Source organism: Pteronotus mesoamericanus, unplaced genomic scaffold, assembly GCF_021234165.1.
Source record: "Pteronotus mesoamericanus isolate MK-2021 breed Mesoamerican mustached bat unplaced genomic scaffold, CSHL_Meso_final scaffold_125, whole genome shotgun sequence".
Classification (NCBI taxonomy): Eukaryota; Metazoa; Chordata; class Mammalia; order Chiroptera; family Mormoopidae; genus Pteronotus; species Pteronotus mesoamericanus.
Window position 1 is genome coordinate 8,626,530 of NW_026555304.1, and position 72,089 is coordinate 8,698,618.

General features: G+C 37.7%; 1 protein-coding gene across 1 annotated transcript; it reads right to left on the reverse strand.

Annotated features, from left to right (window-relative positions):
* Window positions 1–9,389: 9,389 nt before the first annotated feature.
* Window positions 9,390–43,593, reverse strand: FAM240B (family with sequence similarity 240 member B). The gene is made up of 3 exons (XM_054587957.1): window positions 43,346–43,593; window positions 26,506–26,651; window positions 9,390–9,788 (listed from the first exon to the last, which is right to left on the reverse strand). Exons 2-3 carry the CDS (start codon window positions 26,646–26,648, stop codon window positions 9,695–9,697), a joined length of 237 nt encoding a protein of 78 aa, XP_054443932.1. The 5' UTR covers window positions 26,649–26,651; window positions 43,346–43,593; the 3' UTR covers window positions 9,390–9,694.
* Window positions 43,594–72,089: the final 28,496 nt, after the last annotated feature.

Sequence of the window (72,089 nt, forward strand, 5' to 3'; positions counted from 1 at the left end):
TCAAACCCAAGTTCCTGGATAAAACCCAAGGGAACAAAGAAGCTCTCTTTCTTGCCCAGGTGACCTGCACTCATCCCATGCATTCACAAGCCCTCTCTCTATAGCCATGTGGCCCCCGAGCAGCCACATGGACCATGGCCATGGGGACTCCAAACACAGGCTCCATAAATGGGGCTGAATATCACAGCACAGCAATGGACTGCAGCTAGAAACACATATTAAGTGAGCCAGATGCTTGACTGGACTGTACTTTGATATGGCACAGGATCTCTGGACATTGACTCTATTTGTGGCTCTAGTTTTCCAAAGGGAGATGGAACATTGGAAACCCACGTGGCAGCTTCCATTTCCACATAAATAAATCATCTTGCCACCCCACAATCTCCTGCATGGGTCCTTGGAATGCTCTCTTTGTGATCACGTGGGAGAGTCTAATTTCCACCTACAGCACTTTTACCACCATTGATCTGATTGTCACATAGTAGGAGGAACTTCTGGTGAGAAAAGACTGAAAAAACTTGTTATTAGCTGGGATTAAGAAAAAGAGGGGTCCCCCAGCTTGAAACTTTCAAGAAGCTTTACCACCTCCTTAGGGATAGATGGGACCCTTAAGGAGCCAGCCTGTATTTATTGCACTGGGATGACTTCCTGGACATCAAGAAGATAACTCAAGAACTGAGAATTTTCTCCCTGGGAAAAAGTGTAACATTTTTTGGTACTAGCCAAAAACAAACAACGTTTAAAATATTGGCCACTTGGCAAAAGTTCAAAGGCAGGGTGTCTGATAAGGACTTGTAATTAAGAGCGTTGCTGTGGGAAGTGTCTGGAGATGAAATGCAGTTATAAACAGCCCACCCTCTTCCCCACTTTCCTCTTCCTCTCTCAGGCCCAGAAAGCAGAATGTGTGGGATCCAGAATGTTTCACATTTGAAGTTACTTCAGTTACTCCAATGTGTACCATATTGGAGTAAGGTTTTTGTACATATTTGTACAAAACAATGTGTACGTATTTGGAGTAATGCCAGCATTTCTGAAACTGTGAATTTCAAAGGCACAAAAGAAAAGGGAAAAAAGTCCTGAACCACAGCCCTGAAGAGTCTTGGCAGGTAGAACACTCAGCATACACCTACCCCCCTACATCTATCCTCCACACCTTCCCACCACCACCACAGATGCTCTGTAACCACAGTTTACACATGAAAAGCAACTAGCACTGCTATTGACCACATGGATTCCAGGGCCAGAAAGTCCTGCAAAAACACACCAGCCAGTATGTTCACGAGGTTAAAAGACTGTCTCTTCCTTCCCCTGAATTTTTACTTTTTTGGCCATGTGGGCCAGACCAGCTTCCTCAGCCCAAACTTCATGCTCCAGGGAGTCTGTCTCCCAACCAATTCCTTCTTTTCCCCAGGCTAGACTGAGAGGTTTCTTCAATATTGTACTTCCCCTTGCTGCTATTCTGAACTCTATGGTGCATGTGTCTGCTTCCCTGGTCCCACCCCCAGTCAGGTACTGAACGGGACAGGAGGGCTTCCTCCCCCTCCAATTGTCTTGCTAGCCTTGAGTGTGCTCAGTGTAATGCTTCCTCCTTCTTCTATCTTGCCCAGGGTACAGGATCTGTCACCAGACTATTGGTATCAGGATGTGGGACTGACCTGTACTTTAATATAGAGCAGGATCTCTGGACAATGGCTTTTGTCTTGGCCTTGCTGAGTACATGGTGGGACTTCTTCCTTGGCTGGACAGATGAAGATGGGACACTGGAAACCCAGGGGACAGCTTCTATCTCCACATAGAATAAACCATGCCACACCACAATATCCCATACACTGGTTCCTCCAAATGCTTTTGTTGTGATGTTGTGGAAGAACTTAATTCCCACCAATAACACTTTGATCTAATTGCTAAAATGACAACCTTCTACTATCATCTCTCAACCAGCCTCCTGCCAGGTCAACTGTCTATAGAGAATGATCTGCTCACTGCTCTCTGGTAGTTGTACTTGGGGAAAAATAAACACAAATGCTGTACACATTGAATGCATGGAGCTCGCTTTTTGGTCAAGAAGACAAGAGTCCTCAGATGAGGCATACTTTAATGCTAAAATGTTAATAGCTAACATTTATTGCAGACTTTTGGTATTTAAGATGCTCTTCAAGCACTGTGCTTATGTAATCTTCATGGCTGTCTTGAGGCACAGAGAGGTGCAGGCCTAGGACTCTCACCAGATGGCCAGGAGGGATCACTAGATACCACTTAGTCAGGACCCTGGGATTAGTGCCTGTGTACTGGAGACCAGGCCCAGAGAAGGACCTTTTTTTCCTTATTCAGGGCATTTTTTTTTTAATTACAAGAGAAAGACAGCTACAGTGATTTAAGGGATAAAAAAGGAAAAGAGATTATGTATATATCCACTCAAGAAGTCAAAGGATCCAAGGGATAAATCTGGTTCCAGATCTGTCTGAGTCCAAGAACTCTCCCCTCTCCCACCCTAATCCTCTCAGCTTTACCTTCCTGTGTATTGGCTTCATTTCTGGGCAACACTCTCCCTACGGTGACTGACAGCAGTTCCAGCCTCCATCATTACTGCTGGAAGACTCATAAAATCATGTGTTTCTCTTCTCTACAGTTTCAGTCCAGGCCCAGGCCCCGGCTTTCCCTGGACCCATTTGGGTCATGGTCGTGCCTCAGCCAATCTCTGGCACTTTCTGGCACTTCTTTGATGGGTCAGGTTGTGCCATGGGCCTGGGGGTGGGGTTAGCCCTCTCTTTACCACAGGAAGGTGAGCTGAAGATGGTCATCTCCCCTGCACTTACTTCAGTCTGTTATAAGGGAATGGGGAGAGTGATACCAGTCAGGCAAAATCAGTAGCTCCAGTATGAGGGGGCAGGTGATGCTGTGAGCCAGAAGTTGTCTACTTACTCTCTAAGAGCAGTTCCACCTCTTACAATTTATCCTAAGCAGGTAATTGTTTAAATAAATTATTATATAACCAATAAAAAAAATGATGTGAGTCATATTGTTGAATGAAAAAACAGGTTACAAAAATCATTTGTAGTAAAATTACAATTTTGAAAAATTATTTGTCTTTTTGATTCTATATAAATATAGAGATGCTAAATAGCTTTCTAAATACTACATCAGTAGTGTTTATTGCTATATGGTGGACTCTGTGTAATTTTTACAAATTTTTTTACTTTCCTGAATTTTTACCACAAATGTGTATATTTTTATAACTGGAAAAGTACAGTTCTTTTATCTTTTCAAAGAGAACTTTAATATAGTGTGATATTCTCAGCGTGGGAAAATTGTACTTCCCTTTTTGGAATCTGTATGTCCTCTAGGAGCATCTTGGCCAGAGGAGGCTGAGGTGAGGGCCTGGAACTCCTCATTCCTAATATATTGTCTCTTGTCCTTGTCATGGTCATCTGGGGAGGCCTGGCTTTGTGTCTTTCTTTCACTTTACCAGTGGTGCAGTGCTCATGTTGTTTGAGTGAGGTGGCCCAGTGTTGGAAGTCATCCTCTGATTTTCTCTACAGCCTTTGGGTGTTGCCTGTCTCATCTGAATGCCTAAGACAGTAACTTTTCTTAACCAGTGTATCTCTCCCTCTCCCTCCCCACTTCTCCAGGTCTCCTGTAGCAAAGCCTCCGTCTCCTGACTTTCCTGGCTGGGAACATATTGGTCAATTTATCTGTATCAAAAGCAGCCTGAGAGCTTCGGCATTGGTCTGGAAGTCAAGAGCTCCTCTCAGTTTTACCACTGAATTGTTTTGAGAAAAAAGACACTTTCTACTTTCATTTCTTCTGTCACTGCTACTGAATCATTTGTTCAAAAGTCAAATGGACCTTTTTCTATGCATCGGTCAAACATAAGTAAGCTGTGGTTTAAATTCGGTAAAGCCTCTTTGAGCAGCTAAGCTCACTTCTCAGTTGGTACATTCCAAGATTTAGCCATTTTTCTGGCCTACATTTCATACAAGCTTATTAAAAGAAAAGTGCTAACTAATTTTGAAATAAAAACCAAAAGTATAAAGATGTTTACATTGAGTCACAACATAAGGTAAACTTGTCATGTTTTTCCCTATGTTCCATCACTTAGACCAGTCTCTTATTTGTACCTTCGTTCACCTTGCACAGAGTGGAAGATCATATAAAGGGAATATTTTCCAGTCAGGCTGTTTGTGTAATCATAGTTTTAGCAAAGACAATCCCCCAACATCTGTAGAGTGCATTCTCCACACTGCTGCCAGGGTAGTTTTACTCAGTTATTAAGACAGATTTTAGCAAGTTATTGCCCTGCTTAAAAACCTTTGATGAGTCTCCATTGCTTTTGTGATAACGTCCAAATTCCTTAGCCAGCATTTCAATGGTTTTCCCATTTAACCCTGACCTACCTCTCCTTTCTTCCCTCCCCTCCCCTTCCTGATAGTGCAGCTGATTCCTCAGGGATGCTATTGCCCTTTCTTCACAGACTTCATCCTCTGTGTGAGATCTTCATGTCTCCCCATATCAACATGTGTGCTCTTCTTACTACACTGACTCAATCTCTCCCCTTTATTGAAGTATAATTGACAAATAAAAATTGTATATATTTAAGCTATATAATGTGATGTCTTGATGCACATATATTTTGTAAAATCATTAACAAAATCAAACTAATTAACATTTCCATTACCCCACATAGTTACTCTTTTGTGTGTGGTAAGAATGCTTCAGATCTACTGTATTAGAAAATTTCAAGTATATAATACAGTATTATTAATTATAGTAGTTGTTAAGGGATTGGTGGGTAGGGAAAGTGGGAAGATATACAGAGTTTCATTTCCTCAGGATGACTAAATTCTATAGTTCTAATGTACAGCCTGATGACCAACTCAGTTTTAATTTTTTGTCTTCTCCATTAGATCCATGTACTCTCTTGAGGAAGCCTTTCACAAGTCTGGCTAAGCATTGAGATCTCATGGGCAGCTTGATAAAAATACAAAAATTCCTGATCCTCACACCAGGCCAACAGAATGAGAATTCCTGGGAGTGGAGCCCAGGGATTCATAAATTTAAAAAAGCTTTCCAAATGATTGTGATCGGCAGGCAGGCTTGGGAACTCCTGCCCCCAAGACCAGCCATCATTTTCAATAACAGCAGGGATGGAACAAGACAGACACCTGAGATACACTGAGGCCTCACTTTGTGACAGGCCCTGCTTTAGGAGCTTTTACATCTAATTATTTAATCTCAGCCATCTGGAGAAACAGATAATAGTATACCCATTACTACAAACGAGGAAACCAGAGCTCAAGGGCTTAGGCTCTTGTCCTAGGTCCCCACTGGTAACAAAACCAGCTCTGCCATCTCTTTAGGCTCATATTGTTTTTACTTAATCCATGTTAATTAAATGTTGGTTAAAATAAATTAAAATAAATTAAAATAACATTTAATTTATAAATTAAAATAAATTAACATCTCCATTACTTGCTCTACTACATTCGGTCAACCTGAGACCTATCCTCTCTCTCTGCTCAACTCCTTTCTCAAAAACAGCCTCCTCATTCATCTCTCTCCATCTTGGGGCATCTCCCCTCTAATCTGTTTTCCCAACTGCAGACAGCTGATCACGTAAACTTGAAATTTTGCCAAATCATTCTGTTTATGGTACCCATTACCACATAAAAACTTTTCACTTTTATGCAAAGAGGTATGTCTATTTTTCTTTTTTAGCTTTGAGGCTTTCAGACTTATAATAGATATCTAAGCAGGCCTTCCCTTCCCTGCCCTCTAGGCTTCTAATGCAAATGGCAATCTAGGGGCTATATTTTACAAGGTATAAAATATTTGCACACAGTGACATAGAAAGGCAACTTTAGAAAAATGGGTAATAGGTGTGCATGGGCAATTCACAAATGAGGAAGTTCATAAACAAACAAATAAAAAGAACCCCTGATCACTAGAGGTCAAAGAAACAAAGTGATGCCACTTTATATCTCTCAGACTAGAAAAAATCAAAAACAGCTATCACTTTGATTGCTGGCAGTGATGTAGGGAGAAGGGAATCTCGTAAACTCCTGGTTTAAGTAGCAATTTCACCAGCCTTTTTGGAAAGCATTCTAGTAACATTTGGACAGCTACATGCAAAAAAATTGAGATTTGATCACCAACTGATACCATACACAAAAATAAACTCAAGATGGGTAAAAGACTTAAATATAAGTTGCAGCACCATAAAAGTTCTAGAGGAGAACATAGGCAGGAAACTCTCAGATATCCCACTCAGCAACATTTCAGCCAATTTGTCCCCTGTAGCAAGGGACATAAAGAAAAAAATAAACAAGTGGGACCTCATCAAAATAAGAAGCTTCTGCATGACTAAAGAAAACATCAACAAAATGAAAATGGAGCCAACTGTATGGGAAAATATATTTGCCAATGATACATCAAATAGAGGTTTGATCTCCAAAATATATAAAGAATTCACATGACTCCACTCCAAGAAGACAAACGATCCAATTAAAAAATGGGCAAAGGAACTGGGCAGACACTTCTCCAAGGAAGAGATATAGTGGGCCCAGAGACATTTGAAAACATGCTCAGTATCACTAGCCATCAGAGAAATACAGATTAAAACCACAATGAGATACCACTTCACACCATTCAGAATGGCCATCATAAACAGATCAACAAACAACAGGTAGGTGAGGCTGTGGAGAAAAGGTAACCCCAGTTCACTGTTGGTGGGAATGCGGAGTGGTGCGGCCACTGTGGAAAACAGTTTGGAATGTACTCAAAAAGTTAAAAATGGAACTACCTTTTGACCCAGCGATTCCACTGCTGGGACTCTACCCTAAGAATCCCAAAACGCCAATTCAAAAGAACCTATGCACCCCAATGTTCATAGCAGCACAATTTACAATAGCCAAGTGTTGGAAGCAACCTAAATGCCCATCAGTAGATGATTGGATAAAAAAATTATGGTACATTTACACAATGGAATACTATGCAGCAGAAAGAAAAAAAGAACTACTGCACTTCACGGCAGCATGGATGGAACTAGAGAGCATTATGCTAAGCGAAATAAGCCAGAGGGCAATAGGCAAATACCATATGATCTCACCTATAAGTGGAACCTAACCAACAAAACAAACAAGCAAGGAAAATATAACCAGCAACATTGAAAGAAAAAAAGAAACCAACAGAGTCAAGAGGGAAGGAGGGAGAGGTGGGCAAGGAAAGGGAAGGGAAGGGTCAAGTCAAAGAACATGTATAAAGGACCCGTGGAAAAAGTCAAAGTGGGGAAAGATTGAGGAAGGGAGGTAGGGGATGGGGCAGGGGAAGGTGGTGGCAGGAAGGTGGAGACAAATGTATTTGCACAAAAAAAAAAATTAAAATTAAATAAATAAATAAATAAAGTAGAAACTACAATATGTTTGTTCTAATTGTCCATTCCCAGGAGTCTATTTTTCAGCACAAAGCCACTTTTATAAAGGACTTGTGGATAAGAGTATTTGCTGCTGTATTGCTTGAATAGCAAAAACCTGGAAATTGGATGCCTATTTACCTCTAAAAGAATCGTTGACTTTATTATGAAGCATCCACATCATAGTAAAATAGGATTCCATAAGAAATGTGAAGCGTAGCTATATATTGACTTGGAAGTATGTGTATGAGGTGCAGTTGAGTGAGGAAAATAAGATGCAGAAACTTGTGATATGATCCTATTTTGCAAAATGTTACCACATGAACACATTCACACAAAGCCCTTTAGATGTAGAGTTTGTGTGTAGAATTTAGATGTAGAGTGTCGATATGAGTGTGTATCTGTACAAGGCTATGTGAACACAGAGAAAAATGCAGGAGGACTCACACTGGATTATTAGCATGGGTGAAGGGTGTGGGACTTGCAGACGATAGAGAGCAGAGAAAAAACAGAGGGAGCAAGCCAAGACAGTAAAGACAAAGGAGAAAGGGTTAATAGTATACTGTAATAAAATCATATCTGCATGTATGAGATGTTGTATTTATGAACTTTTATGAATTATATACATGTGTATGTGTATTACAAAATCTGAAAAGTTTAAAAACTGCAAATCTAATCAGTTCATTCATCCTAAAACATTTCAATGGCTCCCTATACCCCTGTGCATTAATTTAGAATCTCCAGCCTGGGCTCTGGAAGACCCTGCTCATCTCTCCACCCTCCTATAGAACAGCTACCCTCCTCACTTTGTCTCAGTGTCACACATTTGCCTCAGGTCCCCAGTCCCTGCCCTGCAGCCCTCCTGCTCTGCTTTAGGTCTTCACATATGCTGTTCTTATCTGACAAGGCCATTTCTCCATTCCTATTTTCTTGGATAACTCCAACTCATTTTTGTAAGTCTCAGCTTAAATATCAGTTTCTCAGGGAATTTTCCTGACCCACAGACCATATGGCTGTGGCCAGACATGTAGCCAGATATGGCTACATACCTTGATATATATTCTCAATGATTCTTTGTCCTCACTAAAATTCTGTTTTACTATTAGCTTCCCCCCCCCAAATTTTGCACAAATTTCTCCAGCTGTAGTTTATTGTTTTAATGTTTATTTTTTGTGTGCAGATTGGATAAGAGCCCATAGGAGGACCTGAGCTTTGCACCCTGGATCTCATAATTGTGGTGGTGTAGAATCATCTCTTCCAACCCCCTTGTCATCCCATGGCTCTCTCAGTCATGATGAGCTCTTTTAGTCTTCCAGGGGCAGAAGTTTATACTACCAGCTGATATCCCTAGCACTGTCTCCGGTTATCCCCCATCTCACCCCCAAGGTCCCTTTGGCCAGCTGTCCCCTACTCTGCTCCTGCCCCCCAGAGAGGAATCCCTGGGCAGAGGAGCCTAGTTACTGATGGAACCCTTCCTGCCCTGTGATCATGATCTGGGCTTGAGAGGAGCCAACAGTGAGAGTGACTTGAAATTCCAGAATGTGTCTGGGATGGCTGGAGCTGACATTTTCTATTGCACCAGAGAACTAACTAAGACAGTGACTTAACAGAAGACACACACCAGTGAGGGCACAACCACCAAGTTTATTAATCATTATCTTGTTTTCACTGCACGTTTCTAATTAAGCATGTTTATGAAAAAATGCAACTCTTATGGAGAAAAACATTAGTTCTCTTTATTTTCAAACCATATTGTTAATAAATAAAGTCTTTTTATAACAATTGCTTTATTTCTATAAGTGGTTGCATTATTGTCTTCTCACAAAAAGGGGACAGAAAGAAAAGATTGTACGACTCTGTTTTCCCAAAAGACGAAGGAAAGCCAGATTCCCATTATGATAATTGCCTTTGGTAAGCTTAGGTACAACATTCAGGTTTCAAAATGAGAAGAAAGTATGGAAATAAATTATACTACATGGATCTTTGAAACTGGGGAAGTGCTAATTCCAAGAGCTTTTAATATTAAATAACCTGAGCTCCATATCCCACTGTCAGTCATCCTGTCCTCTGTGCAGGAAGGAGTGAGTTGGATAACAACTTCTGTAAGTTCCATTAGCATGGGGTGGGGGACAGGTGGTAGGTTTCACGTGTAAATCACCTCACAAATGGGAGAACAAACCGAGGATGTCCTGCTTAGCAAATCATATCATAAGGGTGTTAGTTTTATCTCCTAAGAAAGTGCCTTTGGTGGTTTGTTATCTTCAAGGTGGATGAGGCAGGAATAAATCAGCCCACAATATTACCCTGCTTTTCCTTCTTCCCAGGATTGTCCAGCATTTGCAGTCTTTCCTCCAGTCGCCGTTTCCATTCTTCCCTGAGCCTTAGGAGGAGAAACAATACACAGGGTTTAGTGCATTTGCCTCCACATCTGCTGGTCCAGTAAAGTTTTCTTTTTCTTCTAAAGGGTATTTTTTTTTAATTTAAAAATGTGTACTGATTTTAGAGAGAGAGAAAGGGGGAGACAGAGAGAGAGAGAGAAAGAAGCATTGATGTGAGAGAGAAACATCGATTAGTTCTTTCCCATACCTGTCCCAACTAGTGATTGAATGAACCCACAGCCTAGGTATGTGCCCTGAATAAGGATGAACCTATGACCTGTTGGTGTATGGAACAATGTCTCAAACAACTGAGCCACATAGACAAGGGCCTTCTAAAGAATATTTTTAAGAGAAACACATGACTTTTACAAATTAATGAAGAAAAAAATGAATAGACAGATGAGCAAAGTCTGTGAATTATAGTTTTCCTCCAAAGTTTCCTTCTCAAATTGATATGTGACTCAATGTAATCTCAGTAAAGATCTCAGCAAACTTTTCTGTAGATAAGAACAAACTGATTGTAAATTTTATCTGAAAAAGCAAAAGAAATAGATTAGTGAAAACAATTTTGAAGAAATAAGTTAGCGAACTGACACTACATGATTTTGAGACTTAATATAAGGCTACCACCATCAAGATATTGTGTCATTGGTGAAGGAACAGACAATAGATCAATGGAATGAAAGAGAGAGTACAGAAATAAATATATATATAAATATGGCAAATTGATTTTGACAAGGGGCAAAGACAATGATGTATGTGTGTGTGTATGTATATATAAATTTAAACAAATGGGGCTAGGACACCATACATCCATACTCAAAAGAAAAGATGGGCTTTGATCCATACCTCACATCTTATATCACAGAGCTAATGTAAACTGTAAGACTAAGATTTCTGAGGCGGGGGGGACCTACAAAATAATGTCTTCATTATTTCCCTGGAGATAGGGAAGGATTCTTAGATACAACACAAAGTATGATTTATTTAAAAAAAATAAAATTTGGGGCTTAAATGTACTCTGTGAAAGACAATGTAAAGAGAATAAAAGACAAGCCATGAACAGGGAGAAGATATTTGCAAATTACATATTTAGGGACTTGTTCCAGAATATATAAAATTTCAAACTCAATGGTAAGGGGAAAAAAAACAACAAAATATACTGCAGGCAAAAATTTGAACAGACATTTTACTAAGTTGTATGGATGACAAATAAGCACATAAAAGATCCTCAACATAATTAGAAAAATGCAACATAAAACCACAATGAGCTACACCAACATCATAGGATGACCAAAATAAACAAACAAATGAAAAAACACCCAGAAAAAACACCAAGAGCCCACAAAAACCCACAAAAGGAAAAAATGTAAAAACAAAATTAAAAAAACTTTCACAATGAAAGCCAAAACAAATGTTGGAAAGGACATTGAGTAACTTGAACTCTCTCACATCATTGTGTAAATGCAAAATGGCACAGTCAGTTTGGAAAACAGTTTTGCAGTTTCATATACAGTTCATAAACCTACCATATGACTCAGTAATCTTAATTTGGGTATTTACTCAAGAGAAATGCCAATTTATATCCACACAGAAACCTGTATGCAAATTTCATAGCAGTTTTATTTATAGTTACCCAAAACTAGAAATAATCTAAATGTCCTGCAACTAAGGAATAGATAGCCAAATTATGACATGTCTGTGTAACAGAATAGTACTCAGCAATGAGAAGGAGTAGGAGATTGAAACACACAACAAGAATTAATCCCAAATATATTTTGCTAAGTGAAAAAAGGCAGACTCAAAAGACCACATACTGTATAATTTACTTATGACATTCTGGAAAGGCAAAATTAGAGGGATAGAGGACAGATCAGTGGTTGCTAGGGATTAGAAATTAGCAGAGGGGTTAACCATAAAAGAGCAAAATGAGGAAGTTTTTCAGAGTGATGGAACTCTTCTATACATTGATTGTGGTGATTACATCATTCTGAGGATTTATCAAAACTCTTAGAACTGTACACAAAGAGAAAACAAATACATCATGTTCATAACAAAGAAGAAAATTTGTAATCAAATGGGCAGAGGATGTAAATTGGTCCCTCCAGAAGAAAAAATCCCCCTGTTTCTTATACATATGACAAATTTCAATCAAACTTGTAATTAATTAAATTCAGTTTAAAACACAAACTGAACTAACAAGCAAAATAGAGACAGACTCACAAATAGAAAGTAGGCTAACAACTCTGGGTGGGGGCAGGGGAAGCCTAAGGTAGGATAGAGGGATTGAGCAAAAAATAAGTAAAAAAGAAAAGAGATTGATAAAGAACTCACAGACATGAACAACAGTGTGATGATTGAAGCAGTGGGGTGGGTGGAGGTGGGAGAGGGTATGGGGGGATAAATGGTGATAAAAAAACAAGTAAAAAAGAACAAAAAATCAGTGAGATTCCATGTTCAATTGTTAGATGAATAATGGTTAAGTTTGACAATACAGCATATTAGAAACTGTGGAAATTAGCACTCCCATACTCAGCATGAAAGTTTAAATTAGTACAACCTCTTTGCAAGAAAAGGAGGCTATCAAACTTTTAAAAACTTATTGTTTGATCTAACATTTTCATTTCTATGAAGTTATCCCATAATATTTCTCCATATATGCAAGAATGTATGTATAAGTATCTTTATTACAGCATTGGTTGTGAAGGCAAAAAATGAAAAATGAACTTTCAATGTTATCAGTTAAATAAGTAGTTACATCATTACAATGGAAAACACTAAAGAACTGAATGGGTTATCTTCCTAAGATCAGCTAAGTTTAAAAAGTTAGGGGCTTATATAAAAATACTAAACACATTTATTTTCTTATTCAAACAGGGGTTTGGGGGAGAGATATATGAGGAATTGTGGATAATAATGCTCTTCAGAGAGCAAATCTAGGAGGCTCAGTGGGAAGGAAACTCACTCCTAAATACACACTCTTTCTCGATGTTTGAATTTTAAAAATATGCACCTGTGTTAATTTCTTAAGATAACCAAAATGAAAAGATTAGATAAATGCTTTTATTAATTTTCTAAGGCTGCCATAATAAAAAACCAGATTGGGTGGCTTAAACAACAGAAATTTATTTTCTCACAGTTCTGAAGCCTGGAAGTCCAAGGTAAAAATGTTGGCAGGTCTGGTTTCTCCCAAGACCTTTCTTTGGCTTGTAGGTGGCTCTAATGTTCCATCCTCACATGGCCTTTTTCTCCCTAAGTATACATTCCTGTTGTCTCTTTACGTGTTTGATCTCCTCTTTTAATAAGGACACCAGATAGATTAAATTAGGGCCTGCCCTAAAAGTCTCATTTTAACTAAATTAACTCTTTTAAAAGTCCTATCCCCAAATATTTTTACATTCTGAGGTACATAGGGAGTTAGGTCTTCAACATATGAATTGGGGGGTATGATTCAGTTCATAACTGTTAAAGTAAAATAATACATTCTATTACAGGAAAATATATACACAATAAAATATTTTAAAATGATCCAACACCTATTTTTCACTCTTATAAATAACCCTAAAATGAGTGTAATAATGCTTAATACTCTGTCCATGTACCAGTCTGTTTTCTTCAGAGTAATTCCCAGATGTGAATAGCTTAGAGGACATAAATACTTTGAAGGTTCTAGGAACATTTTACCAAATTGGCTCCAGGAAACTTCTTATTTAAAACTCTACTTAGCTCTGCACCCAAGAAAGAATGGAGGGACTCTAGAGTGTCAGCCTGTCAGCCTGTTATTTGGTTGTGGTGTTGCTGAAGAAGATTAGCAACCAAGGTTTGGAAGTTAAAATATTGAGAGAACTAAGGGCATGGGAGAATGTTAAGACACTGGTTATAATCCTCATTCTACCTCAACTTTAAATAAAAGTAAATGACATAAACATTGTTTGCCTGTTTGAAAGGGGTATAAAACAGAACTGCTGTTCTCCCATTAGTGGGCAACTACCTCACATATATCTTTGCACAAGTTACTTAAGGACTCATGATTTATTGAGTCTATATAGGCTACTCTTGGTATGCATCTATGAGTAATTTTTATAATTATATTTCTTCATTACAGTTATTGTATATTCACTTTGCATTTTAAGTTTTAATCAACCTCTCCAACTTGGAGACTATCTAGACTTACAAATTCTTTTTAAGTATCTCAGAAAGAGACTTCAAGGTGGTGGAGGAGTGAGTGGAAGTCACCCTGACCTCTTCCCAGGAGCAATCTGGAATTACAACTAAACTGTGGAGAAATCATCTGGAAAACAACTGAACAATAGCAAGACAGGAGAGGGATATTGAAATGGCAAGTTGGATCCCCCTGAGAAGAGCAGGGTCTAAATCATAAGCAGGGATCTCCAGCCTATAGCACCAGAGCCCAAAAAGCACACAGATAACAGTCAGCTGTGAAAAGAGGCAGTGTGCTCTCTGCCAGAGACAGGCAGCTGGACACCCAAAGAGCCATTTAAAGTGCCAACGCAAAAATTTGTAGTGGCAGCCACTTACCCTGGGCTTTGGTAGAGGTGGGGGCAGAGTGGGATAGAGCCACCTGAGGAGAGACTGGAGAGGGAGGCTTTAGGGAAAGAACTAGGAGGTTGGACAGTGGGGTACAGGTGCTGACTCATCCACCATTCCACAGCTGCCATCTTGCTCAGGCAGACCACTCCCCCAAGCAGCAGCAGTGTGAAGAGACACAACAGCCCCACCACCAGGAGGCTGGGTCAGGCTGGTGTTGGGCAAGCCTGCCAGCTGAGTACAGAGCAGCAGTCACAGGTAGTAGATCCCTGACTAAAGGGGATGCAGAGTGATCTAGAGACATTTGAGGAAAGTCTGGTGGCAGAGGCATTGGGGAGAAAACTGAAGGAGTAGCGGGATGGATCCTGGTACTGACCCCTCCCCAATATGGCATCAGCCATATTGCTCAGGCAGACCACTCCCCTGTGTGGCAGCAATGTGAAAGGACACAATAGCCCCACCAATAAGAGGGACTCTGCCCCACCTTGACTGCTGAGGGCAAAGGGACTAGATTAACAACTGGAGGAGACAGACACAGACAGTAGATACATGGAAGTCATTTAAAGACTGCCTAAGGTCAGACAATGTCAACAGCTGACATCATCAGAACCAGATCCACAAAGGCAGAAAAAAAAACGGTCTCTTAAGATAGAAGTTCATGCCACAAAGTCAGTAAGTCAGGTATTAATTTAAGAAGCAGAAGAAAAAAGAAGAGTCTCACAAACAATGGGAAAAAAAGAAGTATGCGCCAAAAGAAGGGAAAGGAGGAATCCCCACAAAGGGAAATAAATGAAATAGAAGCAAGTAAATTATCAGATATTAAGTTCAAACAACAATTCTAAGGAAAATCAATGAGCTCAATGAGCTCAAAGAGAATTACCAAAAACTACAGCAGAACTATGAGGAACTTATTGCAAACTATATCAGCATGAAAAAAGACATGGAAACTATCAATAAGAGGCAAGAGGAAATGAGAAATATAAATTCTGAATTGAAGAATGTAGTAGAAGGAATCGAAAGCAGGCTCAATGAAGCAGAGGATCAAATCAGTGAGCTAGAGGACAAAATAGAAAAAACCTCCCTGAAAAAGCAAGAAAATGAAAAAAGACTCAAAAGTAATGAAGAGGCATTTAGGGAAATGCAGGAAAACCTGAAACATAATAATATCAGTATAATAGGGATACGAGAAGAAGAGGAACAAGAGATCGAGAACCTGTTTGAAAAAGTAATGATGGAAAACTTCCCTAATTGGAGGAGAGAAAGTCACACAAGTCCAGAATGCACAGAGTGTCCCATTCAAGAGGAACCCTATGAGGCCCACTCCAACACACATCATCATTAAAATAGCAAATATCAAAGACAAAGAGAGAATCTTAAAAGCAGCAAGGGATAAACAGGTAGTGACATACAATGGAGCCCTGATACAGCTGGTAGCTGACTTCTCAACAGAAATATTACAAGCCAGAAGGAAATGGCAAGAAATATTCCAAGTTATGAAGAGCAAGGGCCTGCAGCCAAGACTACTCTGCCCAGCAAGGCTCTCAATTAAAATGGAAAGCAAAGTAAGGAGTTTCCCAGACAAAAGAAGGCTAAAGAATACACCACCACAAAACTAGCACTACAAAATATGCTAAAGGGATTGGTTTAAGAAGATGAAGAAAGAGAGTGCAAAAGAGAGGAACACAGGTACGAAGGGAAAAAATGAATAAGTGCCTATCAATAATAACTTTAAATATAAATGGATTAAATGTCCCAATCAAAATACATAGGATTGCTGAATGGATAAGAAAACACGAGCCACGCATATGCTGCCACAAGAGACCCACCTCAGAACAAAGGACTTACACAGACTGAAAGTAAAGGAATGGAATAGAATATTCAAAGCAAATCGACAGGGAAAAAAAAGCAGGCATAGCAATACTTATATCAGACAAAATAGATTTCAAAACAAAGGCCATAAAAAGAGAAACAGAAGGATACTTTTTAATATTGAAAGGAGAACTCCATCAAGAAGACATAAATATTGTAAATCTATATGCACCCAACATAGGAGCACCCCAATATATAAGGAAAATCTTGGAGGACTTCAAGAAAGATATGGACAGTAACACACTGATAATAGGAGATTTTTAACTCCTCACTGTCAAAAACGGATAGACCTTCCAAACAAAATATCAACAAGGATATCGTGGAACTGAACGAGGAGTTAGAGCAAATGGACCTAACTGACACATATAGAATCTTTCATCCCAAAGAAGCAAAATACACATTCTTTTCAAATGCACATGGAACAATTTCAAAGATAGACCAGATGATAGGACACAAAACAAGCGTCAACAAATTCAGGAAAATCAAAATCACAACAAGCATTTTCTCAGATTATAAAGGCTTGAAATGAGAATCCACCTCAGGGAAAAAACGTTCAAACGTGAAGCAAAAACATTCAAACTCATGGAGACAGAATAGCATGCTATTAAACAATGAATGAGTACAAATGAGATCAAGGAAGAAATCAGAAAGTTCTAAACTCACTTTTATCCCTTCCTTTCTTGACAAAAACTTTATGGAATCAACACCACCATGCTTTGAGGAAAAAAAGAAAAACCTTCCGCTTTCTTAGCTCTGCTGGAAGCTGGAGGGTGCTAGGCCCCTGTATAATAGTGCATAGAATTCTAGCTTTTTTCCTCCTTTCTCTGTATATTGGCCTCAGAGATTACACTGCATCTCTATGTGAATATGGACAGTTAGCATTTACCAACATGTATCTGTCTACTTTCTCTTGTTTAAAAAAAGAAAAAAAAGGGAGGTTATAGAAGGTCAGTAAAGGGTGGGTTAGAGATGTTGGGTGGGTTAAGTGGGCATTTTGACAACATGGCTTCTCCTTCAGCATGCTTAATTGTGATGTTTAACACAATTTAAAATGACACTTTTAAAATAAAATTATCTCCTGATAATGACTTGAGCTCTACCACTCAGTGGGAGAATCAGCAGAACCTGTATGATCTTATTTGGAATTGACATTTCTCTATTGTAATTTTGTTCTATTTATTTTTAAATTTTCTTTTGTCTCACTGGAAAGGAAAGATGATGCTCAGTTTTAAACATTAAAAGTGTACAAGTTATTTTGTTACAACAAAACTAAATGTGTACACACACATACACACACACACACACACATACACACACACAAAGAAGGCTTCTGGAAACAAATAAAAATGAACACATGGCAGTCCAAAACCTATGGGACACAGCAAAGGCAGTCCTAAGAGCAATAGCAAGAGTTCATAGCAATACAGGCCTACCTAAAAACATAGAAACATTTCAAATAAATGACCTAACACTCCAGCTTCAAGAACTGGAGAAACAACAACAAACAAAGCCCAGAGCAAGTAGAAGGAAGGAAATTACAAGATCAGAGCAAAACTGAATGAAATAGACACTAAAAGAACAATTCAAAGGATCAACAAATACAGGAGCTGGTTCTTTGAAAAGATAAACAAAATCGACAAGCCTTTAAGCAGACTCATCAAGAAGAAAAGGGAAAGGACCCAAATAAATACTATCAGAAATGAAAGAGGAGAAATAACAACTGATAACACAGGAATACAAAGGATTGTCAGAAACTACTATGAACAATTACATGCCAAGAAATTTGAAAACCTCGATGAAATGGACAAATTTTGAGAAAAGTATAATCTTCCAACACTGAATGAAGAAGAAGCAGAAAGCCTGAACAGACCAGTAACAGGGAAAATTGAAACAGTAATCAAGAAATTCCCGCCACACAAAAGCCCTGAACCAAACAGTTTCACAGGAGAATTTTACAAAATATTTAAGGAAGAGCTAACTCCTGTCCTTCTCAGACTATTCTAAAAAATCCAAGATGAGGGAAGATTCCAGAACTCTTTTTATGAGGCCAGCATCATCCTAATCCCAAAACCAGATAAAGACACAACCAAGAAAGAAAACTACAGGCCAATATCGCTGATTAATTTAGATGCTAAAATCCTCAACAAAATATTGGCAAATCGCATCCAGCAATACATTAAAAGGATCATCCACCATGATGAAGTGGGATTCATCCCACTGATGCAAGGACAGTTCAATATTTGCAAATCAATAAACCTAATACATCACATAAACAAAACTAAAGAAAAAAGCCATGTGATCATATCGATAGATGTAGAAAAAAACAATTGATAAGGTACAGTACCTATTTATGATAAAAAAAAAACACTCCACAAAATGGGAATAAAGGGGGCATTCCTCAACATAATAACAACCATATATGAAAATCCTACAGCTAACTCACACTCAATGGGCAAAAACTAAAAGCTTTCCCCCTAATATAGGGAACACGACAAAGATGTCCGCTTTCACCACTTCTATTCAACATAGCATTGGAAATCCTAGCCACAGCAGTCAGACAAGAAAAAAAAATAAAAGGCATCCAAATTGAAAAGGAGGAAGTGAAACTATCATTTTTTTGCAGCTGACATGATAGTGTACATGGAAAACCCCATAGACTCCACCAAAAAAACCACTCGACCTAATAAGGGAATTTGGAAAAATAGCAGGATACAAAGTCAATATTCAGAAAATGAAGGCATTTTTGTATTCCAAAAATGTAATATCAGAATCATAAATCAGGAAAAAAAATCTCCTTTGCTATAGCAACAAGAAAAATAAAGTACCTAGGAATAAACTTAACCAAGGAGGTAAAAGACCTGTAAGCAGAAAATTATACAACACTGAAGAAAGAAGTTAAGGAAGACACAAATAAATGGAAGCATACACTGCCTTCATGGATTGGAAGAATTAACATCATCAAAATGTCCATGCTACCCAAAGCAATTTATAGATTCAATGCAATCCCTATTAAAATACCAATGATGTATTTCACAGATATAGAACAGACATTTCAAAAATTTATATGGAACCATAAATGACCCTGAATAGCACCAGCAATTTTGAGAAAGAAAAACAAAGTAGGAGGAATCACAATACCTGACATCAAGGTATATTACCAGGCCACTCTATTCAAAACAATCTGGTACTGGCATAAGAATAGACACATAGATCAATGGACAGAATATATAGACCAGAAATAAACCCATGTCTCTATCGTCAATTAATATTCGACAAAGGGTGTAGAAGCATAAAATGGAGTAAAAATACTTTCTTCAACAAATGGTGCTGGGAGGGCTGGACAGCTACATGCAAAAAAATTGAAATTCAACCACCAACTGACACCATACACAAAAATAAACTCAAGATGGATAAAAGACTTAAATATAAGTAGCAACACCATAAAAGTCCTAGAGGAGAACATAGGCAGGAAACTCTCAGATATCCTACGAAGCAATATTTTCACCAATATGTCCCCTAAAGTAAGGGACATAAAGGAAAGAATAAACTATTGGGACTTCATCAAAATAAGAAGCTTCTGCACGGCTGAAGAAAACATCAGCAAATTGTAAAGGGAACCAACCTTATGAGAAAATATATTTGCCAATGATACCTCAGACAGAGATTTGATCTCCAAAATATTTGAAGAACTCACAAGATTCCACTCCAGGAAGACAACCAATCCAATTAAAAAAGGGGCAAAGGACCTGAACAGACACTTCTCTAAAGAGGACATACACAGGGCCCAGAGACATATGAAAGGATGCTTAGTATCCCTAGCCATCAGAGAAATGCAAATTAAAACAACATGAAGTACCATTTCACACTGGTCCGAATGATCATCATAAATAAATCAACAAACAACAAGTGTTGGAGAGATTGTGGAAAAAAGGGAACCCTTGTACACTTTTTGTGGGAATGCAGACAGGTGCAGCCACTGTAGAAAACACTTTGGAATTTCCTCAAAAATCTAAAAATGGAACTGCCTTTTGACCCAGCAGTTCCACTTCTGGGATTATATCCGAAGAATCCCAAAACACGAATTCAAAAAAACCCATGCACCCCAATGTTCAAAGCAGCACAACTGACAATAGCCAAATGCTGGAAGTAATCAGTCTAAGTGCCCATCAGTAAATGAGTGGATCAAAAAACTATGGTGCATTTACACAATGGAATACTATGCAGCAGAATGAAAGAAAGAGCTACTACCCTTTGCTACAGCATGGTTGGAACTGGAAAGCATTATGCTAAGTGAAATAAGCCAATGAGTGAAAGACAAATACCATATGATCTCACCTATAAGTGGAACCTAATCAGCAAAGCAAGCGGGCAAGGAAAATATGACCAACAACATTGAAAGAAAGAAGAAACTGAGTGGGACAGGAGGGAGGGAGGCAGGGGTGTAGTGGGAAGGGGAAGAGGGAAGGTTAGATAAAGGAACAGCTGTCGAGGACACATGGACGAAGCCAAGATGGGGAAAGATTGAGGGGCAGAAGTGGGCATCGATGGGGCAGGGGAGAGTGGTGGTGAGTAAATGGAGACAAATGTATTGGAATAACACATAATAAATAAATAAATAAATAAATAATCCTAGAATATCAAGCACAGGTGGGGTTCATGCACATTTAATTGGTAAGAATCTGATATGTATATTCAAATGTGTGGGCTCATTTTTTCTGTGGATATTGTGAAAAAGGGAGGTCATACCTGTGTTTTTGTAACAGTATGTAGGATTGAGTGAAAATGGAGACAAATGTATGGGAACAATAAAAAAAATAATAAATAAGTAAGTAAGTAGGCAGTGTCTATAGTTATCATGTCGTGAATAGCAAAAACAATCAAGAAATAAAAAAAAAAGTGAATATATTCTTCCAGTAGTAAAAAACTATTATCTTTAATGATGTGACCTCTTTGCTAACTTGGATAGTAATTAAGCATTTTTCTGATTTTGTTAAATCATGGTTGAATTGCTACTGTAGAATGGCTATAGATAGAAGAGTTTGGCTAAACCAATAGAAGCATACTATGACAATAACTTGGCTGTATGGAATTTATAATAAAGAGCATTGTATTTCTTATTATTTGTAAATTATGTCATATAGCCTGTATATAAGTAAAATTTATAATAAATTTATGTATGTACATACCATACATGTATATGTTTTTTCCACAGAGCCAGTTGTTAAACATTTATAAGCACACCACAATGTCCTTCCCATTTTTTTTCTCACAGGTGCTTTCCCCAATAAATCTCACTCATCTAATCTTGCCTTACCCTCTGCTTCTTGGAGGATCCAAATGAAGAATTTGGAAGGATGAATTTATCCCAGAACAAAATTCAAGAATCTTGGGTTTATGGCACATTTATTTACTTTTTATAGGAACTATTTAATTACTATTTATTGCCAGTCAGTGAAGGATTCAGGATCTTATCTACCTAAGTTCCCTTTACAAACTGTTTTATGAATGTTTAGACTATTAGCTGCTCCTTTCTGGTCAATGTCTTTCACTGCTGTGTCGCTTCCATTTATCTTTAGGTGGTGAATATTTTGTAATAAGAAAGGTCAATATGAACAAGATCATGCTTAAAATTTGGTTGTACAGACTCAGATACAATGGAGGAGCAATACCATTGACATTAAAGCTTGAAGAGGACATTTTTTCAGTATACTTAGAAATATTGATCTTACTATAGATCAATACTATACTATAGTATATAGTATATAGTATTTATATACTATAGAAATATAAACAGGAAACCAAATAAATAGATGTAGTTAATATCTAGGAACACAAATTATCCTTAATAAATATGGGGTTTGATTAGAAAGTAGGATGGTGTTCATGAGATTCTTGAGGCAGAATCACAATGCTCTCACTTGGAACCAGTGAAGATCAATCAGGTACATAATTAGATTTTTCTCTCATGTGCTTGACAATATATATGTGTGTCCATTTGAGTCCTCCAAGAGAAAGATTTGGGGGAATCACCCACAAAAAATGAAGGAGGGGAGAGAACTGAAGTGGTAAGAGAGAAACTTCAGACTTCCATGCTGTGAAAGGGCAGAAAGAAGGAAAGAATGCTTAGGTAGAAGCATTCTACCTACTTAGGTGGAGGCACACACCACAGCACAATTCTGAGAGAGGTTGGCCTGGGCTGACAGGGTGGCTCTGCACAAAAGTCATCCACTGGAGGAGCCCTGTTATGTAAAAATTGCCCAGGACTAGTTACCTGTGCCCTGACAAGTCATTGTTTAGGAGCAGTTGGACGTAAGTGTGGCCTCAGCTTAAATGCAAAGGCAGATCCAAAAAGGTGGCAGCTAGAGCTTTCAGTCAACTATGCTTCCCATTTCAAGTTATCTTGAAGAAGTTATGAGTAGAGCACTTATGTAGCTACCCCAATATATAAAGAAGAATAGTAAAATAATAACCCCTATCATCAAGGCATTTGTAGTTTACTGAGTTCTTAGTCTCTCATTTCAGATCTCAGGACTCCAATTGTAACCTCTGCATTTTTGTTTTAATATGAAAGGTCAGATGATAATTTTGCTGCTCCTATGCCAGTACAGTAATGAACATGCCTTTGCAGTGGTTTTCCCCTACTGAGGAGAAATAGATCTGATTTTGATTTTCTTGTGACCTGCAGCTCACCAGATGGATCCAGTTATAGGGCAGATCAAGTAAACAATCAACACAGGATGGCAGCCTCGGCACCCAGAAGACCAATTCAATTTATCAGCCACTTTCCTCACCCCCTCCGCTTGAATAAATCCAAGTTTTTTTTTCTCACTGGCTGTTCTTTGGAGACTAAATCTTATTTTATAAAAAGTTTGAAATAATGATTTCATCTGGCTTTAGGAGGTTATGAGTAGAATATTGTGTTACCTGTAGCTGACAACATTCTGACTGACACAGTTGATGAGCAAGAATCTGAGCAGAGGGAGGTGACTGGTCTTGAGCTGAGGCTTGACAAACACATTTCCCCACTCAAATCCACCAAATTTAATGTCTACCTGACACTGTGAGTTCTGCTAAAATATGAAGAGATTTTGAAGACCGTACTTTTGCATATAAGCACTGTATGGTTCTCAGTTATGATTACAGTCTGGTCATTTAGACTTAGGTATCCATATAATTTATCATCTAAACTGAAATACTTTTGATAATAAAGGGGAGTGTGATCTATAATTATAACAAAACGATAGGTGTATACCTGCACTGTCGCAACAAAGTAGAAGGTTTGGCCATCTCATATCTATGCTGCAATTTACCTTTCTTAGATTGCCTAAATCAGTTATTTGCAAACAGTTTTCAACTCTTCCCACTTATGTTGTGTTGCTTCTTTCTAGTTTAATTCAGAGAGAGTAAGGGGGTTTCACACTTTGCCTAGTGATCTCACCTCCAGGGCCACTGTCAGATACATCAATGACTGCAATCCTCTCAGTCAGTAAATCTGCAGGCATGTGTTAATAAGCATGTCTATGACAAAACAGTTGTTTCCAGTTCACCCAGCTTTGGCACAAGTTCTTGTTGGACTCAGCAATGTGAGAGCAACATAAGGTAATATTGACTTTATTATATCAGCAAAGGGGGTGGGGGGAAATTTTGAGGTTTTTTTGCCTTCTACTGTTCACCCAGAGCATTTCTTAATTGCACAGTGACTTGAATTTGCCTATAGAAATGGAGGATAGACTGAAAAAGGATGTATGTGTTGGGAGTGTGTAGTTGTATATAATGCAGTTTGGGGAGGCATAGCCCACAGGGCTGGAGTAGGGCTCAGGGGTTTATGGCATTCATTGGTTTGCAAGGGTACACTGCATTTCAAACTCTTTGCTCACATCAGCAGGATTTTAAAAAATGTTCTTAGTTCTAATTTTGGTTGAAAACATTTATATATTTTTTGTGTAATCTGGTTTATTAGAGATATATGTGGATGTGTTTTTTGTTTTTTAGCAAAAATAATGACAAAACCACTAAGTTATCATTCATTGTTTACCAAATTAAGAAGGCTTTTGAATTTTTTTATTCAAAAAAAATTCAGTTTATAAGGGCAACAGTTCTGATGAGACTCAGAACAGAGGAAAGGATAGGAAGTTGCCCATACTCCCCTGCTCTTTAGATCTTCCTCTGTAATGCAGCTTCTCTGCCCATGTCTTTAACTTTTGTTTGGGAGATATAATAATGAAGTCTTCCAGGATGAGCACATTTTGAAGACGCATTCTCTCTCTATGAAAGGAAGAGCAAACTACCCCAATCTTTGATGGAGGATATTTCTGTGGCACATGGGAGCCTGGAGAGGCATTTGTTTTATGCACCATTTGCAATTGGTTGCTTTTTCTATAAATTTTTCCCCTAATTACAAAATGGCTCAGTATTATAATAGAAACTTTGGACAAAGTAGAGCGTACACACACAATATCTGCCATCCCACCAGTCAAATATCACTGCTCTTAATATCTGAGTGTATTTTTCTATACATCATTTTTTTATACATGCAGATTGACTTTGTGTGTGTGTGTGTGTGTGTGTGTATGTGTGTATACAAATATTCTGACAAAAATCAGATCACATTACAAGTTTTGCTTTGAATATTATACCCCATATCTTCTGGAAGGGAAGATGCTGTACAAGTTTCATACTGGGACTGGTTCCCACTGGACTTGTGAACAAGGACTGAGGGGAGGAAGATGGCAGAGACCACACAGCTGACTCATTTTGCTTTCCTGGAATCTCCAGGACTGGATGCTTTAACATGTGGATCTTCCAGCATGTAAAAAAAAAGCCTGGTTTTGCTTGCTGGACAAACAGAGATGTAGCTGGAATGATGGCAGAGTTCATCTCTGGGTATAATGAGAGGCTATTTCTCCGTAGAGGCTTAAGAAAGGTTTTTATAAGTTAATGTTGATTCAACACATTTGAATTACATATGTTTTCAACATGCTCAGAAATATGGAGTCACGGTACCACGCTGACTAGCAGAACACTCAGTTGCCACTCCACTCATGAATGGATATCTTGGCAAACAGACAGCTTGGCTGGGCTGTTTCTATTTTAGAGACAGAAAACCCAGAGAGTCTTGAAAAACTGAGCTGATATGTCTGCTCTAAGGCTCTCTACACATGAGAGCAGGTGCTGGCCCTTTTATTCAGAGCAATGTTGATACATGTGACACATGTCTTCTCATATAAGTAAATGTTCCCCTCTGAGCATACTGCTTTGGCTAGAACAACAATTTTATTTGTCAATGAGGAAAACACTAAATTACCCTTCCTCCCAAAATCTTAATATGTATCATTCCAGGTGTGGGATCTTTCACACTTTCACATATCTATTGTTCTAATCCTAAAATTTAATATAACCTCATGTGCTGGGAATTACAACAAAGATGAGATGAAGAAGGTTTTTTTTTAGTTCATCAAGATATTATAAATGACAGAACCTCATTTTTATCTACATAAAAATGCTCATTTTTATCTACAAGCCATTAGTTCTCATTTTGGGGGACTTTGCCTTCCAGGGGCATTTGTTAATGTTAGGAGATATTTTGGTTGCCACAGTGGGGCAAGGCAGTCTTACTGGCATCTAATGTTTTGAGGGATACTGCTGAACATCTTACAAAGCACAGGATAGCCCCCGACAAGAAAGAATTATCTGGCCCTAAGTGTCAAATATGCTGAGGTTGAGAGACCCTGGCATAGACTGTGTCTTTAATTTAATTAATCATGTCTTTAATTTTCTATATTTTATCATGTTCCAACATCTTAGAAGTCTTGCTGGCCACAGAAAGACTGCCCTTCTCAGGGCCGCTCTTTCTTAGAGAGAACAAAATGCTTGACTGCTAACATCTAGACCAATCCTGCATCTGTGGCCCAAACCACTCCTTATCTAATGCCACACATGAAATCTTATTTCCCCTGTCCTAAATCATCCCAACTAGGCAACTAGGGACCACATCTACAGACCAATGCCCTCTAGAATTATTCAAACTAGCCACTCCTAAACTGTTTACCACTCCTTCCTTGCCTTTCCCATGGAAACCCCAGTAAAGGGTCTGGCTTAGATTTTCCCTTTTGTTCTGTCTTCTGCCACCTGATCAAAATCTGGTGTTTCTCTGTGGCTCTGCATGGCATGTGGTGGCACCCTCCTCCCCTGAGACCTCATTGAAAGTGGGTAATAAAAACAATTCGGTCTCTCCACCTTCACATGTTGTCTACTTCTGGGGAAATCTACTTCTCAAAAGTAGTAGAGAAACAATCCACATACTTTTTCAGGGCACTCCTTTCCTGACGATCTTTTTCCAGTTCCCGGTAACAAGTTTGTTTGCTAATTTCTTTTTCCCAGAAGTTTTTGAGATCGTGACATGTTTCACAGCAAAAGACTTCCCGACGGATGTATTGATTGTTCATCCCCTAAAAAACATAAACAAAACAAAAAACAAATCCCAGCCCTTCAAATAAAGCCACTCTAATTTCAGAGTGGTGAAAGATGAGTTTGAATCCAGACACTGCCATTACACTTTTTGTGACTGTAGACAACTCAACTCACACGATCACTATGAGTCTATTTCCTCAACTTTAAATGGGGATAATAATGGTTATGTCAGAAAATACTGCAAAAATTTTGAAATGAACAAAAAAATATGTTTAGTAACACTTCCAGATTATCTGATTATGTAAGAGCTGGCCACTTTTATTGTCTTTGTGCTAGTTTACAACTTTAAAATATAGAAAAAATATGGTAGTTCAAATCACTCTTGATTGTAGAAATTCAAATAAATTTTGATTAATGGAAAGTAGTTAATATCCCTCTGCATATCAACCAACTTTCTATGTACTTGTAAATTCATCTCAGTATTCTTGATTGCCATATATGTGTGTTTTCTTGAATTCTCCTTTGAAACAGTTGTAATATCTTACTGATTCAATTAATGAGTTGCTTCATTAATTGATGTTTGATAAGATACTTGACATATTTTTGTTTTACATTTGTATGAAAGTCATGATTTTAACTTTGTTGGAAAAAATCATCCTTTAACAGTTACTTCACAGTTGCATGTGACTGTAAAATGGATAGTATATGTAAATAGCAAATAGGCACTCAACACATGTTATGCTCTTTCCACCCTTCATTATAGAATAACAATAACCTCTAGGGTTTTTTGAGAATACAGTGTGAAACAGGCATTTTATCTGCACTGCAGCTCAGAGATGGGTAATTTTACACTCACTGCTCTGATGAGAAAACTGGGAGAGTTTACCTATTACCTCATAACTGAACATGAAAGAGTAGGAATTGGAACCTACGTCTGTCCATTTTCAAAGTAGATGTTTTCTCCTCTGTAAATCCTCATTATGTTTTAAAATGGTCACATCCTAAACAAGCTCATTTGGCGCGTGTGTGTGTATCCCAGGAAAACACACGTTTTCTCAAAGATGTTTACTTTTTACTCAAACACTGACCATTTCACGGATCTTAGTGGCTCTGGCAGGCAGGTAGACACAAAGGGCTGCAAAACAGATCCCTCTCTGCCTGTTGCTGAATGCCTATTCAGTGAAGAGCTTTGGCCCTGGCTGGAAATTGGAAAGGGCCTAGATATTTACTACCCCACTACAAAGTCCCAGTGATTACATGAAACTGGGATTTCCAAGGGCACACATCGGATTGGGTGGGATAGGACTTTAGAAAAGGACATAAATAATACTCCTTTATTATTTTGTATTAATCACATAGTATAGTAATTCTATATTATAGAGTTATAATGTTTTATAATATAGAGTAATTATATTATACAGAACATACAATTTATAATATAGAATGAGTTATAATATAGAATAACACAGAATATTTTAACTTTTATTTATTATGTTTATAATAACAGACTGACACCTGTATTAGAGAAGGGACAAGAACTTCCTACTTGGAGGGATATATAAATGCTCTGAGTAAGAAGGAGCTTGGTTTCCTGGAACTGAAAGCAGCTTTAAGTATTCTATAAAGATTTTTAAAAAAACACTTTGGATAGAGTAAAAAGGAAAAAGGACTCATGGAAATGGACAACAGTGTGGTGATTGCAGGTGGCAGGGGGTATAAGAGAACTAAATGGTAATAGATAAAATACAATAAAATTTTTAAAAAATAAAATAATTTTTAAAAGATTTTATGTATTTATTTTAGAGAGAGGAAGGGACAAAGAGAGGGAGAGAAGCAATAATATGTGGTTGTTACTCACATACCCCCTACTGGGGACCTGGCCTGCAACCCAGGCATGTGTCCTAGACTGGGAATCAAACTAGTGACCCTTTGGTTCTCAGTCCAGCACTCAATCCACAGAGCCACGCCAGCCAGGGCAAAATAAAATAATTTTAAAAGTTAAAAAAACAACTTTTTTTCTTTTTTCTCCTAGACCCATATTGTATTCATCTGGTCAATCCTGTGTCCAGGAGCATGGGGAGGGCATTCTGGGGTTTGGGCAGGGTAGGGATGACAGCAGATGGGTGTGTAGGGAAAAGGGAGAGAAAACATCCCAGTCTGCCAGGGTTTCCATGGGCAATTGTCACTTATAGTCACACACAGATACATGAGAGCCATTGTTCTCTCATTTTTCCCATAAAGAACTTAATTTTTATATTGAAATATATGTTATGTAAATTTAAGGTATACAGCATGTTGATTGGACAAAATTATATATTATAATATGATTGCCACTGTAGTGATAGCACCTGTATCACATCACATAATTATAATGTCCTTTTTGTTATGGGAATAAGATCTAGTCTCTTAGCAAGTTTGTTGATTATAATACAGTATTGTCTATATTCATTATACTATGCAATAGATTTCCAGAAATTATTTCCTCTCCTGTTTCCCCATCCCCTAGCTGAAAACCACCATTTTACTTTCTGTTTTTGCAGTTTCAGCTTTTAAAAAAATTCCATGTATAAGTGATATCATGCAGTATTTGTCTTTCCCTGTTTGACTTATCTCATTTAGCATAATGCCCTCAAACTCCATATATGTTGTTGTAAATGGCAGGATTTTCTTCTTTCTCATGACTTAATAATATTATTTATATATAATTTATTATTATTTGTATGTATCATTTCTTACATATAATATATATTATTTATATAAAATATTTTCTATGTAAATATTTATATATTAATTTATACAATTTATATATAATATTTTAATACTTATATTATTTATATATAATGTATAAATATTTTATACATAAATAATATATTATATAATAAATAATTATATTATATATAATATATAATATAAATAATATCGTATATAATAATATATAAATGTATTTTATTATATATTATTTATATTATTTTTTATATATTATTTATATATACAGGTGTGTACACACATATTCTTTACCCACACATCACTTACCTATTAGAATAGCTATTATCCAAAAGACAAGAAATAACAAATGAAGGATATGGAGAAAAGGAACACGTGCACTATGTTAGGAATGTAAATTGGTGCAGCCACTATGGAAAACAGTGTGGAAGTTCCTCAAAGAATTAAAAAATATAATTATTATATGATCCAGCAACTCCACTTCTGTATATATACCCAAAGGAAATAAAAGGATATTGAAGCTTTATCTGCACTCCAATGTCAGAATTTCAATTACATTATTACAATAGCTATGAAAACAACCTAAGTGTCTATCAGTGAATTAAATGGAAAAGAAAATTGATTTTTGAGAAGTGAATTGACCTTGATATCATACAGCTCAAGAGTGGTGCAGCTGTAAGAATCCAGAGCCAGTACTCTCCCCAACAAACATGCCCATGGCACTGGAAAGGAAGAAGTCTGACTTTGCTGCCCTCTCATTGGAGGTGCCCAGAGGTCCTTCTCTTTCTTGTGGCTGATGAACACTGAGGATTTTGTGACTTTGCAGCGTAGAGTTTCTTGAAGAGAGAGACCAAGTCTTATTTTGGTTTTTAATATCTTGGAGCTTAGTTATTCTTCATTAAATTAAATTAAATGATCTTCCAAGTAAATTTTCCCATAAAAGAGCTAGCCTGGAAATGACAATGGCCCCTTTGGAATATCTCAGACACTGGGGGAAGGTCTGACTTCAGGTGGAGTGATAGTGATTTTGCACTTTCTGGGTAAGGAAAGTGATCAAATCCAGCTACCTTCTGTAGTCTTTTCTCCTGGTGCCTTGTAGGTACTCTGAGCTTCTGCTTGAGTTCTGAGAAGGGAGTAGGACCCATCCTTCAGCCTGATAGAAGCATACTTGGCATCTTCTAAGGACTTAGTTCCTTTATTGTCTTTCCTAGGCTAATGGAGTCAGTACATAGAATTCTAATAAATTCTAAGACACTTGACAGTGATAGAGTGGTTAACAAGTGTATATATCAGATTTTATATTTTATTTATAGAACTAGAGTATAGGATGAGTGCCCCTCTATTGCAATTAGGTTTCCCATGGATTTAGTTCAAGCTGCAGGGTTATCTAAGGCCACTCATTTTTCTTATGTAACCTCTGCCTGTTTAAATGTTTTGAACAGGGAGGAAGGTATTAATGCAGAACTTGCAATGTAGCTAGACAAAAGATAATGCATGATTTATTCACATAGTCCTTTATTACAACATGCTCCAAAAAGTTCATGTTAGGTATTTGGTATTCAGAGAAATAGTTTGGTTACATAAGTACTCATTGGAATTTTTATCTTTTTTTTTTGAAATTTAGATTTAACATTTTCTTCTAATGATTTTTTTTATTTTTAAAGAGGCTTATGCAGGAGCACAGATGGCTCATATCATCATATTGTTTCACATTTCATATTCACCCCATTTTGTAAAACAGTGTGGTTTGGACATAGAAGGAGACCCTGTGATTGCCTGATTATGAAGTAAGTTAAGGAAATAGCTAAAAACAGGGTGGTGTTCAAAAGAAATCAGGGTGAGCCTAAGGGAAACTAGGCAGCAGTTTTTGAAGAATCTGATGCATGCTGGCTCTGCTTCCTGTTTAAACACCTCTTGGGCTTTTTTTTTTTCTTTTTTCTTTTCATCAAGGAGCTTGAGTATGGTGGCTGTGATCTTCGGGGGGACTTAAGGAAGGATCATGAATTCAGATGCCCTCAGGGTCCAACCAGGTATCAGTCACATAGCAGTGAAGCTACTAGACCTGAGCAACAGGGAACAGTGGACACCACAACCATCTGCAGATCACACTCTCTGCTTCAAGACATCCCATTCAGGAAAGGGTCAAACACTGTTCTGGATAAAAAAAAAAAAAAAAAAAGATGACTTTCATCTGGTTGCAGCTTGAGGTTGCATCTCTTAAGTGATGCATTCTCTATCTACAGATTTGGCCTTATTTCTTATTTCCTTAGCTTTTCTCAAAACCTCTCCTGGTACTCTCCCTGCAGGGCATCCTGAACTATGCCACTTTCTATCGGCCTCCCTCCTTGCTGCCTAGCCTCTCTGAACAGCCACTTTCCTGCCTCTGTACATGAGCATGTGAATACCACCCTCATCCCCCATTGGCCAGATTTGCTCATGTTGTCATCCAAGCAGCAACTGGAGTTGAAATTCTACATCAAGACTCACCTCACCGCCTAGGGAACATGTCAACACAGCTGTCCTGCATGCCAAGCACAACTGCAGTCCCCACCTCACTCACCAGCCTGGAAGCTGTGCCATGATAACATGGATGGCCAGGGAGCTAAGAAGGATGACAGAGGATTGTTGCCACTATTGTAACTTTGGTCAATAAGCTCTTCCTGTGTTCTGAATTTTATTATTCATCAAGTGAAGATTAAAAGTGGTAGTATAGAGGAAAATTCCCAACACACTACCATTCATTCCTTAAGTGTTCATCTACAAACACAGCAAATGCTTACTCTCAGGAGTTCACAGTCCCCTTCCCTTACTAGGGAATCACGCCCTAAATTTGCACTGTCTTTAGTTTATGCATGATATTAAATACTTTGCTTCTTATTGACTCAGTCCATATTTAAGGTTTATTTATCTCTGTTGCTGGGTTGACAAGACTATAAAGCCTTCAATCTCAGGGATAAGACGCTTCCCTTCTTGTCCAAGTTTCCGTGTTGGACTGTGTACAGAGAAGCCTTTAGCAAAAGCTCTTGGCGATGAGTTTCACCCTTACATCATTTAGGATTTATATTTGGGGATCATTGTGTTCAGACCCTATAAACACATTCATTGAGTGATGCCCCACATGTTTAAGAAGTAATTATCTTACTAAAGTTGACAGTTGCCACTCTGCTAAAGCTTGGATTCAATACCCTCCTGTTATCTCACAGTCTAACCGCTAATTTTGCTGGAAACTGCTGGGAAACGTGAACTTCAGTATATGAGATCATAACAGCTTATAAGAACTTCTACAAGAGGACATGCATACTGATTTAGACAGGCTATTTAGATCTTCCTCTTCCTCTTATGTTTTTTACTTTTCATTTGTTGCTCCACTTACTATACTCACTGTGGGCAGCAGAGTAGTCGCTGGGATCATCTGATTTGTACCCTCAAGAAACAAAACTGATAGCAAATATAGAAAAATATCAAAATAAAGTGAGGAGCAGGAAATAAAAGGTGTCTAGTTTTCCCTAATGGTACTGGCTATTACTCTGTACCTGCATGTACTTCAGGAAGAGAAAATCAACCACATGCTGTATGTATCCAACATTGCCCCTGAATGGGCTTGGATGAAAGCAACAAGGCATTGTTTTCCCAAGTCATTCTTTTAGCAGGATCAGGAAGAAGGGAAATGACTGTGACCTCCTTTGAGACAGATCAGCGGTGCTTTTCTAGTCGCAGAAATAAGAAATTCTAATGAATATGCAGATGAGTAAGCCTATCAGGTACCCGAAACCTCCTGAATCACTTAAAGATCTTCAAGATCAAATCTCATTTTTCACTGAGGAATTTTTCAAACGCAGGTGTCTCCATTCTGTTCTTATGCAACTTTTTTTATAAACCCAAGTTTAGATTTTTACATTCATTTCTTTGAAATTTCAATTTGCTAATTTCATCCCACAGTGTATGCACATTGGAGGGAAACAGACTGCTCAAGTGATCTTGTGTGCTTTTGTTGCCTTTTTATTTTCCCCATTTCTGAAATTCCCGGAGAATATAGAATAATTTCTTTTTACTGACACCCAGGTAGCTTTGTTTTCCTTCACTCTCAATGGCTCAAAAATCAAACATAGCAAGTTTAAATAACTATAGTGGGTAGAAGTTCACATCACTGAGTTATTCTTGTTATTTTCATAATAAACACTTAGGAATAGTATCTGTTTCCCCTCTTCAAAATATTTATCAGGCTCACTGCACTTATTTTTTTTTTTGTTTCTCCAATTTTGATAAAAACATGAGTACAGAGAAATATTTCTCTTCTTTAAGGTAGACAATAGGGTAAAATGTATTGGTATTGGCAACTTATTCCTGGTCCTGGGGTGACAAGAAGGGGTGAAAGTGAGTTTAGATATGAAGCAGGTCTGTTTTCACTAAGGGGCCAGATAAAACCTGCTGGCATGCCTTCACCTACTGGCTGGCAGGCTACTTTATTTTTATTCTCTTTTTTGAGAATACTGAATGCCTGCATTTCTCAAAGTGCTTTATAATTCACATTCATTCTCACAACCCTACTCTTCTCCATGGTTGACAAATGAGGTGCAAAAAGCCAGGCCATTGCCCAAGGTCATCTCATTGAAGGTGATGGAGTCAAGGATTCAAACTCTGCCCAACTCCAAAACCTGTGCTCATTACTGTCACACCAGAGAAAAATGTGTCACTCATGGAAAGAGATAGATAGCTCAAAAATCATACCTCTGGTTAAATTTGTTCTGAGCAATGTGAAAATCATTAATTCTTTATAAGGCTGAACTAGGTTAACTTTTTTCAAGATCATTCCATGTTTATTACATTAAGACAAACTTCCTTTTTTCCTTCTTCAAAACCTTTTGTCAGAGGTGCACACTATGATCAGTTTTATGTGTATCATGATAATGACACACACAAAAATAACACACATGGAGCACTGACTCCTCCTATACCAACACTTTGTAAAATGTACCCTCCTCATCATCCTGTACAAATGCCCATTTCATCACCTGGTAATTCTGCCTCTGCAGGTGCCTGGGAACATGGCTGCTACTTCCTTTATTTCTCAGGTGGTCTTTGTCACCCGCAATAAAAATATCTTAAGGAATGATCCTCCTAGGTGTCATTGGTAACATGACTACAACTTTTAGCGGGTTTGGATAGGTTTCTCCCCCCATCCCACCTTTGGGCCCCACTGGACAGAGATTAAAATGTTTTCTTTTTCTTTTAGCATTTGCATTTAAAAAAATTTTTTATTGTTGTTCAGTTACAGTTGTCCCCATTTTTCCCCCATTACTCTCCTCTGCCCTACCCATCCCCCATCTCCCACATTCAATCCCCTCCATTGTGTTTGTCTGTGGGTTCATTATACATATTGCTTGACTTGCCCCTTCCCCTCTTTCCCCTTTTATACCCCTCCCCCCTCCCCTCTGGTCACTGTCAGTTTGTTCTTTATTTCCAGGTCTCTGGTTCTATTTTGCTCACTTGTTTTTTTTACGTTGATTAGGTTCTACTTATAGGTAAGATCATATTTCTCCTTCACAGATGGAAGTAGGAGCATTATGTGAAAGTATTTCTCCTCAATTTAGCACCTTTTTAGGAAACATTCTCTTTTAAACTCTCCTCCAATATTCAGTCAGGCTATTTCAGTTTAATTCTTGAGTCCTATCCACAGTTTTACTTCCAACTAATATGCTTCAAAGCTATCTCAGATTTTGCCCACAATTTGATATTTAGGTATTAAAAAAAATGCAGGTAAAATAAAAGGACATTTGGGGCAGTAAGGTGACCTTGGGAAACTTACATATCCTTTCTAAAGCTTAAATTTCTCATATTAAAAAGTATATTTTTCTGTGAGTTAAATAAGATTAGCATCTGAAGTGTTTAACATAATCTCTGGCCCATCATCATCATCATTGTCATCATTACCATCATTATCTATATTCATAGCAAACTGCATTGAGTACAGTCTTAAATGTTACCTCATTTAATTCTCAACAGTTGTGTTAGTTTTTTTTATTATTCCTGCATTTGTGGATAAGGGAGCGAATCTGAAAACTTAAATGAGTGTCCCTCAGCCCCTGAGCTAACACAGGGGACAGCCAGGAATCTAACCCAGAACTCCTGACTTCACAGGCCCTGGTCTATTCACTCATCCAGTGTTGATGTGACACCAAAGTAAGAGTGAACAATGATTCCTTCTCTGGGGTTGGGATGGGTGGAGGGGGGTAAAAGGGTAAAAATTAAGACAACTGTAATAGAATAAACATGATTTATAAATTTTAAAAATATAAAAATTAAAATAAAGATGAATCCTTCTCTGTGGTTTTCAATGAAAATTATCTCACTTAGTGATATCAATAGATCTGGAAAGTACTATTTCCCCAGCTACCAGATAAGAAGCCAGGCTTAGAATATTTAAAATTTTGTCAAAATCACAGAACCAGTAAATGCTGGTGCTGAGCTATGAACCTATGATGTCTGATTCCAGAGGTCCTGTCATTACCTCCCACAGTTTGAACCACTTTCCTCACTCATTTAGGGGAAAGTTTACCTACTCAAGAAAAAAAGACTAATTAGTGTCTGTCATCAAAAAATATAATTACCCCAAAAGCCCTGCCAGGGCATTGCTTGTACCCACCCACGTCCAACCAGCACTCTTCAGTCTTGTGAGCTTGGTCTAAGGACCTTGCTCACTAGATCAGTCAGCACCCTTGTAGAGGACAGGAGCTCTGGGCACTGAGCTGAGAAGGATGACCAGGAAGATCATAAATATCAATCTAGTTAGTTGATTGGCTCAAAAATCAAAACTTCAAAATGCCGTATAGGTCAATATTGAATCAATATACAAAATTGGAATATGGACAGTGATGGTATTGTATCTGCATTAAATTTCTTAAAGTTGATGACTAGGCTGTGATAATGGAAGAGAATGACTGTGTTCTTAGGATATTCACAATGACGTATGTTGAGGTGAACATTCATGATGAGTCAGCTTATTCTTTTTTTAATTATATTTTATTGATTATGCTATAACAGTTGTCCTGATTTTTCCCCCCTTGCTCCCCTCCTCCCAGCACCCCCCATTCCCTCAGGCAATGTCCTCACTATTGTTCCTGTCCATGAGTCATACATATAAGTTCTCTGACTACTCCATTTCCTATACTTTACATCCCCATGACTATTCTGTAACTGCCTATTTGTATTTCTTTATTTATTTTTAATTTTTTAATATATTTTATTGATTATGCTATTACATTTGATCCCATTTTTTCTCCCCTTTATTCCCCTCTGTGCTGCACCCCCTCCCACCAACATTCTCCCCACCTTAGTTCATGATGAGTCAGGTTATTCTCAAGTGGTTCATAAAAATATGCAGGTGATAGGTGTATTTGGGTGAAGAGTATATGAGAAATTTTTATTCTTGTAATGTTTCACAATCTTGAAATTTCTAAATAAAAGTTAAAAAATAAAAATTACTTTTCTCTCCTTTCAAGAGAAAAATTGCTATTTACCTTGTTCCTTTCACATTTACTGCCCCCAACCCTCTTATGTAGACCACAAACCTCTGTAAATAAACCCTGGACACTTTTTACCTTTAAAAATTCTTTGTACTGAGCATTTTATAATGCCAAGAGTAAGAAAGGGCTTAAAATATAGGTGGGAGGCATTGCAAAAAGACAAAAGGACAACATTGAAAGAATTCTCAATTGCCAAAACTGGGAAAAATTGGAGCAGCTAAATAGATAATGTGATATTAGTTCCAACCCAAAGAATCTATCCAAACTAATATAAATTAATGAAATAAATACATGAGGGAGAAGGAGCAACTATTCTTTTCAGAACAATTCTGATAAATAAATGTCAATTTATTGCTGCAGGCAGGATGTGCTGATGAATAATAAAATTAGTGGATAAAATTTTAAGGAGAAACAGGATATTTGCTCAGCTTCAAAAAAGTCCCTCCAAAAATCACTAATTATTGTGATAGTTTTAAATATGACCACAAATTCTTTGATTGCTCACCTTGCTCCCCTCACAAGTGGAGCTGAATTCCCCTCCCCTTACATGTGGGATGACGTGGTGACTGGTGAGAAAATGATAACTTTACAGTGGAGAAACAAACACCTCAACCATGTGCTCAAGGTTCACATCACTGGTAACAAGCAACATGGATATCACATGTCCCTTGATATGATGTAACAGATGGGTACATTGCCTCTGTGCTATACTTCCCCTAACTCCATAAACTTCAGTCTATTCATGAGAAAACTGCCAAAAAAATTCAAATTCAAGAATATTCTACAAAATACCTGATTACCACTAGTTAAGCACATCAAGGTCGCTTGCTATATTAAGCATGTAAAACAAGGAAAGACAGAAAAAAACTGTCACAACTTGAAGGAGACTAAAGAGACATGAATATATATATCCTAGATTAATCCAAGAACAGAAAAAAGGACACAAGTGGAAAAATTGAAGGAATATGAATAAAGTCTGGAGTTAATTTTATTGTATCAATGTTAATTTCATATTTTTTGAAAAATGTACTTGATTATGTAAGATATTAACATTAGGGAAAATTGATTGACAGATTTGCAACTTTGTCTAAAGATAAAATAACCTCAAAATAAAAAGTAAAACAAGCCTGTATACAAGAGCATATACATCTTCCTGATACTATTGACAGTTATGAATTATGGCTCAGTCTTTTGCTGAAGAGTGTTTTCAGTGAACACAGAGATCTCCTGTCCTGAAGCCAGCAGCATCATGGAGCTCAGCCTGTGTCATGGAAAGAGCCCTGGACTAGGAGTTAGGAAATCTCTACTTTCCATATAAGCAAAACCTTGAACTAAGTCTCTGTTTTCTCATCTGTAAAATGAAACAATACATTCTTTCAGACAGTTAATGAGTTTTTCATGTAAAAAGCTGCTATGGGAAATGTTTAGCACCTGACACTCTAAGTATTTAATAAAATTATGAGCTGTCTAATTTACATTCAAAATATTGATCACCTGCCAATCAAGGGCCACAGACTCAGAAGCCTGTGGGAGTTCAGGTGTATTCAGAAGGCTCTGCAGCAAGTCCTGGAACACATGGCCCATTGAAAGGAGACACTGTCACTCAACTCCAACTGATTGCTGCCAGTAGAGCATATATTCAAGTTTTCCAAGAGTAGCTGGAAACTTTGATTTTTAAAAATGTTAATCTTATTTTTCAATTGTTGATAATAACTTTAAGACATTTAAAGCACTGTATGGACCATAAAAACATACCTATTGACCAAATTTGTCCTTTTAGTCAGCAGTTTTTGATTTCTACATGGACTACTAGGGAAAACCCCTGAGTTCCCCATGGATCAGGTAGCCTTGTCTTAGATTCTAGAAGAAACATACACTAGGACACATAATGTTAAAATAAAACACCACAAAGCAAAAGCAATCAGAATTTATATTCTCTCTCCTGGGTCACTGCTAAGCACTGTAGGTTTATGTTAGTAGTATCCAGGCTGTTTCATTAAATGTCTATTCATCTTGTTGGGGCTGGAAGGGGACAGAGAGATCACCCTGCCATGCACAGAGGAGTCCCTGCGTCTGTGTCTCCCAGCTCCATTGAAACACAGAGAGCCCCCATGCCTGGCTGAGTTGGGACCAGGAACCACTTCTCCATTCTCCTTGACTTTGATCGCATACTATTGTCCCTTCAGCTAGATTCTAAACTACCATGGGGCAAGGATCTTACTTCATCTGATGTCCTTCACACAGGGTGTCACAGACTTGCTTGTCCAATGGACAAAACACCTATTATTCCTTTATGCTAACACCATTCATCTAGTCAGTCAAAAGGGTCCAATAAATTTTGAGTTAAAAGTGGTAACTTCTTTAGCAAATTTTATATTCTATTCCTATTAAAAACATATAAGGGATTAATATCAAAAATTTATAAAGAATTTATAAAACTCAACACCAAAATAACAAACAGTCCAGTTAGAAACTGTGCAAAGCATCTGAAGAGACACTTCTCCAAAGAGGACATGCAGATGGCCCATAGACATGAAAAAATGATCAGCATCACTAGCCATCAGAGAGACGCAAATTAAAACCACAATGAAATATCACCCCACATCTTTCAGAATGGTTATCATTAATAAATCAACAAACAACAAGTGCTAGTGTGGATGTGGAGAAAAGGGAGCCCTAGTGTACTGTTAATAGCAATGCAGACTAGTGTAGCAACTGTGGAAAGGAGTATGGAATTACCTCAAAAAATTAAAAATGAAACTGCCTTATGACCCAGTGATTCCACTTCTGGGAATTTATCTGAAGAAACATGAAACACTAATTCAAGAGAATATATGCACCCTATGTCAATTGCAGTGTTATATACAATAGCCAAGATTTGGAAGCAGCCCAAGTGTCCATCAGTAGATGAGTAGATAAAAAAACAATGGTACATTTACACAAATGGAATACTATCCAACGATAAAAAAGATCTTACCCTTTGCAAAAGCATTAATGGACCTGGAAAGTGTTATGATAAATGAAATAAACCAGTCAAAGAAAGACAAATACCATATGATTTAACTCATATATGTAATCTAATGAACAAACTGAACTAACAAACAAAATAGGGACAGACTCATAGAGAGCAGGCTGACAGCTGTCAGTGTTGAGCTGAGGGGTGAAGGGATTGAACAAATAGAAAAAGAAAAAACTCATGGACATGAAAAGCAGTGTGGTGATTCCTGGGGTGGATTCCCTCTGTGGAGTAGAAGGAAGTGGAGGAGGGTATAGGGGATATAAATGGTGTTGAACAGAGATTTGACTTGGGATGGTGAAACTATATACAGTGTACAGGTGATATTTAGTAGAATTGTGCACCTGAAATCTGCATAGTTTTCTTAACCAGTATCACCCCAATAAAGTCAATAAAAAGGAAAAAATTAAAATGTATGAAAGGTAGGCTGGCTGATTAAAATTTAAAAGTTTGGCTAAAATATTGTTCTGTCCCCACCCCTGGCACTCCAAACTTCTATCACATTGGCTATTTGACATTTACTAATCAATGTTATTTTTTTCTAAACAGAAATGGGCTGATAATCTCTTTTAAAAGAGTTGGCACTAGCCACAGTCTGATTGCCCAAAATTATTATTGTGTTTCCAGAAACATTTTTTTAGATAATTAAATATCTGGAAGAAAATCTCCTTAATCATCTCTATTTCCCTGTTGAGTAAGAATAAATTCATGGTGGTGGTGGTCCCACATTTCTATACCACTTTTTATCTGAAGGCTATTTTGATTACAATAACAAGCCAACTTATTCCAATCAACAAAGTAATTCCTCAGAAACTCAAGATGTGTGAGGGTAGCTGAGTCTAAACGCACAAGTTAGGAGGACTGGTCTAGTGGGATAGGGTGACAGTGAGCATGGCTATCAAGGGGAGCAAACACAGTTGGCACACTTGATGGTGGTATTGAGAGAAATTAGACACTTGCAAGCAAGAGGAATGGGACAGAAAAGCATTACTTTCCTTTTCCTCCCCAACTACTCTTTTCTTATTGTTGGTATGGTTCCATATATTTGGACATACATATGAAAATTATTGCATGCCATAATTTATTCACTTGTTCTCTTTAGAATATCCCCCAAACAATTTGGTCAACAGGTTTCAAAGTTTTACACTATTAGTAAAGATACCCCTTTAAAACTGTGTTTGGAAAAAATGTAAATGTAGTGCATATACACAGCAAAATATTTCAGAAAGTATTGAAGGATATAAAACTAAGAGTATTTAAGACTTTTTTCTCCTTTCTTGTTTGCAGCCAGCTACACTTTCCAAAGACATCCACTGTTAATGGTGTTTTTTTTATCTTTCCCTTTTAATGAAACCATGTGTGTATATATATACAGGGTGGGGAAAAACTGGCTTATAAGTTGTCCATACAGAAAATAATACAATAACCAATAAATAATACAACCATAAACAGTTTTGCATATCTACAACCATAAACTTACTTTTGCCCCACCCTATGTGTATATAACTATTTTTTTGCAAGCAGGGCCAATATTATATATACTGTTCTGCATTCTGATATTTTCACTTAAAAAAATATCTCCTTACCAGCCCACATGGTTTTTCATAGCTGCCATTTTTTATGGATATGCCATAATTTTCTTAACCATAATTTACATAATTTTACATTAGTACAGCAGTACATTAATTTAAATGTATTGATGGACATTTAAATTAATTCCGGTTTGGGTCTATTACAAAAAAAAAACAGAATGAATCATATATTTATTTATTCACATATACAAGTATATCTGTTTCATGAACTCCAAGAAGTATACTTGCAGGTCAAAGGCCACTTGCTATTAAATGTTGAATGTATAATTTCATATCGCCCTTTCCAATTATATCAGTGTTGGAACATTTATAAAACCCTCTTCTACAGAGGTACTTCCAGTTTTCACTTGGGCAGAAAGACCAGGCTGTCAATATATTTGGTTCTTAGTGAAAAGACACAAGCACAGCCTCTGGTCTTATACTCAGGAGAACATACCCAAATGTGCCACCCTAAGACAGACCCTGAAAATAGCTGGCACTCAAAAATATTTGTTGAATTAATGAATAAACAAATCATGGCAGTGTTGATATAGAGACAGTATGTATATTAATCCAGTTTTGCTTCAAATATAAAAAACTCATTTAAAAAAGTAAGCATTAACCTCAATTTTATTGTATTCCTATGTTAATGGGAAAGACATATAGTCTGAAGTAGGTAAAGAGAAATAAATGTTCAAGTTCTAACAATAGATATTCTAAATGACCGATTATAATTTCCGTTGGTCCTATTTTCTTTGAATAATATTTGCATATATTTATTTCAACCATATTATCATTAATCTTAAATAGAGGTTTAAAGGTCTTTTATGAGTTTCATTCACTTTTTCAGAAAGTTTATTTTTTAGAATTTGGCAAAAATTCTTCACTTCAGTTTCTTCATCTATGAATTGACGTGTTTGGTTTAGTAGAGGCTCATTGAGCTTCTCCCTTGTTCTAACAGGGAAATCCATCAACATTAAGCTCAAGAAAAGAGTCTGCCTTCAACATCAGAGGAGCTTTGTGTTTCATTTTTTTCACTTCCAAATGAGGATATCTGGTTGCCTTTCTCATTAGATGAAGGGCAAATATCAATAATTAGACTGTCTTTTAGCAAAAGGGGACTGTTCTTTGATAAATAAACAGTTGTATTTCCCTGCATTCCCCACGGCAAAGGCATTTTTAATAGACTTTATATCTATTAAGACAATTAGTTTTATTTGCAGTAACATTACTAACTTGGAAAAGTCATAATTCCAACGGCAATTCTTAAACTTACCTTATTAATTAAGCTTACACTTAAAGAGTACTAGAATTTCCTTTTAGTAAATATTAATCAACTAACATTTATTGAACTGTGACTTTGTGTGAGGCTCATGTCCTTATGTCATCTAATAAAGTGTTAGATAATGGTCATTTTTGTAAACTAAAACAAAATTAAATTCCACAGTTTAATTTCCCAAGTTTCAGGTTATTCAGCCAAATAAAAACCCCAAATTAGAGTTTAACTTTCTTGCATCAGGTTTCCAAGGAGCCTCTATAATTCTGGCACCTGTAATGAATACTGCCTTGGGACTGTTATTCATCAATCATCATGAGATATGTTCTGTGTTTTATTTAATCTTAAGAGACTCTAGTGCAGTGAGATCAACACTAACTTCTGTTTTTCTTCACATTCTTTAACTTGAAATTCATGCATTATTGACAGATATCAGAGAGGAAAAAATTCTCTTGACCTGTCTAAATCTATTCCCAAACTGGTTCAGGGTAGGCTGTTCAAAGTGAGGAGAAAATGGGTTCAAGTGGACAACACTGACAGAGGAATAAGGAGAGTATCTTAGTTTCCAGCCCCAGATGTGGGCTGTTCCCACTCCAGACAACACAAGCTCAACAGACTGTACCTTAAAGATGAATTTTCAGGTGAACTAATATCTTGCTGATATCTTGCTAATATCTCACAGCCCCTCTCCTGGCTCCTCAGTTCTTATTTGTGAAGGCCACAGGCGCTGTCCTGAAGTCTCATTTTTGAAGCTCTTTATATATGGAGTGAAGGACTTACAGAAATCCCTTGGCTTTTCAAGGTCATTTCAACCAAATTAGTAGCAGAATCAGACAATATCTTTCCAGGGACATTGCAGCCTTCCTTCATGATGAGAGATGCTCTAAACATCTCTTTGCTACCCCACCCACCTCAGGACAGGCAAGCTTTTTTTTCTCTCTCTCTCACAGGTCCCATGAGTGATGTGACTTGGCCTGAAACAAGAGAGATGATTTAGAACATGCACTGGATTATACATGTGCTCTGTTCACCTGACACTTGTGAAAAGCCACTGTCTTCCCCTCAATGTGCAAAGGGGACTGGAATGGTGGGACAAATCCCTCTTGGGTGTAATATTACAGGAAGACTTAGAAAGGCATCTTGTTCTTTGGAGTCACTAATCCTGAATAAATCTGATGATGACATAGCATGGTCTGCTTAGTTCTCTCCCAGTTGGAGCAGGAATTGACCTCTGATGAGTGTTTTCCAATAAAATGCGTCCAAGTGAGATCAACTTCTCACTTTAGAGTGGCTCTTATCCTATTACCGAGGGGAACATTTTGTTCTTAGGAAAAATATTTAGAATACTCACTCCTCTGAAAACAAAAATAGCTCTGGTTTTCATCAAATCTTCCCCCTATCCTACCAAATGCATATCCATTACTTGGTTTAGTAGGTTATTAATTTATAACTTTGATTACACATGATAACTCATCTAATATTGATGTTCAAATTTTATCTTACTGAAATGTTAATATTAATGTTGAATCTATAAAAGCAATTTAAGAAGCCTGTTTACTTTAAACTGTATCCCTACTTTAATAGCAGGACCAAATTTTACAGATGAGATTTGTAATTTTTTTTAAAAAAGAGAGAGAGGAGTTAATTCTGAAACCATTGTGCAGGGTACAATCCTATAACAAAGCAACAATTTCAAGAGAGAAAACTCAACTAAAAAATGTTTCCAAGGAGTACATTAAAGTCGCAGAAGTGAAGTTTCATATGCAATATATACATCCTGCTTTTAAAAATACAGTAGAACAATGTAGCAGATGACAGATTACTAGATGATATTTTTCCTCTCCCTCCCCTTCCCCCCTTCTTCTTCCTTTTTTCCTTTCCTACCAGCCTCTCCTCCCTTCCCCTCCCCTCCCTTCCTTTTCTTTCCCATTCCTCTCCCTCTCCCTGTATTCTCTCTTTCCTTCACCTCCCCATTTATCACTGATATTCCAAAAGCCATGAATTTTATTTTGATTACATGGGATTCCTCAGTCTTTGTTTAAACTATTAGCAAGATTACAATGGAAAGGTTATCAAAATATTTCTTATGTGGTGTTATTCTACTTGGTTTATAGCAATTCTATAAATACGTAATCTACTAACATGGAATTTTTGCACAATAAATAACTTGCTAAAATGTAGTTAATTATTAATTGTGTAAATTTAATTCAACTGAAGTTTTAATTTACAAGTATTTGGATGTTTAACTTTGATTTTACTTTTATATTTAACCTGATTGGGAGAACAGGGGCACAGAGAGACTAGGTCACATGACTAGGAAGTGGCAGACTTGGCATTTGAAGCTAGACTGTTCAACTCCCAAGCTCTTATCAAATAAGATGTTCAGTTTCAAGGAAGTGTGTGACTTTGTCTCAAGTTCCAAGTGCTCCCACCATTCATTCTTTTACTGATATAAGAAAGGGACAAAGAAGAAAAAAAATGATAGAACATGTGCTCAGGTCAGAGACCCTCCAAGACTCCTCTTCCTGGAAGGTGGCACAAGAGCAGAAAGAGCTGTCTGTAGTTGAGGCAGGGTCTACACAGGACACTGCATCCAAATACATAGCATGCTCTCCTCAGCCATTTTCAAGTATCACCTTCTTCTTTCTTTTCTTGCCCCCAAAAACCCTCACTGCCCTTTCCCTTGCAACTTTCCTCCCTTCCTCCACCAAAACAAGAACTGAAAATGCTTTCTCCTCCTTAGTCACACCTTCTTCAAATCAAGATAATTTATTATTTTCATTTTCTTGATTAGAGTACATGTTACTTCTGATTAACAATATTTATTTGTCATCATTATTATCTGTTTTACAAGATCCATTGTTCATTATTATTTTCCATTCTCTTCATTTTGCCCTTCTTGAAATTATTTTTCTGATATACATGTCATTTGTTTACAAGGACTTCTTCAGCCACATCCCAAGTTGGGGACTCCTGTTCAAATTGAACTGGTGACAATGACCTTTGGTTAACACTCTATGTGCCACATGTGTGACAGATGAAAGATCAATGTCAATCAGCAAAAGATAAATAAACTAAGAGCTAAAAACAAAGGGCAGTAAAAAATGGACAAAAGACTGAATAGGCAGCCCTAAAAAGAAATTCAGATAGTAAATAAATATTTGAAATTCTGACCAAATTTATTATTAAAGAAATATGAAGTAAAATAGTGACAAAATATTTTTTAGGTTTTTGATGATAAAGAGTGATGACACCTAGTGTTAGGATTGGAGAAACAGGAATCCTTATAGTATGTTGGTGGGAGCTTAGATTTAAAAGTATGTACCATAATTTTCATTCATTATTGGAAAATAAATTGCTTTAATCTTTTAATGAGTAAAAGATTGTTATAAATGTTTTACTGGTGGAAAAGATTGAAGCAGTGTAGGTATGTTTAGGAATGTTTTCTCTCCACCATTTCCTCTAACCCTGCCCCTATTATACTCCTCTCCTTAAAATTATAACCACTTCTAACAATTTGTTGTGCATATTTCTAGTGTTTTTCAATCATATGCATGCAAAAGTGTGTGCATACACACATATTTTCTTCTTATTGAATGAATTCATGTTACTTATATAAATCAACTTCCTTTTGTCACTTAATCTGTATGTTTATGTGTTTTTTTCCACATCAAGACTTACATGACAACAGTATTCCTTTTAATAGTTGCATAGTTTGCCTTGGTACAGTTATAGTGATTCTCAGTAGAAGAGGGTATTTTTTTTCTGTCTAGGGTTTATATGGGCAATGTCTAGAAAAATATCTGGTTGTCACAACTGGAGGGATGTATGTGCTGCTGATTCTTAAGGAGTAGAGGTAAAGGATGCTGCATAACATCTTACAGCAGTCCCCTGCTACAAAAAAATTGAGTTCAAAAGTTAACAGTGCTAAGGTCAGAAAACCCTGGGCTATTTCTAGGTATTTAGATTTTGTTAGCTAATTATCATACCTATACTAAACATCTTTATGCACACTATGCAAGTTGGGGGTAAATCTAGTTTCTGTGGGTACTTCAGCTTATGTAATATTGGAGTAGTCTTTAGAAATATGACTATGAAATTAAAAATATAAAGCTGCTGTGGTCCATAGAATTGAGTAGCCCTGAAGCTTCAGTAGCTTCACAGTACATGATCTCTCTTTCAATTATTTCTGTAGGACAGATTCCTAGAGGTAAAAAAAAAAAAAAAAAAAAAAAAATTTGCTGAATAAATGTCATAGACTGTCCCCTGCAAAACTCATATTTTAAATTCTAATCTCCAATGTCATGATATTTGGAAGTGGGGTCTTTGGGGGTGATTAGGTCATTAGGGTCATGTGGATCATTCACTAATCTTATGAATGGCATTAATGCCCTTATAAAGAGACTGTTCTTACCCCTTCTATCATGTGAGGACACATGCAAAGGAAGAGGTTGTCTATGAACTAGGAAGCAGGCCTTTACCAGACACTGGAATCTGACCTTGATGGTACCCTGATCTTAGATTTCCAGCCTCCATTACTGTGACAAATTGTTGTTGTTTATAAGCAACCCAGTCTATGGTATTCTCACTATTGCAGCCAGCTAACAAAGACAGCTTTTTGTATTTTGAGCAATGACATTAGATTGCCTTCCAAAAAGGCTACTGTAAGTTATTATTTTATTCTCTTATGATGAAAATAATTTTAAGAGGGCAATTTGGCCATATACATCATTTTACTTAGCAAATTAACATAGGAATCTCATTTATGGAAATTAATCCCATAAAATTGTTTCTTATGTGGACATGGCTATACGCATGAGGGTAATCAGAACAGCATTGTTAATCAAAACAAAGAGTTGGAAACCAGTTAAAGGCTAATAACTGGACTAATCAGTAATAAAAATTATGATACAAATTTATGAATTGCTGATATAGAAAGATTAGATATGTCAACCATGCTTTCAATTTATGGGATTTGTTTAAAGCCCATAAACTGCAAAATCTAATGCTTAGGACTTCATAACTCCCAGTTGCCTCTGTGTTTCTTCAGCACTAGCTTTTAGCATCCCCAACAGATGAGATCTAGGAAGGAGATGATAGGAGAAAGATTTAATATCAATTCAGGAGTTCTATTTGGTGCTAAGGTCCTTCTTTCTGAGAGAGAAATTCAGGCCAGTGGATTGGCCCAGGAACAGAATCAAGATCACCTGTGAGTAAGAGTCATGGGACTTATTTCTACATTACTATCTTTATTTTAACAGTGGGGAAGCAAAATTTTGTGCAAGAGCAGCTTTGAAAAGTGCAGGCAGACCTCAAATCCACTGGAGAAAAAGGTTAGATTGGAAATCCTTTTAACCTAACAGATTCTACTAGGCAGCCATTAAAAAGTGGCTGCGGCATATCTCTTGTTTCATAACATGTCATGAGTAAAAAAACAATTATATAAACTTGCCTTTGTAAAATAAATGTGTTTATATGCATATCGATGTTATATGTGTATATTAAATTTCATATATATATGAAAAGTGTAAATATAAATTGAAAAAATATAAAGATCTACACCAACTTTGGTAATGTGGGTTATCTCAGCAATGCTGGCAAACAGGATACTTTTATTCTTTTCCTTACACAAAAGTTCATTGCTTTTTGCTTTCAATAAATATATATATTGCTTTTGTAATTGCAAAGGCAATGAAGGGAAAGAAGAAATAATGCCTAAGATTCAACCCTAGGATTAAATAAATGAAAATATCACCACCCTAGTTAGTGAAAATAACTAAATACAAGGATTTTAGAGAGATGATAGTGGGAACATGTACAATTTTTACTTGAAATTGAGAAAAAATAAAGGCCAATAAAGTATTCTCTGGTGCCTGGGTACCACCAACTCAAGAACTGAATAGACTATGGTAATGGTGAAAGACACCAGGGTTGGATGAATGAGTGGTTCAAGGGCTATGGAGCTGCTAGAAAATAACATTGTCTTCTGGGAAGACAGAGAACCTGAGTACACTCTCCTGACCCCTGCTCCCTCTCAACCTCTTTGTTGGGGTATCCCCAAGAACCTGGGTGTTTGTCCCAGGTGGAAAGTTTTTTTGAGAACTACACAGGAGAAAGAAGATTCGCGCTTCATTCTCCAAGGACTAGGTGGGGACGTGGCTAGAAGCACAGGTATAGGTAATGACCAAGTACAGCATACTCTGCGGCTCCACTCAGGAAGGACCTGGCTTGGTCCACTGCTCTTGGGAGTGTCAGAGAGACCCACCAGGCATGCTAACCTCAGCAGGAGGGGCTTCAGGCAGGCTGAGATGCTTTTGTACTCCAGCTCGGGGAGGTCTGCTCTTGGCCACAGAGAGCAGATGAAAGACAGGTCTCCTTTCTGTCCTCCCACTAACAAAAAGAGTTTGTCCTCAGCCAAGCCTAGAGAAACATAATCAGCTATGCTCCCACTAACTATCAGTTTGCTTTGAGTTGGCCAAAAATTTTGTTTAGATTTTTCCATAAAAAAAGACATATATTTCATTTTTACCAATAACTTTATTAATTTGGAAATTTGAGTATGACATCTATCTCCTGCACGTTATAACATTGATTGTTCTGAATTAATGTCTTGATTTTATCACTATCAACTTTAACTGATCTACCTGACCATAGAGTATCATCCAGCTAGAAGGTAGAAGTCTGCAGCACAAAACGTTGCAAACCACTTTTGAATGGTTTATCAGTCACAACACCTTCTCTTGCACAAATCTTTTTCTTTTTGCATTTCAGTTGTATTTTTAACTTTCTTTTTTTTTGTTTTTACTAATTGTTTAATAATACTTTAGACAAAAATAGAATAGCACTTTGACCTTTAATAATGATTATTTACACAAACCAAGTAGAGAGATAATTGTCTTATCCAATAATAATTGTCCAAAATGAGATGAAAAGACATGTGCAAAATAATTGTTTTCCTTGATTAATTTTTATATAATCTTTATTATATTTTTCCATGAACATTAAGCCCCCTTATACATCCCACCCCACAGCAATCGCCTCACTGTTGTCCATGTCCATGAGTCCTTTTTCCTTTTTGTTCAATCCCTCCACCCCTTAACTCCCCTCACCTCCAACTAGCTGTCACCTGTTCTCCATCTATCAGTCTGTCTCTGTTTTACTTCTTAGTTCAGTTTGTTCATTAGCTTCACAATATGAGTGAAATTGTATGGTATTTGTCATTCTCTGAATGACTTATTTCACTTAGCATAATGTTCTCCTTGTCCATCCATAGTGTTCCAAAGGGTAAATGTTCTTCTTTTATATTGCTGAGTAGAGTTCTATTGTATAAATTTCCCATAGTTGTCTTATCCATTCATCTATTGATGGGCACTTGGGCTACTTCTGTATCTTTGCTATTATAAATAATGCTGCAGTGAGATCCCTGGAAGACTTAAACAGGCCACCTAAGGTCAGACAGAGTCAACATCTGACATCACCAGAGGCAGATCCAGAAAGAAAAAACAGTGGTAAATACTAGAGGCTACTGAGTTGAAATCCACTGTGGTCTTCTCCATGATTTGCAATACTTTCTTTCCTGCATAGCTTTTTAACATTCACTTCTTATCCAGCAACTTTGTGTATATTCTTCCTTCTTCATTCCCTTTCTTTATTCATGATGTTAATTTTACTTTCTCTCTTCACATTGCTCTGAGTCCCAACTCATTAGTGCTCCTCCCTCTACCCAATCAAAATTATTTTTATTTCAGTAGCTCATCTCATCTTTGCTATTCTTTCTTATAATAGTCGTAATCTCTTTATACCCTTAATAATACTGGTTCCTTAATAATACTGGTTCATTTGCTGTTGATAGTGGGATTGCAGGGGGTGTATTTTTGCAGGTATGAGTTTATTTCTTCAGATTTGTGGTTTTGTTCTGGCACCACCTGCACAATTGAATACAAGACTTGGTGGGCAGAGTGACCCTCAATCAACCAGATAGAGGGAAGGATCCAACAAAGAGTGACTCAACAACAATCAAAATCCAATTATATCCAGAAAGCCAATATAAAGGGCATAAAGAACAATAAGTTTAGGAGACCCAGGAGACTGCACCACTGAATCTCACAGGTCCCCTTCCATATAAGACCACACCACAAATCCAAGGAGTGAAAAAAGATCATTTTTAAGAAGCAGGAGCAAAAAAGAAGAGTTTCACAAATAATGGGAAGACAAAGAAACAACCCCCAATTGAAAGGAAAGGCGGAATCCTCAGAAATAGAAATAAATGGGATAGAGGCAAAAAAAAAATATACCCAATATTAAGTTCAAAACAATGGTTCTAAGGAAGCTCAATGATCTCAGAGAGAATTAGCAAACTACATGGGAGCAACAAGGAACTTACTGCAAACAATATCAGGATGAAAATGGACATAGAAACTATCAACAAGAACCAGATGGAAATGAAGAATACAATATCTGAATTGAAGAACACAATGGAAGGATTCAAAAGCAGGGTAGCTGAAGCAGAGGACTGAATCAGTAAGCTATGGAAAAGGTAGAAAAAATCCCAGAAAGAGTAAGAAAAGGAAAAAAGATTCAAAAATTCAAAAAGAACAAAGAGGGGTTAAAGGAAATACAGGACAATATGAAACATACTAATATCCATATAAAAGGATTACCAAAAGAAGAAGAGGAGGAAGGGAAAGAGAACCTGTTTGAAATAGTAATGATGGAAAAGTTCCTTAATTTGAAGAGAGAAAGATCACACAAGTCCAGGAAGCACAAAGGGTTCAAATCAAGATGAACCCAAAGAGACCCACTCCAAGACACATAATAGTTATAACGGCAAAATTCAAAGACAAAGATAGAATCCTAAAGACAGTAAGGGAAAAACAGGAAGTAACATACCAGGGAGGCCCAATAAAGCTAACAGCAGATCGCAACACAAATACTACAACCCAGAAGGGAATGGCAAGAAATATTCAAAGTAATGAAAAGCAGAGGCCTGCAACCAAGACGACTCTACCCAGCAATGCTCTCAATGAAAATGGAAGGCAAAATAAAGAGTTTCCCATAAAAAAAAAGGTTAAAATAATATATCCTCACCAAAACAGCACTACAAGATATGCTAAAGGGACTGCTTTAAGAAGATGAAGAAAATGTAGAATCAAGATGACAGAGGAGTGACTGAAAGTCACACTGACCTCCTTTCAGGATGAATCTAGAATTACAACTAAATTGGGGGAAAACCATCTGGAACAAACCACTGAAAAATAGTGAGAGAGGAGCCCTCTAACCTCAGACAGACAGAAGAATCAGCTTTAGCACAACCTAACTGGTAAGGAATGTGGTAGAGACTCAAGGTGGTGGGTGGGGCACCCACAAGAAGCAGCACCAGAAAGATCTTGAAATGGCCAGTTGGATCCCCCTGAGAAGAGTGGGGTCTAAACCATAAGCAGGGATATCCAGTCTGCAGCACCAGAGCCCCAAAAGTACACAGATAACAACCAGCAGTGAAAAGCAGCAGGGTTGGTATCTGCCAGGTGCCTGGAGACATAAAGAGCTGATTAAAGGTCCAACGCAAAAATTTTTATTTGAAGCCACTTACCCTGGTCTCAGGGAAAGACAAGGGCAGAGTGGGCTAGAGACACCTGAGGAGAGGCTGGAGATGGAGGCTTTGGGGAGAGAACTGAGAGAGCAGCCAGTGGGATCCTTGTGCTGACTCATCTCCTATATGGCAGCAGCCATCTTGCTCAGGCAGAACACTCTCCTGAATGGCAGCAGCATGAAAGGACACAATAGCCACACTCCCAGGAGGGGCTCCACCCTGCCATGTGCTGTCTAAACCACTCTGCTGAATGCAGAGTGACTAGATTAACAGCTAAAGGCGAAAGCCACTGACACCATATTTCTGGAAAGCTCAAACAGACTGCCTAAGGTAAGACAAGGCCAACACCTGACATCATCAGAGGCACAACCAGAAAGAAAAAACAGCAGTCTCCAACCATAGACGGTCACACCACAATGACAGGAAATCAAGACAGGTCAATTTAAGAAACAGAAGCAAAAAGTAAGGGTGTCACATATAATGGGAAGACAAAGAAACACCCCCAAGATGAAGAGAGAAAAATCTCCACAAAGAGAACTAAATGAAATAGAGGCAAGTAAACTATCAAATATTGAGTTCAAAACAATGGTTCTAAGGAAGTTCAATGAGCTCAGTGAGCTCAGAGAGAATGACAAAAATCTACAGGGAATCTATGAGAAACTTACTGCAAACTATATCAGCATGAAAAAGGACATAGAAATTATCAATAAGAGACAAGAGGAAATGAAGAATACAATTTCTGAATTGAAGAACACAGTACAAGGAATCAAAAGCAGACTAGATGAAGCTGAGGACTGAATCAGTGAGCTGGAGGATAAGGTAGAAAAAAGCTCCCAGAAAGAGCAAGAAAATGAAAAAAGACTCAAAAAGCATGAAGAAGCATTGAGGGAAATTAGGACAACCTGAAATGGAATAATATCCATATAATAGGAATACCAGTGGAGAAGAAGAGGAAAAATGGACAGAGAACCTATTTGAAAAAGTAATGATGGAAAACTTCCCTAACTGGAGGACAGAAAAGGTCACATGAATCCAGGAAGGATAGAGGGTCCCATTCAAGAGGAACCCAATGAGACCCACTCCAAGACACATCATCATTAAAATGGCAAATAACAAAGACAAACAGAGAATCCTAAAGGAAGCAAGGGAGAAAGAGGAAGTTCCCATAAGGGAGCCCCAGTACAGGTAGGAGTTGACTTCTCAACAGAAACACTACAAGCCAGAAAGGAATGGCGAGAAATATTCCAAATCATGAAAAGCAAAGGCCTGCAACCAAGACTGTTCTACCCAGCAAGGCTCTCAATTAAAATGGAAGGCAAAATAAGGAGTTTCCCAGAGAAAAGAAAGCTAAAAGAATACATCTCCACCAAACCAGCAATACAAAATGTGCTAATGGGACTGCTTTAAGAAGATGAAGAAAAAGAGAGAAAAATGATCACAAATACAAAGGGAAAACATGAATAAGTACCTATAATAATAACTTTAAATGTAAATGGATTAAGTGTTCCAATCAAAAGACAAAGGATAGCTGAACGGATAAGAAACCATGACCCATACATGTACTGTCTACAAGAGACCCACCTCAGAACAAACGACCTACACAGACTGAAAGGAATGAAAAAAAATATTCCAAGGAAGTGGACAGGAAAAAAAAGAATGGGAACAGTACTTATATCAGACAAAATAGATTTCAAAACAAAGACCATAATATAAGACCCAGAAGGACACTTTTTAATACTCAAAGGAAGAATCCATCAAGAAGACATAAACATTATAAACCTATATGCACCCAACATAGGAGTACCCAAATATATGAGGAAAATCTTAGAAGATTTCAAAAAATATATAGACAGTAACACACTGACAGTAGGGAATTTTAACACCACACTGTCAACAATGGAAGGATCTTCCAAACAAAACATGAAGTATATTGTCAAAATGAATGGCACATTAGATCAAATGGACTTAACTGACATATATAGAAACTTACATCCCAAAGAACCAAAATACACATACTTTTCAAATGCTCATGGAACATTTTCAAAGATAGACCACATGATAGGACACAAAACAAGCCTCAACAAATTCAGGAAAATCAAAGTAATAACAAGCATTTTCTCAGACCACAAGAGCTTGAAAGTAGAAACCAACCTCAAGGAAAAAACTCAAAAACTTTCAAACACATGGAGATTGAATAGTACACTATTAAAAAATGAATGGGTAAATAATTAGCTCAAATAAGAAATCAAAAAGTTTCTGGGAACAAATAAAAATGAACACACAAAAGTCCAAAACCAATGGGACACAGCAAAGGCAGTCCTGAGAAGGAAGTTCATAGCAATATAGGCCTACCTAAAAAAGATAGAAACATTTCAAATAAAAGACCTGACCCTCCACCTTCAAGAGCTGGAGAAACAACAACAAACAAAGCCTAGAGCAAGTAAAAGAAAGGAAATAATCAGGATCAGGGCAGAAGTGAATGGCCTAGAGACTAAAAGAACAATTCAAAGGATCAACCAATCCAGGAGCTGGTTCTTTGAAAAGATAAACAAAATCGATAAGCCTTTAAGTAGACTCATCAAGAAAAAAGGGAGAGGACCCAAAGAAATAACATCAGAAATGAAAGTGGAGAAATAACAACTGATACCACAGGAATACGAAGGATTGTAAGAAATTACTGTGAACAATTATATGCCACAAAATTGGAAAATCTTGATGAAATGGACAAATTTCTAGGAAAACATAACCTTCCAAAATACTAAATCACAAAAACATATACATCCATATGTTTGTTGCTGCATTATTTACAATAGCCAAGATGTGGAAGCAACTTAACTAATCATCAACAGATGAAAGATTAAAGAAAAAGTGGTGCATATACAGAATAGAATATGACTCATTCTTGAAAAAAATGAGTGAAATCTTGCCATCTGCAGCAACACGGATGGACCTACAGGATGTTGTGCTGAGTGAAATAAGTCAGACAAGAAAATGCAAATGTCATACGATCTCACTTATATGTTGAATTTAAAACACAAAATTTTTTTTTAAAAAGACCAGAAACAGGCTCATAGACACAGAACATTTTGAGAGTGACCAGATGGAAAATGGGTTGGGAACAGGGTATAAAAATGTGGAGGAGTTAATAAGTACAAACTGGTAGTTACAGAATAGTCATGGGGATATAAAGTACAGGGAATATTCTCAATAACTTTGTATAACTATGTATGATTCAGATGAGTGCTAAGTTTTCAGAAACCTCATAAGTCATATAACTGTCTAATAGCTGAATTGTACACCTGAAACAAATACAATATAGTACATCAACTGCAAATGAAAAATAAGAAATGTGTTTAAAAAGAGATTCCAAGATGGCTGCAGAGTAGGTGCCAACTACACCCATTTGTTCACAGCCCAAAACTCGATTTACAGCAAAATTACAGAGCAATCAACCTGAATGACCAACTGAAGCCTAGCTTATATAAAATAATATAACCAAGGATTATAGAAGAAGCTACAGAGATACAGGTAAGAAGGGCAGAGACATAGAAAGAGATAGCCCCTGTACACAGATGCAGTAGTGGCTGAGAAGCCAGAGGGGTATTGCAGCTGCAGAACTCCCACCCCTTAAAATAATGAGCTATCAACAGCACGCAGATATCACCTACCCAAAGTAGGTGACAGAGACAGGAGGAAATTTATGCATAGCATCTGGAAATGGGAATCAGTGGAAATTCACTTCACCTAAGAGACTGAGAGCCCGTGCTCACAGGGAAGAGCACTCAGAGCACTCCTATTGTTACAACTCCAGCCTGGCGAGTTCCTGTTCAAATTCCATGTGCTGGAGAGACAATGCTGCCATACTCAGGCCTTACAGAGGGGTCTGCTGGCTACACCCAGCAGAGACTTTAAGAGGCCCTCTATATTCTGGGGAGGGTTTTGGCAGAGACCTGGACTATAACTAAACTGTGTGGCTTGGGAAAGAGGACAGGTCTCCCCCACCTCAAATACACAGTTGTACCCCTCACTTAATTTGTTGAGCCACTTGGCTTGCCCCATTCTCCTGGTTCAAAGGTGCAATGGAGCTTCACATGGCTGGGACTTTTGACCCTATCCTGCTGGGTTTGGTGGTCCTAAGGAGCTGCACCAAGTCGGGTCTTTCAGCTCCAACGTGCTGGGTTTGGCAGTGTGTGGACAAGCCATGCGGAGCTGGGATTTTTTTTTTTTTTTATTGTTCAAATACATTTGTCTCCATTTATCCACCACCACTTTCCCCTGCCCCTCCCACCCCCATCTCTCATCCTCAATCCCTCCCCACCTTGGCTCCATCCATGTGTCCTTTATACATGTTCCTTGATTTGACCCTTCCCCTTCCTTTCCCCACTACTTCCCTCCCTTCTTCCCTCTCATTTCTGTCAGAGCTGGGATTTTTAAACTATGTCTCCCAGGGAGACTTCTGTCTGGAAGTCAGACAGGCAAGTGATGGGCTACATGACTAATTTGCAGGGTGGCAAATCGAAGCTTTCTTACAAGTTCAACCTGTGCTACCTTGGGAAGGGAAAGAAATTCCTGCTCTCCTCTTACAGGCTTGTCAGCACCACCCCCAATGGGAAACTGGTTGGATGGGCCCTTCCAAGTCTCAGATATAACTGTGAGGTGTAGTTCCATGAGGGGAAGGGAAAACAGCTCAGAAAGGAAACATTCATATGTGTGAGACCCTAAGAGGCTATTGTCTGGGACCAGAATGAAAAGCTTAGCCCCCTTCTGAGAGCTGGAGCGGCATCATTCCCAATGTGAGAGTCTTTTGATCTATCCCCAAGTCGAGGGTGGCTGAGCTTGCTCCTGCAAAGGGAATGGCTTGCTATACCCAACCTGAATCTTCAGCAAGCCCCCCCAGAGGGAACTAGAGCTGGGAACTCTGGCAGAGATTAAAGGGCCTGAATTTGAAGCAGGGGGTACTTTTCCCCATTGAGTGCCTGACTGACTGCAGGATCCCCAAGTAAGTGACTGACTAGCCCTATCTCAGCTAGCCTGGGATCATCCTATAGCTTCTCTTCAGAAGGCTCTGGAGGAAGACCAAGCAACCTCAGGGAAAGGCAGAGTAGCTGAAAAGTAAAAACAGACCTTGGGGAGCCACAGTCCATTTAAAGAGCTTCCTCCAGCACTAAGCAGAAAGAAATAGACTCTTTTACACAGATTAAACCCTCCCATGTACACTCAGGTCCAGAAGACTCAGACATAAACAGTGAACAGCGTGGTAGTTACAGACAGGTAGCCCAGTGTTCATTACACACAATGCCTGATAGTGTCTATCTAAATCCCACCCAAGTGGACCCACAAGATACTTGTAATTTTAATACAACAATACATTAAAAATAATATATCACAATCAAGTGATTCATTCCAGTGGCACAAGGATGGTTCAACATATTTGAATCAATCAGTGTAATATACAACATTAACAAAACTAAGGATAAAAATCATACAATTTTATTAAAATACATAGAAAAAGTATTTGATGAGATACAACATCAACTTATGATTAAAGCACTAAGTAAAATGGGTATTGAAGGAAAACACTTCAATATGATAAAGGTCATATGTGAAAAACCCTCAGCAATATCATACTCAATGGTGAAGAACTAAACGATTTTCCTCTAAAATCAGGAAAAAGACAAGTATTCCCACTCTTACCACTCTTATTCAACATAGTTCTGGAAATTCTAGCCAGAGTAAAAGAAAGAAATAAGAACATCCAAATTGAGAAGAAAGAAACATAAGTATCACTTTTCTCAGATAACATGGTTCTGTATATAGAAAACCCTAAAGATTCCACCAAATAAACTATCACAAATGATAAATTTACTAAAGTTGCAATATACAAAAATCAATCTACAAAACCAACTCCTTTCCTATATAACAATGAAATTTAAGTAAAATAAGTGGAAAAATTCCTCCTGCAATCACAACAGAAAGAATAAAATACCTAGGAATAATCTTAACAAAGGATGCGAAGGTCCTAGATACTGAAAAAAAAATGCAATAAAATGAAAAGATATTTTGTGTTCATGGGTTGGAAGAATCAACATACTCAAAGTGGCCATATCCTCAAGTCAATATACAGATTTATTGTAATCTCCATCAAAATCCTAAAATCCTAATAGTAATATTTTCCCCAATATGTCCCCTAGAGCAAGAGACACAAAGGAAAAAATAAACAAATGGTACTACATCAAAATAAAAAGTTTCTGCAAAGCTAAATAAAACATCAGCAAAATGAGAAAGGAACCAACAGTATGGTAAAATATATTTGCCAGTGATATGTCAGTAAGGGTTTGATCTCCAAAATACATAAAGAACTCACACAACTCCACTACAGGAAGACAAACAATCCAATTGGAAAAAATGAGTGATGCACTTGAACAGAAACTTCTCCAAGGAGGACATACACAGGGCCCAGAGACATATGAAAGGGTGCTCAGCATCACTAGCCATCAGAGAAATGAAAATTAAAACCACAATGAGATACCACTTCACACCAGTCAGAATGGCTATCATAAACAAATCAACAAGCAACAAGTGCTGGCGAAGTTGTGGATGGGGAAAAGCAAACCCTAGTACACTATTGGTGGGGATACAATCTGGTGCAGCTGCTGTAAAAAAACAGTATGGAATTTCCTCAGAAAACTAAAAATGGAACTGCCTTTTGACCTGGTAATTCCACAGCTGGGATTATACACTAAGAATCCAGAAACACCAATACGAAAGAACCTATGCACCCCAATATTCATAGCAGCACAATTTACAATAGCCAAGTGTTGGAAGTAACCTAAGTGCCCATCAGTAAATGATTGGATCAGAAAACTATGGTACATTTACATATGGAATACTACACAGCAGAAAGAAGGAACTCCTACCCTTCTCAACAGCATGGATGGAACTGGAGAGCATTATGCTAAGTGAAATAAGCCAGGGGGCAAAAGAAATATACCATATGATCTCACCTATAAGTGGAACCTAATCAACAGAACAAACAAACAAGCAAAATACTACAAGAGATATGGAAATAAAGAACAAATTGACTGTAACAAGAGGGGAAGGGAGAAGGGATAATGGGGGAAAAGGGGGAAGGGCAATCAAGGAACATGTATAAAGGACACATAAACAAAGCCAAAAGGGAGTAGGATCGAGGGTGGGAGGTGGAGATGGGAGGGGCGGGGGGAGTGTGGGGAGGAAATGAACAAAACTGTACTTGAATAATAATAAAATTTTTTAAAGAAATAGAAATAAAAATAATCAGATTTGTATGAAAACACAACAGACCCTGAGTAGCCAAAGCACTCCTGAAAAGAATCCATAAATATCACACTATCTGTCTCAAATTATACTATAGAGCTACATTAATTAAAATAGCATGGTATTGGCAGAAAAAGAGAAACAGAACAGTGGGACAGACTTTAGAGCCCAGAAATAAAATCGCATGTATATGGGCAAGTATTTTTTGACAACAGAGTCAAACACACACAATAAAGGAATGAAAGCTTCTTTAATAAATGTTTCTGGGAAAATTGGAAAGCCACATGCAAAAGAACAAATGTAGATTACTTTGTCACCATGAACAAAATTAATTCAAAATGGATCAAGACCTAAATATAAGATCTGAAACAATAATTTACATAGAAGAAAAGATAGGTACTAAATTTATGGACCTTGGTTGTAGAGAATATTTCATGAACTTGACCCCAAAGTCAAGGAAAGCAAAGGCAAAAATAAATGAATGGGACTATGTCCAACTAAAAAGTTTCTGCACAGCAAAAGAAACCAATGAAATAAAAAGGAAACCAACTGAATAGAAGATGTTATTTGCAAACAACAGCTTCAACAAGGGGTTAATATTCAAAATATATAAAGAACTCATACAATGCAATAGCAAACAAACAATTTTATTAAAAATGGACACAGGACCTGAACAGACACCTCTCCCAAGAAGACACGCAAATGGCCAACAAATATATGAAAAGATTTTCAACTTCATTACCTATTAGGGAAGTGTAAATAAAAACCACAATGAGATGGTTATTAAACCTGTTAGAATGGTTATTATCTACAAGACAATAATAACAAATGTTAGAGAGGTTGTGGAGGAAAAGGAACCCTCATTCACTGTTGGTTTACATTCAATGTAAACTGGTATAGCCGCTATGAAGAACAGAAGACAATTCCTCAAAAAATTAAGAATAGTGTCATCATATTACCCAGCAATCCTTCTTTTTTTGTACCCAAACAAATTATTCACAAAGATATATGCACCCCTGTATTCATTGCAGCACTATTTATGGTGGCCAAGACATGTAGACCACCAAAGTGTCCTTTGATAAAAGGCTGGATAAAGATGATATGGTACATATATACTATGGAATACTACCCAACCATAAGAAAAGATGAAATACTGCCATTTTCAATAACATGGATGGACCTTGAGAATATTATGCTAAGTGAAATAACTGAGTCAGAAAAAGTCAAGAAACATACAATTTCACTCATATGTGAGATGTAAAACTGAAACTCATAGATACAGAAAACAGTATGATGGTAACCAGAAAGAAGAGGGTAGAGGGGTAGTAAAGGATAAAGTAGGCAAAATACATGATGATGAAAGGTGATTTGACTTTGGGTTGTGAGAACACAATGTAATGTACAGGTCACGTGTCATAGAAATGTACACTTGAGACCTACATGATCCTATTAACCAATGTCACCACATAAATTTAAATACCTTTCTAAATACTATAAGCAAAAACAAGTAAATAAAATAAATAAAATAAAAAATAAAAAATAGCTCTTGCAAGGAATATGAGATGGTGGCGGAGTAAGTAGAAGTTGCACTTAACCTTCTCCAGGACCAAAATTGAATTACAAATAAAATACAGAACAATCAACATGAATAACCAACTGAAGGCTAGATGAAAATAAGTCTAATAATCAAGGATTTACAGGAAAAGTCACATCAAGACTGGTAGGAAGGAGATGTGAAAAGAACTAGCCTCACATACCCATGAGGAAGCTGGGAATCCAGAGGAATATTTCAGCTGCATAGGTCATCCTGAAAAGTGTGGGTCTCAGCTCCATGCTGATACCCAACCCAGAGCACTAGAGCCAGGAAAAGGAGCCCATATAACATCTGGCTGTGAAAATCACTGGGGATTCTGTCCACCAAGGAGAGATGAGGGTCTGCTAGAAGAAACCTAGACACCTTCTTAAAAGGCCAACAAGCAAAATCTCATTCACAGCTACTCAACCTGGACTTTAATGGATGGAGGCCTGCTCAAAGCCAACGAGAGTTGTGTGAAGACAGACTGGATTGTGACACTGGGGAGAGAGCTGAAGGGACAAACACCAGAGTCCCTGTGCTAAGTCTCTCTCCCACACTGGCCACAGATGCCATCTTTCTCGGGTCAAGCACTCCCCAATATAAGGCATCAGTCTAGGACAATACAATAGCCCCATCCTTATTATTCCCTGTTGTTCTGCCCTATTACCCTCATGACCTGCAGAGGAGTCAGCCACCTGGACCCCTGATGTAGAGGTCCAGTGGACTCAGGATGTGCTAAAGAAGTTGTATAACTTTGAAGCATGTGTCCTCTCTGCTTTTTTTTGTGAGCTTGACTGTGCTGCATTTGAGAGATCAATTAATCCACCATTCCAAATCTTGTGGGTCTCTTTCCTTTGACCTGAGGCTATCCAAAAAATCCTGCCAGAATTGGGGACAGACTGAGTAGTGTGGCTCTTGGGTGGAGCTATTTTTTTTTTATCACATGCCTGACAGGAACCATCATTCCTGTGCAGAGCCCTCCCTTCAAAATCTGAAAGCTTGGTCTATTTGGGCCTGATGGACTCTGCTGGCTTCACCCTGACAAATCCTTGAGATCCACCCACCTCACCACCAAGGTCTGAAAGTACCTGGTAAGTGGTGTCTGGCCTTAGTGAACCCTGGAACTTTTGTTGAGTGCCCTCAGACTCAGCACTGGCACCAAGTTTGAATCTGGTTCAGTCTGGTGAACACCACTCACTGAGAACCTGCTTTATGCAAGTCACATACTTCCTGAGACTATTTTAGTGACTGAGTCTAGCAAGCAGCTGGAAGACTGAAGCAGATGAAGGCAGATTTTAAGATGCCTGGGCCTTTGCTGACTTGTGCTAGGGCTTGGTGCTAGTCAAAGGCGGGCTTGGTGCTAGTCAAAGGCAGCCTTGGTGCACAACTTTTCTCTTCCTATGAACACCAAGGCCCATCAAAGGCAACCACAAAATGTGGATTACCTTGTTGCTCTAAACTACAGCTCAGGGCTAGTTACAAGCAGCATATGACATTGGTCTGCACCAGAGTGCCTCCCAAACATTCCTGGGGATGAATTTCAGACTACATCAGAGAAGGTCACAATTAGTTACATAAAGTGCACTTCAAAAGGAAGATCTTGATAGGCACAAGACACTGCTGGGGCAAATCCCACTTCCTGTAATCAGCACCTGCACAGCGGCATATACACTGTGGTTAGAGTCGACAGTCACAGTCAGCTAGCCTGAGAGTAGACCTCATGCAGGGGTGGTCCAACAGCAATCAAGACTCACCTACAACAGGAGGGCTTACATAACCCTCACAAAATACATTTCTGGAGCACCTTGTTCAGGTGATAAGGGAGACTGTGCTACTGAGCCCCAGAAGACACCTACCACACAGGAGAACTATACCAGGGCTTGGAAACATAGCAGATCTACCTAATACACAGAAACAAAACAGAGGAGCAGCCAAAGTGGGGAGACATAGAAATTACCCCAAAAGAAAGAATAGGAGAAATCCTCAGGAAAAAAATAAAATGGAGGTAAGCAATCTATCAGATACAAACTTCAAAATACTAGTTATAAGGGTGCTCAAGAAACAGGGGAAGAATAGGTGAACTCAGTGAGAGCTTAAACAATCAGACAGTAAGCATAATAGAGGACATAGAAACCAGGGGAAAAAAGAACTAATCAGAAATGAAAAATACAAAATCTGAAATAAAAAGTACATTAGAATATGATAACAGTGGGTTAGATAAAGCAGAAGATCAAATCGGTGATTTGGAAGTCAAGAGACTAGAAATCACTCAACCCAAGCAGAAAAAGGAAAAATAATTTTAATAAATGAGGATAGTCTAATGGACCTCTGAAACAATATAAAGCATAACAAAATTCACATCATACAAGCACAAGGGGGAGACGACAGAGGGCAAGTAATTGAGAAAAAATTTGAAGACCTAATGACCAAAAAATTCCCTAACCCTATGAAGAAAAACATGCAAGCTTAGGAAATGCAGAGAGTTTTAATCTAGATGAACAAAAGGAGGCCCACACAATGCACATCATAGTTGAAATGGCAAAGATTTTTTTTTTTCATTTGGGTATTTGCCATCTGTTTATCTTCTTTTTTTTTTTATTTTAATTTATTTTTTCTTTTTTTATTTTATTTTATATTTTTTATTTAAATTTTTTTTAATTTATTTACTTTTTAAATACATTTGTCTCTGCCTACCCCCCACCACTTTCCCTTGTGCCCTCCCTCCTTCCCTCCCTCAGCTCTTCCCCTTTGGTTTTGTCCATGAGTCCTTGCTATATGTTCCTTGACTTTCCCCTTCCCTTCCTTTTCCCTGCCCCCCCTACTTCCCTCTTGTATCTGTTGATTTCTTTTCCTTTCAGTGTTGCAGGTCTTATTTTCCTTGCATCTTTGTATTGTTGGTTAGGTTCCACTTATAGGTGAGATCATATGGTATTTGTCTTTTGCCCCCTGGCTTATTTCGCTTAGCATAATGCTCTCAAGTTCCATCCATGATGTCGTGAAATTTAGTAGTTCTTTTTTTTTTTCTGCTGCGTAGTATTCCATTGTGTATATGTACCATAACTTTTTGATCCGATCATCTACTGATGGGCATTTAGGTTGCAAAGATTAAAGGCAGAGAGAGAATCCTAAAAGTCTCAAGAGTAGAGAGCTAGTTAACTATAAGGGAGTTCCCATAAAACTGTGAGTTGATTTCTCAGCAGAAATATTTCAGGCCAGACAGGATTGGTACAAAATATTAAAGTGATGAAAAGCAAGGACCTACAAACAATACAATTCTACCTTGTAAGGCTATTGTTTAAAACTGAAGGAGAAATAAATTGCTTCCCAGAAAAGAAAAAGTCAAGGGAGTTCATCACTACCAAATGAGTATTACAAGAAATGTTACAGGGACCACTTAATTTTTTTTATTATATTTTATTGAATATGCTATTACACTTGTCCCAGTTAGCCTCTTTTGCCCTCCTCCACCCAGCACACCCTTAACTCACTTAGAAAATTCCAATACCATTGTTCATGTCCATGGGTCATGCATATAAGTTCTTTGGATATTCCATTTCCAATACAGTATTTTTTACACCCCTATGGCTCTTCTGTAATAACATACTTGTATTTCTTAGTCCCCTTACCTCTTCTTGCATTCTCCGACCCCGCTCCCACCTGGAAACCATCATAATGCTCTCCATATCCATGATTTTGTCTCTGTTCATCTTGTTCCTTAGTTAGCTTTTTAGATTCAATTGTTGATAGATATGTATTTATTGCCATTTTATTGTTTGTAGTTTTGGTCTTCTTATTTTACTTAAATAAACCCCTTTAACATTTCATATAATAATGGTTTGGTAATGATGATGAACTCCTTTAGTTTTTCCAGTCTCAGAAGTTCTTTATCTGCCCTTCAATTCTAAATGATATCTTTGCTGGGTAGAGCAATCTTGGCTGTACGTCCCTGCTTTTCATGACATTGAATATTTCTTGCCAATCCTTTCTAGGCTACAAAGTTTGTCTTGAGAAATCAGCTGACAGTCTTATGGGAACTACCCTGTGGGTAACTAACATCTTTTTTATTATTATTATTATTTTGTTATTGTTCAAATACATTTGTCTCCATTTTCCTGCCACCACTTTCTCCTGCCCCACCCTCAATGCTTCCCTACTTTGGCTTGTGCACGGGTGCTTTATACATGTTCCTTGACTTGACCCTTCCCTTTCTTTTCCCCATTACCATTCTCCCACCTCCCCTTTTGCTACTGTCGGTTTGTTGTTTTCCTCAGTGTTGCTGGTTATATTTTTCTTGCTTGATTATTTCTGCTGATTAGGTTCTACTTATAAGTGAGATCATACAATATTTGTCTTTCACCACCTGGCTTATCTCACTTAGCAAAATGCTCTCCAGTTTCATCCATGGTGTCGTGAAGGGTAGTAGCTCTGTCTTTCTTTCTGTTGCATAGTACTCCATTGTGTAAATGTACCACAGTTTTTTGATCCACTCATTTACTCAAGAGCACTTAGGATGCTTCCAAAATTGGCTAAATTGTGCTACTATGAACATTGGGATGCATGGGTTCTTTTAAATAGGTATTTCAGAATTCTTAAGAGTATAATCTGAGTAGCGGAAATGCCAACTCAAAAGGCAGTTCCATTTTTAGTTTTCTGAGGAAATTCCATACTGTTTTCTACAGTGGTTGCAACAGTTTGCATTCCCACCAACAGTGTACTAGGGTTCCCTTTTCTCCACAGCCTCACCAGCACTTGTTGCTTGTTGATTTGTTATTGGTGGCCAGTCTGACTGGTGTGAAGTGGTATCTCATTGTGGTTTTAGTTTGCATTCCTCTGATGGCTAGTGATGCTGAACATCCTTTCATATATTCCAGGCCCTGTGTACATCCTCCTTGGAAAAGTGCCTGTCCAGGTCCTTTGCCCTCTTTTTAATTGACTTTTTTTATCCTGAAGTGGAGACATGTGAGTTCTTTATATATTTTGGAGATCAAACCCTTGTCTGAGGTTTCACTGACAAATGTATTTTCCCATACAGTTGGTTCCTTTTTCATTTTGCTAATGTTTCCTTTAGCAGTGCAACTTTTTATTTTGATCAAGTCCCATTTGTTTATTCTTTCTTTTATGTGTCTTGCTCTAGGGGACATATTGGTGAAAATATTGCAGCATGGAATATCTGAGAGTTTCCTGCCTTTGTTTTTGTCTAGGGCTTTTATGGCATTGCAACTTACATTTAAGTCTTATCCATCTTGAGCTACTTTTGTGTATGGTGTAAGTTGGTGGCAGAATTTCAATTTTTTGCATGTAGCTGTCCAGCTCTCCCAACACCATTTGTTGAAGAGGCTATTTTTACTCCATTTTATGCTCTATACCCTTTGTCAAATATTAATTGATGATAGAGACATGGGTTTATTTCTGGGCTCTATATTCTGTTCCATTGATTGATTTGCCTGTTCTTATGTCAGTACCAGACTGTTTTGATTACAGTGGCCTTGTAATATAGTTTGAGGTCAGGTATTGTGATCCCTCCTACATTTTTCTTTCTCAGTTACTGAGGTTATTCTGGCTGTGTATGGTTCTCTGTAAATTTTTCAAATATTTGTTCTATATCTGTGAAATACGTCATTAGTATTTTAACAGGACTCTTGAATCTATTAATTTCTTTGGGCAGTGATGTTAATTATTCCAATCCATGAACACAGCATATGCTTCCATTTATTTTGTGTCTTCCTTAATTTCTTTCTTCTATGTTGTGTTGTTTTCTGAGTACAGGTCTTTTACCTCCTTAGTTAGGTTTATTCCAAGGTATTTTATTTTCCTTGTTGCTATACCAAATGAGGTTTGTTGTTTTTTGTTGTTGTTGTTGTTGTTTTTTACTGATTTCTGTTTCTGACATTCCTTTGTTGGTGTACAAAAATGCTTTCAATTTCTGAATATTGACTTTATATCCCACTGTTTGTGCTAAACTCACTTATTAGGTCAAGTAGTTTTTTGATGGAGTCTATATGGTTTTCTATGAACACTATCATGTCATCTGCAAACAATGACAATTTCACTTCCTCCTTTCCAATTTGATGCCTTTGTTTCTTTTTCTTGTCTGATCACTGAGGCTAGGACTTCCAATACTATTTTGAATAGAAGTGCTGAAAGCGACCACATGATAGGACACAAAGCAAGCCTCAGTAAATTCAGGAAAATTGAAATAATATCAAACTTTTTCTCAGACCACAAGGCCTTGAAACTCGAAATTAAACTCAAAGAGAAACTTCAAAAACTTGGAAACTCATGGAGACTGAACAGTACACTATTAAACAATGAATGGGTCAATAATGAGATAAGAGAAGAAATAAAAAAATTTCTGGAAACAAATGAAAATAAACAGACAACTGTCCAAAACCTATGGGACACAGCAAAGGCGGTCCTGAGAGGGAAGTTCATAGCAATACAGGCTTACCTTAAAAAGATAGAAACATTTCAAATAAAAGACCTAACACTACAACTTGAAGAACTGGAGAAAATCAACAACAAATAAATCCCAGAGCAAGGAGAAGGAAGGAAATAGTCAAGATTAGAGCAGAACTGAATGACATAGAGAAAAAAAGAACAATTCAGAGGATCAACCAATCCAGAAGCTGGTTCTTTGAAAAGATTCATAAAGTGGACAAACCTTTAAGCAGACTCATCAAGAAAAAAAGGGAGAGGACCCAAATTAATAATATCAGAAATGAAAGAGGAGAAATAACAACTGATACCACAGAAATACAAATGATTATCAGAAACTATTATGAACAATTATATGCCAAGAAATTTGAAAATCTTGATGAAATGGACAAATTTTTAGAAAAGTATAATCTTCCAACACTGAAGGAGGAAGAAACAGAAAGCTTGAACAGACCGATAACAGTTGGGGAAATTGAAGCAGTAATCAAGAAACTCCCAGCACACAAAAGCCCAGGGCCAGACGGTTTCCCAGGAGAATTTTACAAAACATTTAAGGAAGAGTTAACCCCTGTCCTTCTCAGACTATTCCAAAAAATCCAAGAGGAGGGAAGACTGCCAGACTCCTTCTATGAGGCCAGCATCACCCTGATCCCAAAACCAGATAAAGACCCTAGAAAGAAAGAAAACTACAGGCCAATTTCGCTGATGAACATGGATGCTAAAATCCTCAACAAAATATTGGCAAACCGCATCCAGCAATACATTCAAAAGATTATCCATCACGATCAAGTGGGATTCATCCCAGGGATGCAGGGATGGTTCAATATACGCAAATCAGTAAACGTGATACACCACATAAATCAAAGAAAAGACAAAAACCACATGATCATCTCGATAGATGCAGAAAAAGCATTTGACAAGGTACAGCACCCATTTATGATCAAAACACTCAGCAAAATGGGAATCAATGGGGCATTCCTCAACGTAATAAAGGCCATATATGAAAAACTTACAGCCAATATCATACTCAACGGGCAAAAACTGAAAGCTTTCCCACTAAGATCGGGAACACGACAAGGATGTCCGCTCTCACCGCTTCTTTTCAACATCGTATTGGAAGTCCTAGCCACAGCGGTCAGACAAGAGAAAGAGATAAAAGGCATCCAAATAGGAAAGGAGGAAGTAAAACTATCATTGTTTGCAGATGACATGATAGTGTACATAGAGAACCCTGTAGACTCTACCAAAAAACTCCTCAACCTAATAAGTGAATTTGGCAAAACAGCAGGATACAAAGTCAACATTCAGAAATCAAAGGCGTTTCTGTACACCAGCAATGCAATAGAAGAAGAAGAAATCAGGAAAAATATACCATTCGATATAGCACGAAAAAAGATAAAGTACCTAGGGATAAATTTAACCAAAGACACAAAAGACCTGTATGCAGAAAACTATGCAACATTGAAAAAAGAAATTAAGGAAGACACAAATAAATGGAAGCATATACCGTGCTCATGGATTGGAAGAATTAATATCCTTAAAATGTCCATACTACCAAAAGCAATTTATAGGTTCAACGCAATCCCTATTAAGATACCAATGACGTATTTCACAGAAATAGAACAGACATTTCAAAAATTTATATGGAACCATAAACGACCCCGAATAGCTGCAGCAATTTTGAGAAAGAAACACAAAGTAGGAGGGATCACAATACCGGACATCAAACTCTACTACAAAGCCACTATACTCAAAACAATCTGGTACTGGCACAAGAACAGACCCATAGACCAGTGGAACAGAATAGAAAGCCCAGAAATAAGCCCAGGTCTCTATGGACATCTAATATTTGACAAAGGGGGCAGAAGCATAAAATGGGGCAATAACAGCCTCTTCAACAAATGGTGTTGGGAGAGCTGGATGGCTACATGCAAAAAATTGAAATTGGATCATCAGCTGACACCATACACAAAAATAAACTCAAGATGGATAAAAGACTTAAATATAAGTCGCAACACCATCAAAGTCCTAAAGGAGAACATTGGCAGGAAACTCTCAGATATCCCACGCAGCAATTTTTTCACTGATATGTCTCCTAAAGCAAGGGACATAAAGGAAAGAATAAACAAGTGGGACCTCCTCAAAATAAGAAGCTTCTGCACGGCTAAAGAAAACATCAGCAAAGTGAAAAGGGAGCCAACCATTTGGGAAAATATATTTGCTAATGATACATCAGATAGAGGTTTGATCTCCAAGATATACAAAGAACTCACTCGACTTTACTCCAAGAAGACAAACGATCCAATCAAAAAATGGGCAAAGGACCTGGGCAGATGCTTTTCTAAGGAGGAGATACAAAGGGCCCAGAGGCATTTGAAAGGATGCTCTGCATCACTAGCCATCAGAGAAATGCAGATCAAAACCACCATGAGGTATCACCTCACACCAGTCAGAATGGCCATCATAAACAGATCCACAAACAACAGGTGCTGGCGAGGCTGTGGAGAAAAGGGAACCCTAGTCCACTGTTGGTGGGAATGCAGACTGGTGCAGCCACTATGGAAAGCAGTGTGGAATTTCCTCAGAAAGCTGAAAATGGAACTGCCTTTTGATCCAGCGATTCCCCTGCTGGGACTATACCCTGAGAACACCAAAACACCAATACAAAAGAACCTATGCACCCCAATGTTCACAGCAGCACAATTTACAATAGCCAAGTGTTGGAAGCAACCTAAATGCCCATCAGTAGATGACTGGATCAAAAAATAATGGTACATATACACAATGGAATACTACGCAGCAGAAAGAAAAAAGAAGTACTAAACTTTGCGACAGCATGGATGGAACTGGAGAGCATCATGCTAAGTGAAATAAGCCAGGGGGCGAAAGACAAATACCATATGATCTCACCTATAAGCGGAACCTAACCAACAATGCAAAGAAGCAAGGAAAATATGACCAGCAACACTGAAAGGAAAAGAAATCAACAGAGACAAGAGGGAAGGGGGGGGCAGGGAAAGGGAAGGGAAGGGGAAAGTCAAGGAACATATAGCAAGGACTCATGGACAAAACCAAAGGGGAAGAGCTGAGGGAGGGAAGGTGGGAGGGGGCAAGGGAAAGAGGTGGGGGGAAGGCAGAGACAAATGTATTTAAAAAGTAAATAAATTAATTAAAAAAAAAAAAAGAAGTGGTGAAAGCGGACATCCTTATCTTGAACCTGATCTCAGTGGTAAAGCTTTTGGTTTTTACCCATTAAGTATGATATTAACCGTAGGTTTCTTGTATTTGGCCTTTATTATGTTGAGGTATGCTACCTCTTTTCCCACTTTGCTGGTTGTTTTTATCATAAATGGGTGCTATACCTTATCAAATGTTTTTTCTACACCTATTGATATGATCATGTGATTTTTGTCTTTCCTTTTGTTTATCTGATGTATTATGTTTATTGATTGGTGAATATTGTACCATCCTTGCATCTGTGGGATGAATATCACTTGACCATGGTGGATGATCTTTTTAATGTACTGTTGCATCCAGTACGTCAATATTTTGTTTAGGATTTTAGTGTCTGTGTTGATCAGCAGTATTGCCCTGTGGTTTTCTTTCTTTGTTGTGTCTTTATCTGGTTTTGGAATTAGGATGATGCTAGCCTTATAAAGTGTTTGGGAGTCTTCCCTCTGGTTGGATTTTTTGGAATAGTCTGAGAAGGATAGGGGTTAGCTCTTCTTTATATGCTTTGTAAAATTCTCCTGTGAAATCTTCTGGTCCACGACTTTGGTGTGCTGGAAGTTTTTATATTACTGTTTCAATTTCACTAGCTGTTGTGGGTCTCTTCAGGCTTTCTACTTCTTCATTCAGTTTTGGAAGAATTTATTTTTCTAGAAATTTATCCATTTCACCCAGGATTTCAATTTTTTTAGCATACAGTTGTTCATAGTAATTTCTTAAATCATTTGTTTTTCTGTTACATTCATTGTAATCTCTCCTCTTTCATTTCTGATTTTATTTATTTGGGTCCTCTGTCTTTTTTTCTTGGTGAGTGTGCTTAAAGGCTTGTCAACATTGTTTATCTTTTCAGAGAATCAGCTCATGGATTTATGGATCCTTTGAATTTTTCTTTTCATTTCTATGTCATTTAATTATGCTCTAATCTTAGTTATTGCCTTCCTTCTACTTGGTCTGGGCATTATTTGTTGTTGTTCCTCCAGTTCTTGTAAATGTGGGGTTATGCTGTTTTTTGAAATGTTTCTCTTTTTTAGGTAAGCTTGTATTGCTATGAACTTCCTTTTCAGGGCTGCTTTTGCTGTGTCCCATAGGTTTTGGACTATTTTGTGTTCATTTTCATTTCTTTCCAGAAACTTGATCTGATTATTAACCTATTCATTATTTAATAACATGCTATTAAATATCCATGAATTTGAGTGTTTTCTGTAAGCATTATTTATTTATATGTTTATTTGTTTGTTTATA

What these genes read in the sequence shown, in the direction of transcription:
- FAM240B (XM_054587957.1), bottom strand. Translation starts at nt 26,648, where the DNA reads ATGAACAATCAATACATCCGTCGGGAAGTCTTTTGCTGTGAAACATGT. An exon ending in GAAAGGAGTGCCCTGAAAAA is followed by an intron (nt 9,789 to 26,505) that starts GTATGTGGATTG and finishes TCTCCTCCTAAG; the next exon opens with GCTCAGGGAAGAATGGAAAC.